Below are 72,089 nucleotides of genomic sequence, written 5' to 3'. Positions count from 1 at the left end.
CTTTTACTAGTATTAAGTGAGGTGAATAGCAGAGAACACCACTAATGATTTATCTAAACCGTTACAAGAAGAGGGTCTTTCCTTCATGTACCATTTGGTATATTTAAAGACTGAGACATTGCCATAAGATGTTAACTACCAAAACATTTCCATGTAACTTCAGAACTTCTGTATACATGAAATGAATGTCATACTCTAAGCTTTAACTTGCCACACATTTTGCAAGGGTGATAAGCAGCAGGTCTTTATAGATTTGGTTTACTTCCCAAATAGTCACAGAAATAGCTAACACGATGGCTCTACTTCACTGCTAAACATACCACTCTCCCATCCTGCCCCACACTTGACTCCCACACGCTTCCATTCCAATAAGTAGTTAAATGAAAACAGATTTTTACATTAAAGAGATTCTATTAAGTCCTTCAAAGGAGCTATACTTCTGATTAATTTTGGTTTTTCCTGGTATTGACTGGATATTATACAGCAGGCATGCAATGGATTTTGTTCCTTTCTAAAAACTGTGTGACATTGATTTTTAGACACACTGCATAGAGATAGTTTTGGTATACAACCATCTTCCTTTTTTAAGTTTTAAATGGTCAGTGATGTTAATTTCTACATTTTGTCTTTTTATTTGTGCACAACTGGAGAAGTGGTTCAAAGAAAATGTATCTCCTGTTTCATTTTCTTTTCATGTAAAAATAAAAAGGTGTACAAAAATAGGAAGAGCCAACTGCAGTCAAAATACATTTTATATTGATGAACAATGAAAAATTAATAATCCTATAAGTATAATAGCTGTACAAACCCTAAAATGGTGGCTATTAAGAGAAATTTGAAAGTGAGTTATAAAGAAATACAAAAGCAGAAGTGTTTGAACTAAGCTTTATCTTACAATTCCATTTCTCTTTTTGAAGTTGTAATTTTATAAAAGAACTCCATCATAGAATTCATTTAAAATCAAAATTTAGTTTAAGATCCCTTTTTGTCTGGGCCTGTGCACATTTGTTTTCATTTATACCTCAGTGATTAATCAGGTTTAGGGCCACTTGGAGCAATTATGTCCTTTGAAAAAATTCAGGATTAAATTACCTACAAACTAAAAAAAAAAATTAATTTGTTTCTGTGCAAGCAGATCAAGTTGTGCAAAACAATATCACCTGTTGATCTCTATTTGGTTTTAGGCTATTGGTGACAAGTATTTAGAGTTGGCTGGAATGCATTTTTATATATGTATTACTATGACCATAGTCTGAAGAGTTTTTAATCATCTTAGCTATAGTCACAGGGCACTATTCTGACATCATTTATGATCATTGAAGACTAGAGTGTAGGAAATTGAAATTTAAAGGAGAGGATGTCTCCTTTAATATACACCTTTTAAATAGTTAATCTGTTCCTCTGTCTAGATACTTAAATTGGCCCTTATCACTATAGTATCTGAGCACCTTTTACCATGTTCTAACCAAAGCAGAATGCAAGAATTGGAGGTGTCCCATTACTAAGGCAGAGGTGCTTGTGTCACATGTGAATGGAGGTGGAGGGGATGGAATCAGGAGCAGTAAGGACAATGCCTCTGAATGTCTCCTGTAGATATGGACAAGATACGTCTTTTATAATTCCCAGTATACCCCAATACTCTGATTGCCAAAATGGAACTGCTTTGATAGTGTCTTTCATTCTCTCCCCCTTCAATTTAAAGTCTCTTCTTACTACTTTATGTTTTCCTCCCCTCCCACAGAATTGACTTTTAGTGACTGGTTTCAAGTCTCAGGAGCGACTATCAGTGTGGTGATTACCTGGAGTCCCACATGTGTCACTAAATCCTCAAAACTCAGCATCTTGCACTCATTTTGTGCTTCACCCATTCTTTCTCCTCTGCCATCTCCATGTCTCCCTTCACCACATGCTAGCAGCTATTGTGCCTCGCTGACTTTTGGTGGGCTCTCTTGCACACCTCTGTTCATTACCTCTCCTGCCTGCTAGCAGACAAAGTAGTGGTGATACAATCCATATTTATAAGCCACGGGCTTGAATCGCTCCCATAGCAACACAACGGTGCAAGTCACAGCCACCTGAATCCATTGTGGCATTGGCACACCCCTCCCCGTAATGGGAGAGCAAGTGTCAGTACCACTGTTGACCTTCTTCAGGAGTTCTGCCAGAGTATGGTGGCTTTAGAAACTTTGACTGGAACTACATCAGTGGATACTGTCCAGAAGATGCACTGACTCTTTATCTCCCACCTCAATGATTTTTGAGATGCACCATGTGGCTCCAAGCAGAATAAGGGACCTGAGTCAGCCTGCACCTTGAGGTAGACTGCCAGTGTCAGGGAGCTCACTATCTGGGTTCTGCCAGCAATGTTTATTTGGGCCAGAGATCTTATGATCACTCTTAAAGGCACTTACACTCATTGGGCAGGAAATTTAACATGAATAGCTCACTGGTTTGAGCATTGGCCTATTAAACCCAGGGTTGTGAGTTCAATCCTTGAGGGGACCATTTAGGGATTTGGGGCAAAAATCTGTCTGGGCATTGGTCCTGCTTTGAGCAGCAGGTTGGACTAGTTGACCTCCTGAGGTCCCTTCCAACCCTGATATTCTGTGATTCTATGAACATTTGATAATGTCTTCTCACTCTAAATTTTTCATTTCTGTGACTAGATGTACACCACAAGGCCTAATTAAAGCTGAAAGGGCACAATTAAACTGAGATGCTTTTAAAAATATGAATTTGTTACACAACAGATAAAGAATTTAGGACTATAATGAATTGTCAACGACAAGATTTATTTTTTGCTTACTATGAACTGGTTCTTTAAGCTACATTGCACGGCACTTCTGCATTGGCATTTGTTATGCTATGGGTGAGTTAGCCATTTATTTTATGTATTTAAAATTGAAGTGGAAATGCTCAACTACATGTGCTAATACAAAATCAAATGGGACAAGTGGTATTTAGACTAGAATTACTTCAAAGGAGCGATTCAAACATAGGAAATGTTTCAACTGAAATCTTCCTATCTATGGCACTTATGTGACCCCAATTATTACAGTATCAGAGCTCCTGAATCTTTAATGCATTTATCTTACAACACCCATGTGAAGTAGGGAAGTGCTAGCACTCACAATTTAGAGATGGGGAACCAAAAGACTAATGCCCAGATTTGTAAAGGTCTTTAGGAGTTGCTCTGCTCAGCATTGCAAGCCTACGTCTCTTTTGAAAATGGGGCATTGGACCAGAACCTCAAAAAAGTATTCTGTGCCCAGTGGAAGTTTGCTGCTTAAATACCTTTAAGGACCTGGGCCTTAGGCCTTACAACACTGAGTACAGCAGCATCTAGATACATATTTAAATACTTGGGCCTAAATGACTGCCTAAGTTCACACAAGAAGTCATGGTGACCTGGGAACTGAACCAATGTCTGAGTCTCAGGCTAGTACTCTAAGCACTGTTCTACCTCCCTAGTCCACGGAGCAAGTTTATTATTTTCCTCGCAGCATTTGAAGAATATCTGCTGTTGTACAATAAAGTAAGCAAGGCATTCACTGCTTCATGGCACTTATTTTCATTCTTTGGCTCTCCTCCTATGTGCAGTGGTTCCAGACCCTTGGCCCTCACAAGCCTAAGGAAGGCTCATGTGCTGCCACATTTCCCTCAAGCTTACCTTCCTATCTATTTTAGAGAGCTCTTTACTATTTCTTCCACCTCTTACTTTACAGAGAAAAAAACATCCCACCCCATTTTTGGCTACCCAGATAGTTATGGCTGTGAAAGCCAGTCCAGCTAGCAAGAAATATGTACCTCTCCTGTCAGATTTGGACTTGGTCCGAATAATGTGTCTATTTACAACCTCATGGCTTGATTATTGTAGTTCTCTGTACTAAGATATGAAACGAGGCTATAATTAGTTCAGAACACAGTAGCCCATCTGCTCAGCAAAGCAGACCACAAAAGAGTCCATCACCCCAGTGCTGTTCACTGACTCTCCCTGGAATATCAGTTTATCATCAAGCTTTCAGCCCTTGTCCTCAACCTATACCGTAGAACTGTCCCAGGTGTTCATGATCATGAAGCTCTACTCCCTGGTAATATCAACTTCATAAAACTGATGAACATGGAGCTCTTTCAGCAACTCACCTATTAATCACTCCTAAAGGTCAGGCTGACCTTGAATCTCCGCACCCTTCAGAACAAAAATGTAAAACCCACCTATTTGCTTGTGATACCATCACTTTTGTTTCAGGTTTTTCTTTAAAATATATAAAAATGAAGTAATGCATCCTGATCAGCCCACCTACTGACTTTGGGCAGCTGAATTTTGCAGCTTACTTCTGTCTCTTGATTGAGCCCATCGAGACTTTGCACTGTAAGCCCACCCCAGACTTTGGGTACATTCATATTCCTAGCTGGGCTGAAAGTTTGCATCCGAGGCCCCATCACGAGGCTGAAGTGTCACATTCTTAACGCATGAGTGTGCTGTTTGGTTTAAGTTGTTAGGAAATAATTAGGAACACAGCAACAAATAACGGCTTTCCTCATTCTACAGGGACCTGATTCTGCCACCCTACCTTGCAGTCAATAGTACTTACATGTGGAGTCTCAATTACTTCAGAGGCATTGCAAATATGAGCAAGTACCACTCAGTGCGATTCACAGGGATAGAATCTGGCCGTAGGCAGCTAAGCAGGAACCAGATGCCATCATGTAAACATAAAGATAATATTTATTAGCCAAAACTGGAATAAAGAGTGAAATAACTTGCCGTTTGATACAATGTGGAAGTACACCTCTACCTCGATATAATGCTACCCGATATAACACGAATTCGGATATAACGCGGTAAAGCAGTGCTCCGGGGGGGGAGCGGGGCTGCGCACTCCGGTGGATCAAAGCAAGTTCAATATAATGCGATCTCACCTATAACACAGTAAGATTTTTTGGCTCCCGAGGACAGCGTTATATCAAGGTAGAGGTGTATATGAATTGGGATAGGCCAAGGAATGGAAATCTCCTGTTTACATTAACAGTGTTAGATTAACTGAACTGGGCAGAGGCAACAAGTAGCAGAAACAAGAGCTAATGCTGGTTCATTGGTGATTAAATCTGAGGTTGGATCTGACATTTCTGCTCTAAGAATGGTGAGGAGGCTGAAAATAACAGTACTGTGTCTGTATACCCCTGCTAACGAGACAGGGTGATAACTCAGCTATACATGTTTTTCCTTTGTCCTTGTAGAAGTCTTCCTGTGTTTGCTTGTATCATCCTTAAAATAATGTCCTGAAATCCTGACTTTGATTAATCTTCTACTGAGCAGCTATATGGAATAGAGGAACTATTTTGTTATGTAGGAACCCAAAGCTTTATTGTGGCAATAATCAAAATAACTTGCACCCAAACATTACATCATTAACACAGTACCAGTGTTGCAGAAAAAGGAGAAAGCACTGCATTAAACTTTTAGCCAGAGCTAGAATTCTTATTAAAAATTTCACAAGCTGGAGCCCAGAGCTGTAAGAGTCAATTTCCTAATGATCCTTCAGGCTTCTTAGCAACCGAGAAACCTCAAATGCAACAAGGCTCCATGCAAGCACACAGGTCTACTTGTGAAGATCCAATTGCAGGAATGAGGCATTAGGACTTGACCCAATTGCCCAATGATAGAGAATTTTTTGCCTGCTGCTAAATACTACCTTGGGCTACAACCTAGTCCCAATTCTGAGTCCTAGTCCCAAATCGGAGTCAGTACTGGGACTGGAGACTACTCATCAAAAAACAGGTGTCTGGTGTTGTAGATGGAATTGGTTTCCCAACAAAGCTATGGGGCTCGATGCAGCAGTCAGAATCGATGGGACCATTATACCCTTCTGGTTTATCAATCTAGGACTTCAAAAGAACACTGGACGGAGGACCACAGTTAGTCTCAGTTTCCTTTTAGAGTATTGATAACTAGAGCTTGTGAAAGCAGCAACTGTTTCTACATAATGCAAGGTTTCCAATTTCCCCCAGGGAATACTTCAGATCCCTATTCAACACATTGCATTGTCACATTCTAAACCCTTTTAATGCCACTAAATGCAAGTAACCTCTGCACGTTTAAGAATGCATTTTTCATAGCAGAGGTCACCAGCCAGCAGATCAAAATACCCTTGATCCACAATCCTGTTTTCAGCACTGTTGCCATAGCAGAATCCAGTGAATGGGGTATACCATAATAGGAAAGGAGACTAATCATGCTCTTCAAGAGCTAATCCATTGAAATCAATGGTACTTTTTTTGAAATGTGGTAAACAGGGCGGAGAAACAAATTAATCTCAGCAATTCATTTACCTTCTTCCAAAGAAAACAACAAAACCACCCATGTTTTGGAAGCAAGATAAGCATCAGCAGAGTCGGACACCGTTGGCTTAATACTGGGCCGTAGGTGCTGCTTTTTTGTGATAGTATTTATCTACATAAATAAGTGAAACTCTCAGCTCACATTTGAAAATATTTAGCCCTGTGATTTTACACATATGAGCCATGTGGTTGTTAAAATTAACAACATATATAAACAATAGAGGGCCATTAGGCAATGTTGGTTCTGGTTATATTGAGCCATGCATATTGCAAAGCCCTTGTTCACATGTTTTTAGGCCGCCCTGGTCTTGCAGTAAGCTGTGTGTGTGAAAGGACCTCCTCATTCCACGCAGAGCTTCACTGACTTGAGCAGTGCACAGCGTGGGTACAAGGGTCTGCCCATGCATGTGTCATTGCTCAGGGCTTATGTTTGAAAATGAGAGACTATGTAAGTTGCTGTTGGGGATGTGAATAACGATTACTGAATAGTCCCTCACGTTCATTAGAGAAACGCTAGCAGAATAATGCCCATGACCTCTCTTTAGCCATTGCATGTCCTATCAGCCACAGCAGGACTGGGCCGTACATTTGGGCTGCGTTTTCTACTATGCCACTCTTGTAAGTGGGAGCTATGCTGTTAAGGCTGCTTGTCCCACTCCTGCCTGGCAGTTCTTTCCTGCTCTGTATCTCCAGTGGGGGAACAATCTTCAGGGAGGCAGAGAGACTCCTGCAGAAGAGGAAGCCAAGACCAGTTCTCATCAGCATCGACAACTTCACCTGCCCCAAGAAGGTGGCTGGTTTAGGGAGAGAATATGTACCAGAAAAACACAGAGGACACATTACATAGAAGGACTGGAAGGGAGCAAGAAAGTGAGATTTCTCACAGTGCTGCAGGAAGGATAACGGCCCTGCTGTCTGCTCCCGTCATACCAGATGGGAGTAGCAGGACTTGAATTAGTGATTAATTCAAACAAAACACATTGAGCAAATGAATATAATCAAACATTATTTGATATACTGGCTCTGTAATCCAATCTAATTCCAAACTAATCACATTTGCAAGAAAAACCAGAGAGCCATTTGCAAACTAAACAAAACAAGACCCATGAAACAGACCTGACAAACACGGGAAAGGCCAATAAATATGTAAATTAGTAATAACTTAGCACAGTTGTGAGTCATGTAACATCAGTGAAGGACACCAACATGTACATGAACCCTAAAAAGTGGCATACAGAGGCAAATCCTGATCTCTAATATTCTTTTCAGAATAAATACACAGTGTTCAGGAATGGAAAGAAACCAGGACTGTAAGAACAATTTTTTAAAAAGTTTTCTTGGTATTTTCTATATGTGCTCTCAAACCCTACAACCTGCCAAGGTGTGTGCTCTGCAGGGTAATCGCCTACATTATAAGTCACGGGTGTCTGTTTCAGACAGGTTTGTGCACTTGTTAGTTCAGTGGTTCTCAAACTTTTGTACTAGTGACCCCTTTCGCATAGCAAGCCTCTGAGTGCGACCCCCTTTATAAATTAAAAAAACATTTTATATTTAACATTATTATAAATGCTGAGGCTTGGGGGTGGAGTCTGACAGCTCAGGACCCTCCACGCAATAACCTCGCGGCACCCTGAGGGGTCACAACTGCCGGTTTGAAAATCCCTGTTAGTTGTTCAGAACTCGGAGTGGGGAAGGAATCATTCATAGTGCTTGCATGGAAATACACAGCTGTCTATCCATCTTTCCTGGGTTACTTACAGGTTTATCATCCAAATACATAGTACAGGTAAAAGCACAAGTCAGATGTGTAATTCTTCAATTTATTACCCTTAAACATGACTAGCTGGGATACTGGGTTCACATCAAGTCTTAAAAGGTTGAAAATAGGGAGAGGATCAGAACAGTCAGAAGAAAAGCAAATTGGGCCAAATTCAAACCTGGTGCGAGCTCCTGTAGCCCTATAGCAACTACTCTCCCCACCTGGATTTTTCCTCTTTAAAAGAAGCTAGAAGAGGAAGATGAGGAGCTGGGGGCAGCCTTATTGAAGTCAGCTTTCCTACTGTGTGTAATGTGGGATGTGATCGTACACAAACATCCTTGCAATGGGCTATGTTAGGGATGTGGTAATATGGTAATAAAATATTTATTAAGAACAAAATTATTAATATATTTTATATTAATTCATTCATATTTCTTGAAAAAATATGGCCCTGATTTAGGAAAGCACTTAGGCAGGTACTCAAAGTTAAGCACTTGCTTAAGTGCAGCCCTGAATAGATATACTGTCCTGGAAATCAGGGACTATGTTTGTACAAGTTGTGCATAGTGGCCTGTATTGAAAGGTCAGCATTTCTCAATAGCTATCACACAGTGCTATCTGTACCAACATGGTCCTCTTTATATTGAGAATAAGGAAATGAAGTAGCTGTGGAATCTCATATGCCACTATGTAGCAACTATTCATACACTCAGTAACAATAATGTATTGGGTGCCAAATGTTAACACATCTCAGATTAATTCTTAACTACATTGCAAAACCCTTCTGGTAGAGTGTTCTAAGTTAACACACCTTGAGTAAAAAGCCTGGCACTCGAGTTCCCATCACGATGGTTACTATTTGCACAGTACAGGATGCTATGCACATATAGCCATGATAGATCTGAAGCAAGCAGCATGAGTTTCTGAAGGTGGAAGTGATCTGCATGGAAAATTGAATTCTCCATTACTGCTAGAGTTAGCCAATACTCTGCACTTTCATACCATAGACAGGATAATCAAGACTTCTTGACTCTGAGTCACGATGAGAATTTGTTCTCTATGCTTTCCTACAATTTTCTGAATTGTACTTCTTGTTTCAACAGTTTAAGTTCCTGTACTTAGAAAAATAGATGCTTCCATTTGCTTAGTGCAATGGGGCTTAACACCCCACATTGGGCCAGAAAGGTTAAAAGGCAATACTGGACCCTGGTAACCCCACCCCTCTCGGCCAGTTGCTGAGCATGTTCCAGCTAGATGAGTGGGTTCAAAGGAGCTTGGAAGCCCAAGCAAGGGCTGGTGGACAGACTGCAGAATAGAAAAATCCTTCTCTGGGCAGCCAGACAGAAGGTGGAGAGGGGACCATGTAGTAAGACAGGCCCCAAGCATTACCTTTTCCAACCACCACAGCCTGTGAGAACCAGCAGGTCTTCCAGGATCCTGCTTGCTCATTTGGATATTTTTGAAGCTATTGACTCCTTGGACAAAAGGAGCCATGCCCCAAACTGAAGAAAGGTAGGAAGTAGCTCAGGGTAGCAGATTTAGACTCTTTATAGGGAGAAATCTGCAGATGTTACTTCCCACAGGACCTTGGGCTGGGACACAGTGGAGGATGAGGGCCCAGGTCCCCTTACCATGCCTCACTTAAGGACAAAGGCCCAGATACAGGGGGAGGCTAAAAACATTCCTGGCCTGGGGTCAGGAACCAGGCATCACTACTGCCCCGAGACAGAGGGTGGAAGTCAGGTGTGCTAGCCACCAGGTAATCTGGCCCTCTAAGCCCCTTATCACAATTGGGCATCAGTTCTGCAATCAAACCCACACAGGTACAGGGTATGTCAAAAGTGCAGTTAAACACCCACGAACTCCAGCTCACAGGCCTCAGGCTATGGTTCAGTCCAATTGCAGGCTCCCCCATCCCTCCCCTCCCCCCAGGGTCCCAGAACCTGGTCTGCAACCCAAATCTGAATGTCTATACCACAACTAGACTGCCCTGTAGTTGAAGCCTGAGTCAGCTGACAGTGGCCAGCCGCAAATGTGTGATTTCACTGTAGACCTACTCAAAGGGTCTGCCTGTGTGGATCTGACTGAAAGATCCAGTCTTCTGTAAAGTGATTTTTAGGTTTGCCTGGGCTTCCCTCTACTGGAGAGTGTTGGTTGCCAAATGTGACTGCCATTTGTGTGCCTGTGAAAGGTGAGACTCAGTGAACTTGAGCTCTACTTATATACATACAAGTCTACTAACAACACTATAATTATAGTACTATAAATTGATGATGGTAGTATATTATATTGTTATCACCATGACATCTCATGTAGGTGACACTGTAGTTTACTACATTTATGTTTTCTCCAGCAGCAAGATTTACTGTCCAACATTGTCCCCATTAGGCCTTATACTTTAGTATTTTTATTTTTCAACTCACCTATTCTGCAGTAGCCTCATGATTCTAAAATATAAACTGTAAAATTAAACTAAATTTCTCTCAGCCTAAACTCCCACCAGAGAGAGATGGCAGAGAAGATCAGCAGGTATTAATAGTGCCAGTTAAAAACCTACAAACTTTTGCCTTCTTTTATATTTTTACTGTATTTCTGACAGATCTTCTTGCTGTAAACCTTATTATGTCTGGATATCATCTCTTGTTTCTAGCTCATTACTACAATATCTATTCTTTCTTGCTCCCTCTCTGTGAACTACCACATCATCCTACTAAAGGGATGCTAATGTTTGGCTGACCTAACATCAATATTCCCCCCCCCCCACTACTCCTCTCTTCAGATCCTCTTGTGATACATTATTATTAAGAGTCTCACTGGCTCTGTACCTGATCCTAATCCACCCTGTTCCATCTCTGAATATAAAATACCTCAGGCAGCTTCTCAGCAGGCACAAGGGCATTAAAGTCACATCCTAAAATACATGAAGAGCCATCAGCACTTAAGACAAACTTTTTTTCCCATTTAATAGAAGGAGGGAGGTTAAATCCATGATTTTAACTGTCTTTATACAGTACAACTTGTATAAAAAATCCCTTTTGCTTATGTACACTTGTCAAGGCTGTATCCCCACTTTGAACTTTAGGGTACAAATGTAGGGGCCTGCATGAAAACTTCTAAGCTTAACTACCAGCTTAGCTCTGGTCCCGCTGCCACCATTCCCAATGGATTCCCTCCCTGGGAAGCCTTGAGAAACCTTTCACCAATTCCCTGGTGAATACAGATCCAAACCCCTTGGATCTTAAAACAAGGAGAAATTAACCATTCCCCTCCTTCCTCCCACCAACTCCTGGTGAATACAGTTCCAACCCCCTGGGATCTAAAACAAGGAGAAATTAACCATTCCCCCTCCTTCCTTTCACCAACTCCTGGTGAATCAAGATCCAAACCCCTTGGATCTTAAAACAAGGAAAAATCAATCAGGTTCTTAAAAAGAAGGCTTTTAATTAAAGAAAAAGGTAAAAATCATCTCTGTAAAATCAGTATGGAAATTAACCTTACAGGGTAATCAAACTTAAAGAGCTCAGAGGACTCCCCTCTAGTCTTAGGTTCAAAGTACAGCAAACAAAGATAAACACTCTAGTAAAAGGTACATTTACAAGTTGAGAAAACAAAGGAAAACTAACACGCCTTGCCTGGCTATTTACTTACAAGTTTGAAATAGGAGAGACTTCTTTAGAAAGATGTGGAGAACCTGGATTGATGTCTGGTCCCTCTCAGTCCTGAGAGCGAACACACAACCAAAACAAAGAGCACAAACAAAAGCCTTCCCCCCCCTCCCCCCCCCCCCAAGATTTGAAAGTATCTTGTCCCCTTATTGGTCCTTTAGGTCAGATGCCAGCCAGGTTACCTGAGCTTCTTAACCCTTTACAGGGAAAAGGATTTTGGAGTCTCTGACCAGGAGGGATTTTATAGTACTGTAACACAGGACAGCTGTTACCCTTCCCTGTATAGTTATGACAACACTATATACATGTTCCGGAAGCATCTTCTTCCATCACACTGAGAAAAGAACTGGGTAATTGGTATTGTGGTAACAGCAACAACATACAAGATGCAGTGCATGTTTGGCATATGACTTAGACCTTATAAATTGGAAGCCAGAAACAAGATGATTTCAGGACTCGGGATTAAAAAAATAAATAAACACACACGCACAGGACAAATTCACTAAGAAGTCTTAAGTGAGTTTGGGACTATCCAGAAGACAGCTACATGTACAGTGAAAACACCACAGTCAGTGCGCTTTAGTGTAGTTTTGCCCCAAACCCCAGTAAAACTTGAGTTTCATCTCAGAGTTTCACTTGGAGACTTTACACTTTGTCAGCATTCAAGGGGTGCAATTCTATGCAAGGCAGTGGACAAATCCAGGTGAACTAGGATTGCCAACTTTCTAATTGCACAAAACTGAACACCCTGCACCGCCCTCACCTCAAGGCTCCGCCCCTGCCCCACCCCTTATCCACCCCTGCTTGCTCCATCCCCCCTCTGTCACTCACTCTTCCCCATCCTCACTCACTTTCACCGGGCTGGGGCAGGGAGTTGGGGTGTGGGATGGGGGTGAGGGGTCAGGCTAGGGATAAGGGTTTGGGGTGTGGGAGAGAGCTCCAGGCTGGGGCAGAGGGTTGGGGTGCGGGGAGGTATGGGCTCTCAGCTTGGGGTGCAGGCTCAAGGTGGGACCAGAAATGAGGGGTTCAGGGTGTGGGAGAGGGCTTCAGCTGGGGGGTGGGCTCTGGCGTGGGGCCCGGGGATGAGGGGTTTGAGATACAGGAGGGGATTCTGGGCTGGGGCCAAAGGCTTGGAGGGTGCGAGGGGGGTGTGGACTTCAGCTGGGGGTGTGGGCTCTGGGGTGGGGCCAGGGATGAGAGGTTTGGGGTGCAGGAGGAGGCACTAGGCTGGGGCAGGGAGTTGGAGTGTGTGTATGGGGATGTGGGGTGCAGGCTCCAGGAGGGAGTTTGGGTGTGGGAGAGGACTCCAGGCTGTGGGTGTGGGTGCAGGACGGTGTTCACGGTGCGGGGTCCCGGCGGCTCTTATTGCGGCTCCCAGGAAGCAGCCACCAGGTCCCTGTGGCCCCCTAGGTGTATGAGTGGCCAGGGAGGCACCGCACACTGCCCTTGCACCTGCAGGCACCATCCCCATAGCTCCCATTGGTCGCAGTTCCCAGCCAATGGGAGCTGTGGAGCCAGCACTTGGGGGGTGGGGGGAGGCAATGCGTGGAGCCTCCCTGGCCGCCCAGGCACCTAGGGGCCACAGGGACCAGGCCGCTGCTTCTGGAAGCTGCACAGAGCTAGGGCAGGCCTGCCTTAGCTCCGGGCCTCCGCTGCACCACTGACTGGACTTTTAATGGCCTGGTCCGCAGTGCCAACTGGAGCCGCCAGGGTCCCTTTTTTTGAGCAGGCATTTGGGTCAACAAACGGACGCCTGACAACCCTAAGGTGAACTGACACTGCCAGGGTTTATGATGAAACTCAGTGTACACATTAGAAAGAAAGGATGATCCCATGGTTAGGATGCTAGTCTGGGACTTTAAAAACATGGATTTCAATCTCTTAAAAAACATATTTAAAAATGCTGCATGACATTTTGGCCAGGGTTTTTCATAAGTGACATGTGATTTCAGGTGATCAATATGAGAAAGAATTTCCAGAGACTAGTTGTATTTTCTGAAATCAGGCACATCAAGACTGAAACAGTCACTAGTTATTTTTGGACCTATTGGTTAATGTGGTCTAAAATCTAACTGTAGGGCCTAGGCCCGTTGAGACTGCATGGGGGCACGGGTGATTTGCAGGTTTAAAGCACTGTATATAGTGAAGTCTCTGTAACAAAGTCTTTAAACCATGATTTCAGGACTTCAGTAACTCAGCCAGAGGTTAGGGGTCTATTTCAAGAGTGGGTGGCCAAGTATCTGTGGCCTGCAATGTGCAGGAGGTCAAACTAGATGATCATTAAGGTCAGAAGGGACCACCAAGTCTGAGTCTCTGCTCCCCAAGAGACTTCCTGTGGGACCTTAAGGAACTGAGGCAGAGACCTATCTGTGAAATGGCAGCAACAGTACTGCCATACCCTACCGGGCTGTTAAGGACAATTAATTCAAAACCAGTCCTCAGATACTATGGTAATGAGGATCATAAGGATAGATAGATAGTGTATCTGCCCACAAATGATTTGGTTTGTTCCTACAGTTCAAATGCTGGCCCTTCGATAGAGCACTATGAGAATTCACAACCAAGTAAGCTCAGAGTTTTGGTAATAATTTAAAAAAATACAGAATAGAGATGAAGATTAGCTTGTCCATTGCTTCTAAGTAAGACAGTGAAGCACATTAACAGAGCTCTTATTTTTGTACTCTAGCTTTTCCTTCTTATTTCTACTTTGTCAGTGTTCCTCACACTAAGTTCATGTCTCAAATATTAGTGTTATTGGTTTCCATTTGCAAATCCAAGCAGAGAAGAGAACTATTAACTAAAATGTACATACATTTACACCCTGAGCTTCTTGAGGATTTGTACAAGGTTCTCATGAAATTTTGAAATACCCTTTATCTTATGGTTGCTAAAAACCAAGAACCAGCTGAAACCTAAACTCAACCTTCCATGGAGTGTGTAGCCCTGTCCCCTCCCACTGGATCAGCACTGCTGACTGGTGCATGGGACAGGAAGAACGTATTCATTCCACACTCTTCTCAGTTTCACTTCTTCCACCTCCGTGGGGGAAGTAGGGAGTGCAGCCTTTGATCTTTTCCCATAGCCCAAGGAGTTGTTTGGAGGTTTTAAGAAGGGGTTAGACAATGACAGATTCTACACCCTCCCTAGGTAATTTGTTCCAGTACTTAACTACCTTTACAGTTAGGACGTTTTCCCCTAATGTCTAACCTTAAATCTCCCTTGCTGCAATCTAAGCCACTTACTTCTTCTCCTGCACCCTTTTTATAATAATAAGGTACTGTATTTCCCTTTTCCCAGTCCTCTGGTATCTTTCCTCCACAAGTTCTCAACGATAATTGTTAATGGCTCAGAGATCTCTTCAGTCAGTTCCTTATATTCTAGTATGTATTTCAGCAGGCCCTGCTGCTTTAAAGACATCTAATTTGGCTAAGTTATTCTTTACTTGATCTTTTCCTATTTGAGCCTCAACCCCTACCCAATTTACCCTAATGTTCTCTGTTAGTCATCTGAGAACTGTTAACTTTTTTGGTGAAAACTGAAATAAAGACATTTAAGCACTTCAGCCATAGCTGCAGTTTCCCTTCTCATGTAGTCGTGACCCTGTCCCTGGTATTCCTTTTGCTTCTCGTGTATTTGTAAAATGCTTGTTACCCATTATATCTTGGGTAGTTTAATCGTTTGTGACTTGGCCTAATTTTTTAATTTGACCTACTTTCCACTTCAATGACCTGAAACTCAGTCATACAAGATGCCCGAGTTAGGCCAGGGTGGCCTCTTACCATACGTCCCATCTTTTCTACACACTGGTATAGTTTGTTCTTGTGCCCTCAATAGTGTCTCTTGAAAAGACGGCCAGTTGTCCTGAATTCTTTTTTCCCTTTAGACTTGCTTCCCATGGGATCTTACCTACCAATTCTGAGTTTGCTAAAGTCTGCCTTGTTGAAGTGCATTGTCTGTATTCTGCTGTTTTCCCTCCTACCATTCCTTAGAATCATGAACTGTCTCATTTCATCATCACTTTTACCCAAGCTGCCTTCTACCTTCAGATTCTCAAATAGTTCCTCTCTCTTTGTCAGAATCAAATCCAGAATAGCCTCTTTCCTAGTCGTTTTCGCCACCTTCTGTAATAAAAAGTTGTCTCCAATGCATTCCATGAACTTGTTGGATAATGTGTGCCCTGCTGTATTATTCTCCCAACAGATATTCTCCCAATGGGTAGTCAAAGTCCTCCATTATAGAGATATGTTTATGAAAAAGATTGTGATTTGGAGACGCTCCCCCATAAGGAGCAGTGTTTTGAGTGTTGGAATTTGAAGATCTGCCCTGAAGGCAGGTTGGAAACACTGCATGGCTGTGTGCAGCAGCTCAGTACAGAAGCTCTCCAGTTTGTTTTATTCATTTCTCATTCGTTGGTTTGTTATTTAATGAACCCCACAATCGTTACACCCATCATCGCCAAGTCCTGAGTTTTGGATGATTTTGTCAGTTGTTTAAAGATATCTCATCCAACTTTTCCTCCTGGATAGATGCTCTATAGTAGACGCCTACCATGACATCACCCTTGGGGTTTTTTTTACCCCTTTTATCCTTATTCATAGTCTTTCAACAGGTCTGCCTCCCACTTCTATCTCAACCTCGGTGCAAGTGTATACATCTTTGATATACAAGACAACACATCTTCTCTTTTTTCCCCTGCCTGGCCTTCCTGAACAAACTGTACCCTTCTATACCAATACTCCAGAAATGTAACATTATCTCAACCAGTTAAAGTTATGTTATATTTGTGATTATTCACTAGTATTTCCAGTTCCTGTTTATTCCCCATACTTCTTGCTGAAGTGGAAGGAAACAATGCTGTAGTTGGGACCATCCTTCCAGATGTCATAGTATCCTCGTGCACTGGGGATACCCCTCCTTTGGAGGAAATGTCAGTTACTAGGAAGGGCTAGGAAATAGTAATGGGAGATTCAATTATTAGAAATAAATAGCTGGGTTGGTGATTACATGAAGAACCACACTGCCAGGTGCAAAGTTTGCTGACCTCTCAAGACACCTAGACAAGATGTATGTGCAGTGCTGGGGAGGAACTGGTGGCCATGGTACATTGTAGGTTCCAATGACCTAGGGAAAGATAGAGAGGTCCTTAAGGCCAAATTTAAGTTGCTAGGTAAGAGATTAAAATTCAGGAGTTTTATGGTAGCTGTCAGGCTGTCTGGAATGGCTCATGAACATGGATGCCAGCCTTGAGGAAGACAAACCAGGGCACAAACCTCAATCGTATTCTATGATTAGATTTCACCAACCAAGTATCAAGTGTGAACTCCCCACTCTAATAACCTTAATATGGAGTCAGACAGTCCTCTTGGTCACGCCAGTCTATCTTGCTACCCAGGCAAGCTTGCCTTTGTGGTAGTTGATCCTTTACATCAAGATTCACAATATTATTAAGGTTACTCCAAGTCACTTACTCCAGGTCAAGTGCACCCTAGATCTCTCTCAAAGATAACACTTGTGGAGTAAATCATATAATAAAATAAGTAATGATTTATGAACTAGGAAAAAGAAATAAGTTATTTACAAGGTTAAAATCAGGTAAATATACACAGCACTGAGTTACAGTCTTCTGTTTCAAAAGGTAATAGAAGCTGCTGTAATGTGAAGCTCTGTATGTCCTTTAGGACTAGCCCAAGTTAAGCAGCTTAGGGATCCCTTGCTTATGCTTAGAAATATTGCCCCCTCCAAATTCCTTCTGGTCAGGGATTTGTATTGCCTTCCCACAAAGTTCAAACTGTGATAGGACAAAGGTTTGTGCACATCCCCTCTTCATGGGTGTGGGGGTACCATCAACAGTCTTTGTCTGCTCATGTTCCACAATGGTTCATCTGGTCTCTATAGGCCTTTTGTTAGGCAGGACAGGACACCTCCTATGGTAAACTAGTATTTCACTTATTAATGCTTCTCTTTTGAATAATAAGAGGATGGCAGTTTGAATATATTATCAATTGCCTGACCAGGATGGTGATGGTGATGGTGATTGTGAAATGCTCAGGAAGATTACTGTGGTTTTTTGCCTTTGTAGCCTTTCTAGTGGGGGACTTCAACTATCCTCATATTGACTGGGTATATGTTACCTCAGGAAGGGATACAGAGACAGAATTTCTGGACACCATTAATGACTGGTTCTTTGAGCAGCTTGTCCCGGAATCCACAAGGGGCGATGCAATTCTTGATTTAGTTCTAAGTGGAGCACAGGATCTGGTCCAAGAGATGAATATAGTTGAACTGCTTGGTAATAGCAACCATAATGTAATTAAATTTAACATCCTTGTAGGGGGATGAATGCCAAAGAAACCCACCACACTAGCATTTAATTCTAAAAAGGGAACTACACAAAAATGAAGAAATTAGTTAAATGGAAATAAAAGGAAGTCACCAGGGTAAGATGCCTGCCAATTAAATGAGGACTATATAAAAACACTGTGAAAGGCTCAAATTAATGTATGCCCCAAATTCTCATTCTCTCTCTCTCTCTCTCACACACATACACACACAAACTAAAAGGACCAAAAGTAACACCATGGCTAAACAGCAAAGTAAAAGAGGAGAGGTGGTAAGAAGCAAAATAGCATCCTTTAAAAATTGGAAGTCAAATGCTAGTGATGAAAATAGGAAGGAACAAACTCTGGCAAGTCAAATGTGGAAGTATAAGGCAGGCCAAGAAAGAATTTTAACTAGCTACAGACAAAAAACTTACCAAATTTTTTTGTTATTATACCAGAAGCAGAAAGCCTGCCAAACAGTCAATGGGGACACCGGACTATCAAGATGCTAAAAACTCTCAGGGAAGACAAGGCTGTTGCAGAGAAGCTAAATGAATTCTTTGCATTGGTCATTGCTTAAGAGGATATTGGGGAGATTCCCACACTTAAGCCTTTCTTTTTGGGTGACAAACCTGAGCAACTGTCCCAGAGTGGGGTGCTAATAGGAAGTGGGTTTGGAACAAATTGATAAATTAAACAGTAATAGATTGCCAAGATCAGACGGTATTCAGCCAAGAGTTCTGAAAGAACTCAAATGTGAAACTGCAGAACTACTAGCTGGTATACTATCTGCTGCTTAAATAATCCTCTGTACCAGATCACTTGAGGATAGCTAATGCAATGCCTGTTTTTAAAAGAGATTCCAGAGGTGATGCTGGCAATCATAGGCCAGTAAGCCGAAACTGCACTACCAGACAAATTGGTTGAAACTATAGTGAAGAACACAGATGAACACAATATGTTGGGGGAAGAATCAACATAGCTTTTTAAAGGGAAATCATGCCTCACCAAGCTATTAATTATTTGAGGGTCTCAACAAGCATATGGACAAAGATGATCCAGTCAATATAGCATACTTGGACTATCAGAAAGCCTTTGACAGTGATCCTCACTAAAGGCTCTTAAGCAAACTATACAGTCACAGGATAAGAGGGAAGGTCCTCTTATTGATCAGTATTGGTTAAGATAGGAAACAGTGTAGGAACAAGTGGTAAGTTTTTACAATGGAGAGGGGTAAATACCAAGGTCCCCAAGGAACTGTATTGGAACCTGTGCTGTTCAAGATTCATAAATGATCTGAAAGAGGGGGTAAGCAGTGAGGTGGCAAAGTTTGCAGATGATACAAAATTACTCCAGATAGTTAAGTCCAAAGCTGATTGCAAAGGTCTCCCATAGAACTGGCAATAAAACATTGCACTCAATAGCAGCTGAAATTCAAAGTAATCATATTGTTTTCCAAAGTGCAACTATACATAAGCTATTGCCCACTCATGAAGGATCCTGGAGTCATCATTGAGCAGATGTCTTCAGTAAACTGTCCATGTGCAGCTGCAGTTAAAAAAGCTAATAGTGGTAGGAAGCATTAGGAAAGGGATAGCTAGTATGACACAGAATATCATAATGCCACTATATAAATCCATGGTATGCCTATACCTAAAATACTATGTGCAGTTCTGGTCACATCTCAAAGAAGATATATTAGAATTGGAAAAGGTACAGAGAAGGGCAACAAATTAATAGGGGTATGGAACAGATTTGATATGAAGAGAGATTAAAAAAGACTGGGACTGTTCAGCTTAGAAAGGATGACTAAGGGGGAATAAATACAACATAAGTCTATAAAATCATGAATAGTGTGGAAAAAGTGACTAAGGAAATATTTACACCTTCACTTAACACGAGAAACAGGGGTAACCCAATGAAGTTAATATGTGACAGGTTTAAACACAAATATAAGGAAGTACTTCACACAACACAGTCAGCCCATGGAACTTGTTGCCATGGGATGTTGTGAAGGTTAAAAGCATAACTGGTTTCAAAAAAGAATTAGATAAGTTCATGGAGGATAGGTCCACCAATGGCTATTAACCAAGATGGTCAGAGATGTGACCCCTATGCTCTTGGTGTCCCTACAACTCTAACTGGAAGAAGCTGGGACTGAACAACAAGGGAATGATCACTCAATTGCTTTGTTCTGTTCATTGCCTTTGAAGCATCTGGCGCTGCCCACTGTCAGAAAACAGATTACTGGGCTAGATGGACCATTGATCTGACTCAGTACAGCTGTTCTTATATGGGGATAACCTAATCTTAACTACTAGAGCTCATAGGAATATTTTTTTTTCATTCAGAATATTCTGATAAAGTGCAAAAATCTTTAGTTTTGGGTAAAAAAGTTTCAAGAGTGCCTAAGTGACTTAACACCCTAAATCTCATAAATATGCCAATTACCTATGTTACTTTTGAAAATGGGACTTAGGAACCTAAGTCATTTTGGTGCTTTGGAAAATGTTCATCTAAGTTTTTCTTCAAAAATGCCAAACACCAAATCTGCATTTGAACTCATGACATTTCTGTGGAATAAGCAATTTTAATGAATAGCCATTTTTCACTGAAAAGTGTTTCAAGTGAAAAATTTGACTTGCTATATTAAATATATATTACGAGTTTATGCCAGGGCAAAGAAACATCCAGTTAAATATCATGTCTCAAAGGTTTTAGCATAATTCCAGATAATCTTGCTTGTATATATTATCCTGCCCCACTCATCTTTGTACACAGTTGACAATGTTTCCATTTAAAAAAATTAATATAACCAGAGGATCTATGCACTATAAATCTGATTGCATTATCAGGTCCCTAGAAGATCAACCCCTCTCCATAAGAAGAGCTTATTAAATAATTGGCTCTCTCTTTGCATGTCATTTAAGTGATTGTTCTTTATGGTTATTGCTCTCTGGTTTCAGTTTACATAATTTTTCCATTTAATACAAGTAGAAGGTAATTTAGCAGGTTGGGCAATAATGGCCTGATTAGCAAAAACATTTTTAGCAAAGACAAACTAAGCATAGTTATTAGTATAATTTTATTAAGACAATAAATCTTTAATCAAAAGTTCAGACAGGAGCCAGTAGATTCTATATATCAAATCAAATTGAATGTAGCTAATTAGACTTCTTCCAACTTCCAGGTGAATTTGAAATTCTGGGCTAGACTGACTTGCACAGCAAGGGCAGTGTTCATAGGCTGCACTGCCCCAGGAGTGGTGTGCCTCAGAGGGATTATCTGAATCACAAATCCTCCCCTTCTTATTCTTCAGTGAGAGGTTGCAGGGCTAGCAGGGATAGTTATTTTCAGGTAGGCCATACCAACAGCAAGTTACAAATACCCTCTGCATTCTCTCAGCTAATCTGGCTAGTGCACAGAGGTAATGGAACCAAGCGTCCGCCCCTCCATGCCCTTCACCTCCAGGGAAGGAGTAAGTCACTGCTGAGGGTCACCATGCCCCACAGCCAGGCTAACCCACTTAAGTCCTCTGAGTCAATTCTATACCAGGGCTGCTCCTGAGGCAGTCCAGCTATGTACCACTCCCTGAGCAAAAACTCAATCTGACCTTAAGACAATTCAAAATCTAAATTGATAATACAAATACCCACTATCACATTTACATGGAATGTGCCTTGTTTATTTCACATTGAATTAATGGCTATAATATATACTGACATTCTACTTATTGATTGGATTATTAAGGATACCAGTTTAATAAATATTTTTATACATAGCATCTCAGTTGTCTGGATAGCCATGATTTCTGATTATCGTGCCTCCGCTACCTTCTAGGATTTCTCCTTTCTGGCATACAGTACCCTTGTAAGACACAGTTTGACTGCCTGCCTTGTAAGCACAAATTAACTGTGCTCTTGCAGCCAGAGGACTTGGGCTTTAGCATTCTGGGACCCAGAGTACTGCAATGATACACTGCCCCGAGAACTCAGTTCAGATCTCACACCCACTGCCACATCACAGCAGATATCTTGGCAAATCAACAGGGCCAGTTCTACAGTGCTTTGCCCTGTTTGTTCTCTTTGATCATCAGTGCACAATGCTGTCCATCTGAGCTGATAGTGTCTTACACTATTAATCATTTGGTACAGGTGTAAATCACTACAAAAGGGACACAGCAGTGGCAAGGGGTCAGGTCTCAGTCTGAATTTTCACTGCAATCCATATTAATGAAATGTGGCTGGAATACTACATGATGTGCATAAGTGTAGTTCTCAGTAGTTTGGAAATACTAGAAAGTTTCATACGTCGTGCATCTATCCAATAACTAATGGGAATTATGTGTATACATTCAAGAGGGAAGAGACACCTGAGATTCTTACCTTCAAAAAACAAGTGATACCCAGCCTCTGAATAATCAGACATGCAACTACCTGGCATCCTCACTATATGATAAACAACTTAATCATGCTCAAATAACCTCTCCCAGAGTACTCTATGAATCTGATCCTGAGCCTATTAAAGTCATTGCTAATCTGCCCATTGATTTCAATGGGCTTTTCATGCTTCCAGCAGAACAGTAGACAGTCATCACCGCATTGGTATTATGTGCAATAGCCCTCTCCCCCTCAAAAAAAAAAAAAGTGTAGATTCGGAGTGAAGCTTGTATGTAGTATCAGCATCTGCCCTAAACACAAACACTTGTGCATTTTGATCAATTGTTGGCTGTGAAAGAACACATCTAATGTAGACAGCTTATAAAAATACTGCCATTGTAAAATACTGTCAAGCATAAATTTATGCTACAGGAATCCTTTGGCAAATCAGTCATTACTGAAGTTCACCAGTTTCCTCATCACCTTGGGCTTTTATCTTATCACACCATTGATTAACTGCCTATAATGAGTAATTCTCAGGAATTATTGCTACATATACAATTTGCAGTAATTATGAGGTCCGTGATAATGATACGCCTTATTAAAAATAGTGTGTCTCTTTTTTCCTGCTTCAGTTGAAGAAACTTTGCCATTCTCACTTTGTGTAAATAGCCTCAGTGTTTCTCAGTTGGAAATGAATTTCTATTTATAGGTGAACTGTACGTTTAGAAGCACAGAAGCACTTTAGATATTAGCCACAACAGTAAAATGACATTTAGTCACCTCAGACAGTTTATTTAAAAAAAAAAAAAATCAAAATTGAATGATGATGAATAAAAAAACCATATTTTTGCTGCTGAAATTAAATGAGTCCTTTTATTACCTTCATGTCTATTTTTCCACATCAGCTTAGAGTCTGACACAGTAACATTATAACTATGTAGTTTCTACATCCATTTTTGAATTGCAATTACTGAATTAATCAAGTGATAGCCTATATCAGTCTCATAGGCTGGATATAAAAAAACAAACAGACAGGGTTTGTTTTAATTTCTCTGTTTCCGAGCACCACTGTTTAATCTGCATGTTTTAAATAGACACTGAGAAACATTTTGCCAGAAGGTATTTTTATTTACACATTTCCTTCATCCTTGTAGCTTATACTGAGAGATGACTGACTACAGGCCTTGGTAGTAACAAGAGATACTGTTAACCAATGGCCTGATTCTGTAAAACTCCTTACACACAAATGTACCCAGAACTTGGCAATGGGGTGCTCATGCATGCAAGGGCTTTTCACGTGGGTAAGATATGCACACCTATTATATGGATTAAATGCAATTTAAGAGCTGTGCTTTCAAATGTGTTAAGCCAATGATGTGCACTCCTGAAGTATAGAAGTAGTATCGTCTGGTGTTAAACATTCAATGTAGTCTGCTTTATCATCCATAGATTCCAAGGCTGGAAGGGACCATTCTACTCATCTAGTCTGACCTCCTGTATAAAACACAAACTATAGGACTTCCCGGGATTAATTCCTGTTTGAACTAGAACAGGTCTTCCACAAAATCACCCAATCTTGATTTTAAAAGCAGCCATGGATGGAGACTCCATCACAAGCCTTGGTAAATTGTTCCAACAGTTAGTTAATCTCACTACTGGGGGGGAAAAACAACTCTTGCACCTTATTTCTATCAGAATTTGTCTCTCTCATTGTACCTTTGATTGCTAGGTAGATGAGCCCTTGTGGAGGGCTCCACTCACCACAGGCACCACCTACTGGTCAGGCAAGGGGCAGGTGCTCTTTTACCTCAGCACCCACTGTTAACAGCCATCACAAACCAGCAGTGGCCTATATCCTACTGTGACTCAGCCCCTCCAGTTGGGCCAAATAAAGAGTCCAAAAAAGGCTAGTTCTGCTATACAGAGAAGGGCTTCAGGCCTGACCTGGGCAGAATCAGGATGAGGGGTCTTCCCAGTCCTGGGTCTTTAGTATCAGAGATAGGCTTTTCACCTCCAGTCTTATCAGAGGATGGTGGTAGGGGACCCCAGCTCACCCTCTCCACCAGTTTCTGATCCAGGGTCCAAAAGTAGGTACCAGGCAGGTACCTATCAGGCAGGTTCTACCAGGCAGGACTTGAAGGCATGCTACTGGTCCAAAGGTGCTGTCCTGTCCTAATGAATGTTTCAGACTTCTAATTGCTGTAAATATAGTGATAGAGGTTGGAGATAAAAAAATATCACAATTGACACAAGGACTATATATTGCTTTCAGCAGAGACAAATTAAAAGTTTTTATTTGGCTTTCAATATGACTGAAATACAAAATTACAGAAACATTTTTAAAATAGAGAAACTAATATTAAACTGCTCTATCTTTTGTTTTCAATACAAACAACATATAGTTGTACCTAGTGATTGAGTTCAATAATTAAATCTCTTGGTACTGTCCACTGATTTCCCAAATGGATTTTTTTTTTAAATTTTGACTTTCCCTGCTTGCTTTATTGTAGACAAAACATATAAATGGTTCAACAACTGAGAGTTTTGCCAGCATGCTTATGCTACAGACACTCTTATGGTCAGTTAATTCCCTGAACTATAATTTCTATGTTCAATATTTTGAAAAGTGGAAGAACACAAAAGAAATACACCCAAGCCCATTTAAACAGACCTCAAATGTGCAGTAAAATAAATGTACTAGGAAGAACAAATGTACTGTACACTGACCTCAGAGAAATCCTGGATTAACATTAGTACTTTCTTTACAGACAATAGAGAATAAAATTTCATGGACACTACCAAATGACGACATGCATAATCTTTATTGTTAAGCAATTAGAACTTCTCTGTAGCAACTCATCTAATGTGTACAGTCCTGTGGGTGTGGATGTGTGTGTGTGAGTGAGAGAGACAGTACAATCAAAACAAATAATATTTATGTAATTTATATAGGCTCATCAGAGCTAGGACTGTTTTTCTACTCAGTGTTTATATAGAGTGGGGCCTCTTGGTTGTACTATAATCCAAATACATAAGGATAATAATCATTTCTAAGCTCCCAGTCCCTTAGTATCGAGACACCAATTACATAACTAGAGAAAAGCATCAATGTGTTCTAGGAAAGGAGCTAAATTATGTTCCCTGTCACAATGAATACAAACCTAGGCTCAACCAGCCATAGTGCCCCCATTTGCCATAGTGAGGTGCAGAAGAGTGGGGTCTTAAATGCACTATAAATAAGGACTAGAACCTTAAAAAGGGATCCAACACCCAACAGTAAAATAATGTATGTGCATGAGAGGCCAGTAGCACCAGCCATCCTACTATACTGTTGCTCTCTTGGAATAAATTAGTTTTCCAAACCCCAAGTTCAGTCACATCTATACAGTGACCTAAATTTTGCCTTCTTGTATCCATATGACCCCATAAGTTGCAGTCTAATGTGAGAGTGCTAAAAGATGATTAAAATGGAGCACAATTTGACCATTAGTAGTAGACCATTGGGCGATGAGGGCAACATATTCCAGTTCTCGGTTCTTCACTAGCTTGTTGATAGCCTCCTCATTGTGAAATGCTCATTCCCAATCTCCAACCCTAACAACTATTCTTTATTGTGATGGCTCTTCTGAGAGGTGTTAGTCCAGTGCATCAGAGGCTGGCATACTCCTCCCTGAAACTGCATCAACAAGGCATGTCAATAAGGGTGTATGAGTCATACCTGGTGCTTGGGCAGTCATGCCTAGTAGTAAGAGCAGTGACAGTCAGAGGCCAGGAATAGCAAGAGGGTCAGGAACCAGGAGCCCAAGACAAGGGTCCGAGCCAGGACCAGGAACCAGGAGTCAAAGCCAGGGTCAGAAGTCCGAGAGTGAGCTAAGAGACAGATCCATTGCTACAGCTGGCAGGAAGTCCACATTCCTGGAACTCCTGCTTGGCTTAAATAGAGTGCCTCACCCAATCAGGAGCCACCAGCCTTCTGAGATGTTACTTCCTGTTCTGTTTATCTCCACAGGGTCTATGTGACAAGGCATACAGCCCTATCACAACTGCCAGGTAGAACCTCACAATATATTCCACTTATTCAAAATAAATTCCCAGTAGGATAATTAAGATTGATTAATTTTCTTGGTAGCCACCTCTGCTGTGTAGTCAATAAGTAGCTGTCTGTCCAAATGCGGTTTGACAAGTCTTTCAGCTAAGTCAGAGATTCAAGTGAAAAAAAAAATCAGCAATGTAGGACCTCACATGGATTTATGACACTCTCCTAGAGAAATATGGATCCATAAACCAATGAATGCATAACATATGCAGCATCAGGGTCCAAAAGAAGGCAAACAACATTTGATCATACCCTTCTTCCGCACTTGTCATAATTAAGGCTACAATTGGATCACAAAATCCGTGACTTCCATTGACTTCCATGAGATTATCTGCTTTGGGGCTAGAGCTCCCAGTCACACACTCCCACAACTCCCAGCCCCTGCCCTGGTGGGGAGACCCTGCAGCTGCCCACATGCAAGGGATGGTGGGAGGACCCTCCGCAGCTGCCCAGCCACAGCAGGCAGTGGGGGACCCCTCTCAGTGCCCAGCTGCCCCTGTGGGGTCAAGGGACCCCACAGCAGCCCAGCCCCCCTGAGCAGGGGGACCCCAGAGCTCCCACTCACTGCAGCGGTGGGGGACGTGGGAGCCCCAGCAGCAGTGGGTACTGAACCCGCCTCCCTATTTTGTCAGGGATATTTTTAGTGAAAGTCAGGGACAGGTCATGGGCCTCCAGGAATTTTTGTTTATTTCCCATGACCTGTCCCTGACTTTTACTAAAAATATCTGTGACAAAAACTTAGCCTTGTCATAATATATAATTGTATATAGGTTATACTGATTATATTTATATATACACACTTTTTTAAATAAAGGAAGAAATGTATATCAACTAAACACTCCTGCTTCTCAACATATCCACATAAAGTGCTCAGGACACATGTTCATTTTATAATTAACAAGCAATTAAGGGTCACAGCTGTAAATTAACAATCTTCATTAACTAGTATGAATCAAAGACCACATATATTAGACGTTTAAATTTAAGATGACTTGAATCATCTACTAATGTATTAGCTTAGTTATTGATATGAATGAGATAGATTTTGATTTAAATGAGACTAAGTCTGATCAATCAGAGGTGAAGATATAAAATGTTAATTGCTTTAACAAACTGCTGCTATAGTTTTCTATAATTATGTAGAACTAAAGCTTTGACTTTGTGTGTGTGTGTGTGTGTGTGTGTGTGTGTGAGAGAGAGAGAGAGAGAGAGAGAGAGAGAGAGAGGCTTTGGGGCATTTGTTAGATAACTAGAGAAGGCATATGATTATAATGACTATTTCAAAGTGTATTAACAGGCAATAATAAAATTGTTTAATAAAATACATTCTCTCTGGTCTATATCTAATTAGAGGATTATCATTGTTTATATTATGATGCAGGACCATCCATTTGTTCTTTGTACAGCACCAAGCCCAGTGGGGTTATGGTCCATGAGTAGGGCCCCTAAATACTATGGTAATACAAACAAATCAGAATAATTGTACAGTACGCTAACAAAATGCATTAGGCTGCAGGCTGAGGGTCTGATCCTACAAACACTTACTTGTTTGAGCAACCTGACTCATTCGAGATTTTTTACCTCACCGACGTTAGTGAGACAGGTCACGCAAGCAGAATTATTTGCACTTTTGCAAGATTTCCCTCCTTAATTGATGTGTCTTTATTTTGCCCCCTTTTTACGAATTTATGGGGGGGAGGGAACAAAATCATGAGGTTGTCTTAAGAACCATGACATTTTAAAAAATAAACATGGGGTTCTTTTTATTTGCTTTCTGATTTTCGAGTCTTTAGATGTCACAATTTCAAGTTTTTCTCCAAAATCATTAAGGCTAGACACTTTTTTTAAACAAAAGTTGAGATTCACACAATCACATGACTCTGGGAGCTGCAGCTTTAAGGGAAAAGAACACCAAAGGTCATTAAGACTCATGATAACATCACTTGTACAGTGGCATATTATATATATATATATATATATATATATATATATATATATATGTATAAGTACAGAGCAATGGTTTCTTAATGTCAAAACCAGCCCCACAATCCCTCTTGGCCACAGCACACAATCCTTTACAGATCATTTTAATTTGTAATTGCATAAAATCCAACCTTTATCACTTTGATTGATCAGTCCTTCAGCCCTCGTATACATTGCACTGATCACAATACTACTTCCATTCTTCTCTTATCCTGGCCTTCCTTCTCCATGTGCGGCCATGTCTTTTCAAGATAAAATCTTCCCATCTCTTTGGAGGTTGGCCGAGTGGTCGTTTCAGTTCCCATGGGTACCACTCAGTGCAGTCCATTTATTGTCAGTGGGCCTCGCTATATGCCCGGCCCATCACATTTTACTATGCCTGCTCTCAACAACGACATTCTGCACTCCACTCTGCTGTCAGATCACTTCATGGGGCCTCGGTCACGGATTGAAATGTCCAGAATTCTTCTTTCCATCGCCATCTCCGTGACACACAGTTGCTGCTTCTCTGTCTTCATCAGCGCCCATGTTTTGCTACCATACAACATTGCTGGCAGTACTGTTGAGTTGAAGAGGCTGGCGTGTGTTGCCTTATTGATTTTTCCTTGGAGGACATCATTGATAGAATTGAATGCACACCAACCTGCTTTCTTTCTTCACGAGAGTTCATCTTCCTGATCATGGCGCATGTTAATTTCTTGGCCCAAATAAACATATTACTCAACTTCTTCTATTTGTTCTCCCTTGATTGTTATTTGGACTTTTGGCAAGGTATCAGACCACATACATTTCGTTTTGGAGCATTTAATTTTCAGTCTGACTTGGTTGCTTTTTGTGTTGGGTTCTTGCAGCATTTTCAGTAGTTTGATAGTATTTTCAGCGATCAACACAATATCGTCCGCGAATCTGAGATGGTTTAATTGCTCTCCGTTGATGTTGATTCCGCCCATCCACCTTATCATTTTGAGGCAGGCTGTGAAGAGTTTTGGTGAAACCGTGTCTCCTTATTTCATACCTTTCTTAACTGGGATGCGAAGGGAAGTATCAAATAAAGTTATATCAGTAGCGCAGTCAGAATTTGCTTCCTTTAATAGTTTGATGTAGTTTGTGTTGATTTCCTGATCTGCAAGAGCTTTCAACACTGCATTGATCTCTATGCTCTCAAATGCTTTTTCATAGTCGACAAAGGCAATACATAAAGGGAATTTGTATTCCCTTCAGCATTCCAATAGCTGGTTTATAGAAAAAATATGGTCCATTGTGCTGAAATTCCTTCGAAAGCCTGCCAGCTCTCTCGGCTGCTGCTGCTCGTCCAGACTCTGTGAGCGTCGGTTTGTTATATTTTTGGTGAACAGCTTGTAGACATGTGAGAGCAGGCATACTGGACGATACTTCTTTAGATCTTCATGATTGCCCTTTTTGTACAGCAGAATGGTGTTGGACTCCTTCCAGCTAGATGGTATATTCTGCATTTCCAAGTAATGGCTAAACTTCTGAGCAAGGGTTTCCCAGAGGTCTTAGCCTCCAGCTCTTATTTCAATTGTCAGTCCATCTTTACTGGGGCTTGTCTCCTTCCTTCATTTGGTGAACTGCATGTCGAACTTCGCAGACAAGGACTGGGAGTACCTGCTCTTTGGTCTGTTGAAGTGTTGGTACTGGGACATTTATCTGAGATACGAACAGTTCAGTGTAGAAATCTTTGCAGACCATTTTGATCCCTGTTCTTCCAATTACTGGTTTTCCATCCCTGTTCTTCAGCCCCATTGTTAACTCCTTTTCCCAACATGAGGGTAATTTTATCTCTCTACTTCACTTCCATCTCCTTCCTTCGTCGTGTTTCACAGAGACCAAGGATGTCGCAGGCTGTCCTTACCTTCTCCTCCATTAGATGGTTGATCGAATCATCTCTCAGCAGTTATCAGTCTCATCAGTCCTGCAGTTATAGGTGCACACTGAGAGGGCAGTCCTTTTTCTGGCCCCTGAGATTCTTATGGTCTCTCGTTGACTGAACGCCCACCACCATCGTAGAATGGATCAAGGAGCACACCAGGAGTTGGGGCTCATTTATCCGTGTAGTTTTAGCCATTTCTTCGTCCACCCACTGACTATGCTGTCAGTAGTGCATTTACCTCCTCAACTAAGCTAGCACCCAACCTCAAAAAGGAGGACAACCTTGATAGCATGGTTGAACCTACTGAAGAATACACTCCGCTATCCTCACTGTCAGACAAGTCAGGGTCACTGCTGCGCCACTTTGAGGCATTGAGGTAGGATTTTGCAGCAGACAACCTTCATAATAATTAAAATATCTAATAAATTCTGAGTGTGTGTGGGAGGACGAAGTGTAATGGATGGGGTCTTCTGACTCAGTGGTGTTGAGTTGTGAGTGATATGGATGTGGCTGGGGTTTGTGGTTGCTAGATTCAGGATTGCTGCGGAGATGAAATAAGCAAGAGGTTTTTGGAGGAGATACACAATGCCGGTTATGTGAGGATTAGTGAATAGCATTCAGGAAAGTATTCCATCTACTGAATGTGTAGCCTAAAGGTATAGGTATTTGCTAGGCAAGGCATGGGTATAAATTAAGGCAGTAATGTGATGAGCCTACAAGGCCGTAAGACAAAAGCTTAGCTAAACAAGGCATAAGGCCCAAAAGCCTTAGAATAAGCAGCTAACCAGCAGTAACCCTAGACCTTCAAATATCCCAAGATAGAGTGCTGTAATGACTGCTGACAGGTAACCACAATATGCTATTTTAAGTTCAGAACATCAGCAGATGTCTGACCACAAGAGTGCTATGCTAGCTAAATGATGTATATGCTAATTAGCTTGAGGTAAAAGGACTAGTAACCTATGTTAGAAGAGCACCCCAACATCAGCCAGGTGAAGAAATACAGATACGGAAAAGGGGATGAAACTCCTATTGAATATGAATTAGGCACAGTGGCATCAGCGTAACATATTATAACAGTTGTATCCTGGCCTGCATGCCTTAGAGGGATGTAAGTCTTGGGAGACGCCAGGATGACTGACACTGATCATGATGATGATGGCGAGTATGATGATGAGCATGACTAACATCAGGTCCTTTTGAAAGGGATGGTGTAAGTGTATCAATGCTGAGATAGCGATAATACAGAATGTGTATCTACCTTGCTAGCTTAGAGTGTTTGTAACTTTGCTAACTGTGTTAATAAAACTATTTCCTAAGTGTGAGTGTTGCAACCATGCCCATCAGGGTTCCCAATTAAACTTTAATTTTGGAATACTGGGCCTGATCTTGGGACAAGGACCAAAGAAACCTCACAGTATTAATTGGGAATTCTTAAGTAATCAACATAATTAATACACAATCAATAGATCAGGCAATACCTGGTCTTGTTTTATACGTTCCCACCAGAAAATCTCTGGTGTTAAAGTAGAGCTCAAGTATACAAAATACAGTGTGAATCAACTACAAAATGTGTATCCATCAACCTTTCAAAAGTGTTTAGTCACATGTTTCTGACTGTAGATAGGTGAAGTCTTGTTCATCAAGTGGTCTGTTTTTTAATGAAGAAGCAGTCCTGTGGGTACACAGCCAGTGTAGAACCGATGAGCAGAAACCAGAAGCTGATAGGAAAAACAGTCAGCTTTTGCACACTGTCCTGCACTGTAACATATCCCATGAGAACTCATCTTATAAGCATTACTATGCAATGTGAATATGAACACCCAGCATAGTGCTAACACTTTGCATTTCAGATTTGATTACCTTCATCATCAATGACAGCCCTGTCCTCACCAGAAAAATGCACTTGTACTGCAGCTCAAACATGTATGAAAGGTTTTAGCTAAACAACCACATTCTTACTTTGCTATTCCAATATAGTCTCCCTTTGTGAAAATCCTAAATATAGCAATGCATAAAAATGTATTCCCTGGCTATGTGGTACAAGACCCAAACATTGTTATTGATTTCTTCTGTTCACACTAACCAACTGCTTTGGACAGGTACTATAAGGAAATACTATTTGACCCTGCTTCCCCTGATAATTTTGCTCGTCGTATTTCCAACTGAATCTCCCACAATAACCATTTTCTCAAGACCTACCATTTTTGCTTAATATTTTCTAAGTTCTGCATTGTATAAATATTTAAATGATTCAATCCTGAGGGAGCACTTGAAAGGGAGGTTTCATTGCTATTATTTAAGGCCAAACAAGATGAAGACACAGAAGAAGAAAAAAAAGAAGACTCCACTCCGAGCAGTTTAGGAAAAGGAAATCACTCGGGGAAATATGGATTTCCATCACAAAAACTATGAACTCCCACCTCTCCTGTAACAGGTGGTCATTAAATATCACTGAGTTCCCACCTAAATCTGAGATCATCCATACACTACAAAGGTCTTTACAAAGGAAGATAGTTGCCATTATCCCATTCTCCAGCTGGGGAATTTGGGAATCGAAGCCTGCTCTGCCGACTCCCAGTTATATGCCCACTCATCTGTGTACGGGGAGACTTTGGCAAACCAGTAAAGTGCCTAAAACCACTATGGCTTATTGTTAAAGACAGCCTCGTCAGCAAGCTGTAAATTGGCCATTCAGCAATCTCAGCTTTATCAAGGCAGGAGGGGAGGGGGTTTTGGGGTGCCACAGAAAGGACAGCTTGATCCCGCATCCTTCCTGATAAGAATTGTGTTGAAGTTGCTGATACATGCATTTTAAAAGAGTAGGATATGCCCCAGGAATGTCTATTGAGGTCTCAAGGCTGCAAGTTCTGGAAAAATCCACACCTGGTTAATCAATAATCAGAAGGAACCTCTTGCTTGAAACTGCTTACTTAACAAGGTTTCTTTAAGGGACATGTCATTCTATTACTAATGTATAAATAAGGGGACTCGTTTGGGGGACTCTTTGGGACTGGCCTCTCGCTCTGGATGCATCTTGTGTTCCCCACCGGCAGACGGGGGCTGCCACTGTTTCACTCGAAAGCCACACTCAGCTTTGGTAATTATCAAGGGTTGGGGGTGTTTTACTAATCTTGTTGTGGATGTGTGTAAGTGCTTGAGACTAAGTAAAGGTTTAGCTTTAAGTGAAAGCACTCTTGTGTTGTCCTGTTTGTGCCAGCCATCTATCAGTCGGACGGCCGTGTCTCCCCTGATTTATTTCCTGACACCTCCTCGCACAGAGTAAAAGTTACCAAGAGCTTTGGGTTGAAAGAACCCAGGGTAACAATCTGGACCATACTGCATCTTTAGCAGACTCCTGCTTCTTGCAGGTCACGTGGTATTTCAAAGCTCCATTATTCTATTCTGTTGGAATCCAGGATCTGAATGCAAATTTTAGTGCTCTTAAGTCATTATATGAGGTCACCAACATGCATGATTATCTCTATGGTGCGAAAAGTTCCTGGTGTGAAAAGTGAAGTGGAGATCTCCCAACATGCATTACTTCCTGTCTGCTGTACCAGATGCCTCTTAATATAAGCCCCTACGTAACATTCCACTGCCATATAATAGCACTTCATAAGTACGTTATACTAGACCAGACAGCCAATATTGTTTAGCTATTGTTCTACCTGAGTTGAGGCTATTTTTTGTCTTGGGTATGCATTTCTCCATTCCACTGAGCAACACAGAGTTCCCCTAAAACAATGAACATCCCTCCTTTGTGACATGCAGAATTCAAATCTGAAGGCAACAGGATTCTACAGCATTACTTGAGACAATGTTAGCTGTGGTGTTTTTCTGTTTATGCAACCAAAGTGCTAATTCAACATATGACAGAAACCCATACATAATACTAGAGATTTCTATATCTGATTTTACTTTCCACATTCAGTAGTCTACAAACACTAATCATTGCTATCTCTGTATGCGCTGACACACTCCAGCGATCTTTGTCTCAATTCATTACTTTAATTTGTCTTGGTTCCTATTACCAGTGTTCCTGGATCTGTCATGTTGTCAACATGTCTTATTTTCAAGTGCTCGTGATTTTTTCCCCCCTCTCCACGCTTTACAGTCACCACTGGGTTTTTCTCCGAGTCTGTCAATGCTTGAGTATACATGTCTAGACCATGCAAATTGACAATTCAGAATAAGCACTAAGCCCTCGGACTGCTGAACTAACAAGATGTGGCTTTGAAATTCTGTGAATTCACCCCATGGGTATAATTCTTACAAGGTCAAAAGCTATTGCTCATAGATTCAAACTCAAAATAAACCATGGTGCTGTGATAGGAAAGTTTTTGTGTCATTTTGGAGTGTACTGTTGGTTTTCTGAGATGGTACAAGGAATTATGATTGGAGAAAAAGGTATAAGGACACTGCATTTGCCTACATTTGTAGTGCTGGATGTATTCAAAGCCTCAGAAAAGCAAGATGGAAAACACCTCTCCACTTCAGGCACATATCAGTTGCGCTGTTGAGTCCACCAAGTGCCCCCTGTGTTTCCAGCCCAACCCTCTCAGTGAGGAGGAGCCCTGGCTGAGATATTTGTTTGGGAGGTCAGGTGTTTCCTCATTCTTGCCTTAGCTTTTGCTCACCCTACTCTGAGGCTGCTCCAGGCATTTCTTGGCAGGCATTTCTCCAAGCAGAATCTTTTTATTGTTTACTGTGCACATCGTAAAACATTATTGTACCCTCTGTATTATATTTTTGTCCTCACTGTAACTGAATGAATAAACTGATAATGAAAAATGTATTCAAGGGATTTCACTTCTGTCTCTGTTTGCAAACTCCGGTGAATACGTTGCAAAATTTTCCAGTGGATTTGTTATTCAAAAATGACCATTTTTTTAAAGTGAATAAGTCAATTTGCCAATTGCTCACAAATATTTTATTCCAAAATTCAACATTCTAAATCTGTGTTCTGATGAATAGTTACTAAATCATGTGGTATTGTTTCTGAATGGATGACTTCGGTAGGTCAGACCAAAATGTTCCCTTCAGGCCCTAAACTCGAATTAGCCAACCAAAAGACTGAATTCTGAATTGCATACTTGAATGTAAAATTCAAAATCCACAATTCAGAACTGGAAACCACATTCTTGTTGATTAGCTCTGTAGTTCACAATGTACTGGAGTATTTAACATTCAGTTTTGGGCACTCCTTGTGCTAGAACATTGCTTTAGGGGCTTGGTTTCAATGAATGTCCACAATCGATGTGTATATAATGGAAGTGAGTTCATTTGGAAGTTCCAAGGAATATTTATGGTCTTCTTTTGCAGTACTAATCCTCTGTTCATAACACCTTCCCATTTAGCAGTGTCAATGTTTGTAATTAGTTTGCTATTTACCTCCTCTTCCAGATAATTAATGGAGATGTTAAATAAGACCAGACCTAACACTGACCTCTCTTTCATTAGCCTTTGTTTAGGGTCCTTAAATCAGCTTTTAATCCAGGCAGAGTTCTCATATCCAAGTCAGTTTGAATTATTTTCCAGTGACATTTCATCAGACATTGTCAAATGCTTTGCTAAAATCAGCATTTATTACACTTACCTCATCATTAATCCATTCATTTAATAATTTAATCAAAAAGGTGATCAGGTTTTCTGGCATGATTTATTTAATAAAAACCAGGCTTCTTATGCCATCGAGAAATCACAAAGTTCTTTCATCAGACTTGAATAACTGTAATATAACTGACATAAACCAAACATTGAGAATCCTAGTGTGGATTCTATCTGGTCACCATTCAGAACTGATGAAGAGGAATTTGTTGCCATTGCAATACTAAGCACTGGAGGTGTAGTTCTGTACTGTGTGCAGAACTCACAGCCCGGTAGGAGGTGGCATTTAATGCAGGGTTAAATTATCTTTGTGCCCACTCAATCTTAAAGGGCTAGAGAGGGCCCCAGCGTAATTTAGACAGCTCTAGCTAAAATTGCTAGTGAAAAGTTTTTTCATCCAAAACAATTTGTTCACAGAAAAAAGTCATTTTGACAAAACATTTTGCTTTTTTAAAAATTTCAGGGAAAGAACCCAAACTTTCAGTATTTTCTCCCCCTTTACATGCCAATTTACACCCATCATATAATACAAATTTCAGAAAACCAAACCCCAAACATATTCCAAAAACACTGTACATAAATGCACTGTACAGTGCAAAATGATAATTATGTAAAGTAAGCCTTCCAGAGCTAGATTTCCTCTGTAGGGGGAGCTATCTTTTCTCCTATAGGGGGAGCAGAGTTTATTTTCCATTTAATCTTTCTACCACTGGGACGTACAATTATATGGCCATCTACAACTCCTAGTTAATGTTATTTTTTTAAAATCATTACAAACCAGATTATTAGAAAGCATCCCAGATGGGATTGCTTAGAGGGTATTTCTGTATTTGTCTGTTGATCCTTTCTAATAGAAAATTAATAAGGATTATTTTTAAATACATTACAGTCCATACCGTAATGTGAAAATTATAGGCTTTTCAAAAGTAAGGAGCCTGCAGTGAAAGGAAGGTATGGGATGTTGCCACAGTGGGAGTAAATTATATATAGTCTTTAGATCAGAAGGAAACATTTTCAAGTCAAATTGGTTCATAATTGCATGTCTGAAGACCTGCTCAAGAGACAGAAATTTCCACTCAAAATCTGCACTAATATTAGGTTAGACAGCAACATCATAAACAGTAGATGAAATAAATGGATTAGAGCCCTTCATAACAATTTTACAGGCACAGATATGTTCCTAAATTAGCAGCCACTTATCAGTTCTTTTAATGCCGCAGGAGTAAGATACAATGAACAATTTTTTTCCTTTTTTTTTTTAATAAAGTAATCCAAAGTGATCCTAGTGCTATATGACAGCATGGAATTAAATAGCTCGGTGACCATAGAAAAGTGTAATGTAAGACAATGGTGAAGATTAAGGACATCAGTATGCATATATATACTATACTGAAATCAATGGAAATTTTTCCTAAAAATTGATGTCAGGATTTATCACCAACTATAGTAGCACTTAACTCTTCCCCTGCATCCAAGGAAAAAATATTTTATGAAGTGGTCTTTTCCAAATCTGCTAAAAAACCCGAAGACAATTGTAATTGAGACACTTATGAAAGTAATCAGACAGAGAAAGTTGTCATCTAATGAACTGCGCTGACAACCAGAAACTTCTGAGTTCTAATCCCATCTCTGACCCTGACTTCCCTAGTAAATTTGGGCAAAGACACTAGGGTCTGATCTAGCAACCCCTTGATCCACACACACAGTGGGAAACACCTATTGGAGTCAACTTGTTGGGCTCACTTTCCCCAGTGTGAAACTATCTTAGTATGGCCAATATTATTATTAATAGTGTGGTGGCACCTAGAGTCTCCATCCTCCCATTGTGGTAGGAAGTTTACGAACTTTAGAAAATATTCATAAAATCATTTTACGATAACTATTTGACACTGCAAAAAGAAGAACAGGAGGACTTGTGGCACCTTAGAGACTAACAAATTTATTAGAGCATAAGCTTTCGTGGACTATAGCCCACTTCTTCGGATGCATATAGAATGGAACAAAAATTGAGGAGATATATATACACACATACAGAGAGCATAAACAGGTGGGAGTTGTCTTACCACCTCTGAGAGGCCAGACACTGTTTTATCATCACACCTGACCTATTCATCTTTGCAGAGAGAGTTCTAAACCACTGAAGTTATCCTGTCTCATGCTAAATACATAAACTTTCAATGTGCATTTAATAAGCTTTTGAATCAGTTTATTAGTCTGGAAGTTTTAAACTCCACTGAAAATCTCTCCATCACATACATACACATTATCAACCTTGCACACTATAAAGGGCTGATCCTGCTTCTATTGACTTCTATGGGAGCAGAACACTGACCTGTATGGGCCTGATACAAAGACCAGTGAAGTCAATGGAAAGACTAGTGTAGACTTGAACAGACTTTGAATCAGATCTGCTATCCAGATAAAAATCAAACCAGGTTTCCTGAATATAACTGGATTAATCTGAAAGTACATATTTCTTATATGTTCTTATATCACCTTCTATACATGGATCATTGATACTTTACCTTGAAGTTTCCCATCTTAATAACTATCAATTATTCAATATTATACAGAGTTTTTTGCATGTCAGAGTTACAGTAATTAACTTTGTACCAATCACCAGGGTGCACATTAATATTCATGTACTTTTATAGAAAAATGATCTTGAAACTTCACAGCAGGGAGGGTTAACATGATTCATTAATGTTTTGCACACGTTTCTTTTATAATTCATTAAGGAAATATTAGCATAATTGTGTAGAATTAATTTTCTTGAACATAGGTTGATATAAGGGTGGGATTGATGGGAGCGGTGCTAATCTAAGAAACGTGGCTTTTATTATGCTCTTGGACTGCAGGGACTGATCATCATATCTGAGATATTGCTTACTAGGTGTACCCTGATACTGCACAAGGAATCAGAGATGGATGGAGCCAATCAAGCTGAGGATTTGACTTTCAAATAGAAGAAAAAGATCTCCTCTATCCCCTTCTTATGATTCTCTATTTTGTGGGGAGGAGAAAGAGAAAAACACATTACTCAAAATGAACAAGAGGCTGAAAGAAAATGAAACAAAGTGATAGGCTACAAATGAGAAAAGAGGCCAGAGAATGGAATATCTAATGATAATAAAGGGTGAAGAGAAAGTTCAGCAACTGAAAGAAGGAAAAGTGATGGAAATGGGAAGGGACAGAGTGAAAATTAAATAGCCCAAAGAAAAAAAGTTTTCAAGGAAATAAAGAAAAAGCAATCTGAATAACTAATACCAGGAATAGAGTAATGCAACATTATCTATGGGTTTAGGTAACAAGGTATTAGAGACAGGAAGATATTAAGATATCTGATCCACCCATACATAGTGCCGGCACATAAATCCAACCCAGTGGTAGCTAAAAAAAGTTGGGATGAGTACTTGGAAGTGACCCTTATACTGTTATGTACCTGCTGAATAATGTCATTGAAATAAATGAAAGAACATGTACTCAGCCATGATCAGGCTCTTATATCTTACATTGCCACTCAGTTTTACATATATTGAGTGTCGCAGTTTCAAGAGTAATTGTACCTGAATCACCTCTCCCCTCCCCCCATGGTCCATTACAGGAGTTCCCAGTAAGGTCTTAGGTCTCCTGCCATCTCTGGGTTAGAACCCTTGTCCCACTCCCTTCTAACTGGGACGTTTTAAGGCTACATACCTGCCTACCTTACACTGGAGTATCTGCTTCACTTCCCTGCTGAGAGGGAGAGAAATCCTCGTCCTTCTGGGTCATTGGTTGCTAGGTCTTTGTGATTGGGCTTTCCATTCTTATCTTGGATTTTCTGCCGATATTCATCAGCTTCAACCAGCCATTTTAATGACCCATTCATTTCAGACCGCTAGGCAACACACACTCCTATATCTCTTAGTTTGGCCTGAGAGCAAATTCAATTCTCTTCCCCACCCCAATGGGTAGCAACGCAATGTACAAGAAGAAACTGAGGCACATATAGGATTCATAAAAAAGTTACAAAAAAATCCCACTTTGTCACAAAAACCTCTATACATCTCAGACTTTAAGGCTAAAAAGGGACCATCATGATCATCTAGTCTGACCTCCTGCACATTGCAGGCCAGAGAACCTCACCCACGCACTTCTGGCTGAGTTACTGAAATCCTCAAATCATGATTTAAAGACATCAAGTTACAAAGAATCCACCATTAACTCTCGCTCAAACCAGCAAGTTACCTATGCCCCACACTGCAGAGGAAGGTGGAAAAAAACCACGGGGTGTCTGCTAATCTGACCTGTGGGGAAATTCCTTCCTGACCCCAAATATGGTGATCAGTTAAACCCTGAACCTGTGGGCAAGACCCACCAGCCAGACACCTGGGAAAGAATTCTCTGTACAAACTCAGAGCCCTCCCCATCTAGCATCTCATCTCCAGCCATTGCAGATATTTGCTAATAGCAGTTGCGGATGGGCCATATGCCATTATAGGCAATCTCATCATACCAACCTCTCCATAAGTTTACCAAGCTCAGTCTTGCAGCAAGTTAGGTTTTTGTTCCCACGGCTCTCCTTGGAAGGCTGTTCCAGAACTTCACTCCTCTGATGGTTAGAAATCTCCCTCTAATGTCAAGCCTAAATTTATTCATGGCCAATTTATATCCATTTGTTCTTGTGTCAACATTGATGCTTAACTTAAATAACTTCTCTTCCTCCCTAGTGTTATTCCTCTGATGTATTGATAGATAGCAATTTTTATCTCCACTCAGCTCTCTTTTGGTTAGGCTAAACAAGCCAAGCTCCTTAAGTCTCCTCTTGTCAGGTAGGTTCTCCATTCCTCTGATCATCCTAGTTGCCCTTCTCTGCACCTGTTCCAGTTTGAATTCGTCTTTCTTAAACATGAGACCAGACTTGCACACAGTATTCCAGATGAGGTCTCTCCAGTGCCTTTATAATAGTAATTACATTTCCCTATCTCTACTGGAAATACCTAGCCTCATACATCCTAGGATTGCATTAGCCTTTTTCATGGTCACATCATATTGGCAGCTCATAGTCATCCTGTGATGAACCAATATATTAGTCATCCTGTGATCAATCAATACATCTAAGTCTTTCTTATAGCAAAAATTCTTGTTAGTCCCTAATTTTGCACTAATAAATTTTATCCCATTTCTATTACTCCATTTTTCGAGGCTATCCATATCTTCTTGTATGATATTCTGGTCCTCCTCTGTATGGGCAATGCCTCCCAATTTTTTGTCACCCACAAATTTTATTAGCACACTTGCACTTGTGTGTCAAGGTCATTAATGAAAATGTTAAATAAGATTGGTCCCAAGACTAATCTCTGAGGAACTCCATTAGTAATCTCCCTCCAGCCTGACAGTTCACCTTTTAGTATGACCCATTGTAGTCTACTTTTTAGTCAGTATCTTAACCAACTTTAGATTATTGTATTAATCCCTATCTTCCCCAACTGAACTAATAATTTTCCATGTGAAACTGTATCAAATGCCTAAATGAAATCCAACTAGATTAGATTACTGCATTTCCTTTTTCTAGAAAATCAGTTATTGTCTCAAATAAAAAAGAGAGAGAGAGAGAGAGAGAGATCAGGTTGGTCTGGCATGATCTACCTTTTATAAATCCATATTGTATTTTATCCCAATTACCATTTATGTCCTTAACTACTCTCTCTTTCAAAATTTGTTCTAAAATCTTGCTTACAATTAAGGCAAAACTAACAGGCCTGTAGTTTCCTGCATCAATTTCCCCCCCTTTTTTAAATATAGGTACTATATGTTCAATTCTCTAATCATGGGATACAACCCCAATGTTTACAGATTCACTAAAAAAAACTTGTTATTGGACTTGCAATTTCACGTACCGGTTCTTTTAATATTCTTGGATGGAGATCATCTGAGATCCCCGATTTGGTCCCAATAAACTGTTTGAATGCAACTTCCACCTTTGGTGTGGTAATTTATATTTCAATATCCTCATACCCGTTAGCCACCCTGCTACTGTCCCCAGCTCCTCATTATTTTTATTAAAAACTGAGGCAAAGTATTCATTTAGGTGGTGGGCCATGCCTAGATTATCTTTAATCTCCACAAAAACAACAAGGAGTCCAGTGGCACCTTAAAGACTAAGATTTATTTGGGCATAAACTTTCGTGGGTAAAATACCCACTTCTTCAGATGCATTTTAATCTCCACTCCATCCTCAATCCTTAGCAGTCCCACTTCTGCTCACAGATTCTGATCGGTCATTCAAACATGTCAAACTTCTGGCTGGAGCAGTCTATGTTGCTTGAGGTCATAAGGTAACTCTTCACAGAACGGGAAATCCTACATAAACTGACATTTTAAACTACATTTAAAGCTTTAGTGTTCAAGTTTTCTTGTTGCTGTGGATCGTGATTTTTTGGCAAATATGTCCACCCATTTGAATTGCTTCTCCAAAGACAAGATTAATAATTTTGGCGATCTTTCAGGAAATCAATGCTTAGCAGCAAGTTAAAGTAGGCTGCAAGGCATTATGTATGGACATACTGATGGTATTTCACATATCAATAGTGGCACAATTGCTCTCTGAAGTATGCCAACGACCATGTGTGAAGGTAGAAACAAAGAAATGTATCTTGATAAGCAAAGAAATACAAGAGCATCTGAAAATGCATGTTTAAAATAGTGTAGGAAGGGCTCATGGTGCAAGATCTGGGTACTTAGCAGAACTGGACCCCATAAGATTATCATAATTGATGAGATTATTTACTCATTAAACATGGTACTCTAACTTTTAGCTGTAAAAAATACCTTTTTCTTCAGAGAGAGGCATGATCAAAAGCTCTAAGCCAATTGTGCAATGCGACACAGTGGGAAAAGCATTCCCTTTTTACTCTTTATATGTCAGAAGGAATTCGGGCCCTAACTGAGTGCTTAACACTAAGCATATGAGTCCCATTAACTTCTATGCTTTCAAGTGTTTATTGCTAATTGGACCCTCAATTATTAAATCTTGCTACAGCTTCCAAGTGGATTCCATTTTTTTTTTACCTTCTACATTATTATTTTATAGGATATATAGTATACTTCAGAAGGGTTGAACTTTATGTGTACAAGCTCCATACTGCTATACACAATTTTGGTAGACATCATTTCATTCTTATGTGCTCTCCTATTAAAGGTATTGATGTAAAAGGGACATCTCATTTTAGGCAACAATTCTGTACATAAAGTTTGTGTCATTTGGACCTATGGAAGCAAAAATGACAGATAGGTGAATGTACAATTGCAGGGAAAGAAAGAGATAAACATCACTAGTCACTATCTTGTTCCACTTCACAGGTAATAAAGAAAATCATTCTAAGTGCTTTTATTTTTCTTAGCTCCTTTCCTTGTTTACACTTCTTGCAGTCTTTTCACTTGTAAGCCTTTATTCTCAACAATGCTGGGTTGAAATGTCAACATAATTATCTTTTTTCCACCAAAAGCTTTAACTCATTTCTAAATTCTTCCTTGGAAAATACAAAAATAAAAGGAAAAGAAATAATAAGAACCAATTTACAGTTCCCCGAAACTTTTCAGTAAAGGTTGCGTCTTATCTGCTTGCTTATTTCTTCTATAGCCATCTGAATAATTCCACACGGTTATACTTGCTAAGCAAGGTCACTGAGCTCAAATATTTCAGCCTTCTTCTTTAAATATAGAACTTTCTTCCTATTATTTTCTTTTACTTTACTAAAGAAAGACACCCTTAATATAGAACAGCAAAAGAACACATCAATATTCCCAGCTTAGTTAACTTTTCCTCAAGTTTCTCCTTAATTATAAAGATAAAAAAAACACTCAGAACAGGATTGAATTTTTTTCTTCTTCTGAAGAAAGTCAAACTTTAGAAATTTTCCAGCACTTTTCTGTCTTGGGTGTTTGCATGGACAATGATATGTTCACATGCATGACAAAAAGGTCCTGATTCTTCTGCTGTATTCTTCTAGATGAATAACCTTACCTGACATAGCTCTTTTATTACTGGTTTCTGAATGAAGAAATGGGAGTATACGTGAACTAAATATAGTCAGGAGAACCCTACCATCTTTTACATGTCATGATAATTGGATCTACAAATTTACCCTAAATTTCACCTCTAAAAAAAAAAATGAGTGTAAGTTCATAAGACGTCGAGTAACATAAGAATGGCCGTACCAGGTCAGACCAAAGGTCCATCTAGCCCAGTATCCTGTCTACCGACAGTGGCCAATGCCAGGTGCCCCAGAGGGAGTGAACCTAACAGGCAATGATCAAGTGATCTCTCTCCTGCTATCCATCTCCACCCTCTGACAGACAGAGGCTAGGGACACCATTCCTTACCCATCCTGGCTAATAGCCATTAATGGACTTAACCACCATGAATTTATCCAGTTCTCTTTTAAACTCTGTTATAGTCCTAGCCTTCACAACCTCCTCAGGTAAGGAGTTCCACAAGTTGACTGTGCGCTGCGTGAAGAAGAACTTACTTTTATTTGTTTTAAACCTGCTGCCTATTAATTTCATTTGATGACCCCTAGTTCTTATATTATGGGAATAAGTAAATAACTTTTCCTTATCCACTTTCTCCACAGAAACCTAGAACAACAATCTATAACAACAACAAATGTTGAATGGAAAAGGTGCAAAAAAAGAAAGACAGAATTAGTTCAAACAAAGAGGCCTACTGATACAATTCAAAGACTGTGTTAAGATCATGCCTGGTAAACATGAACAGTGAGAACAATGAACCAAAACTGGAGTGACGGTGGACAAAATAATGAGGGGATGGACTATTACACCCACCTTTCGGGTTTTGGAGCCTTAAAGAAAGAGACTTGGGGGAGCAAAATGGGCTACCATCATGGCTGCCACACCCACCATCTCCTAGAACCCCAGAGCTTCTTCATCCTAATTCTGAGAGGTGTCCTGACCAGACCAGGCCACAGAGAGGGAACCAGGTAACATCGCCACTCCACCAGCACCAGCTGAATCCTGAACACCGCCTGGGATTTGAAAAGGTCTCTCCCCCTCCATCCCATGTGTCCTATTCCTTCCCTACCTTATTTCTTCTCTTTCCTATCTCTCAGTTTTCCTTCTGTCTAATCAGAGGCTACGTCCTCACTACGGGCGGGGGGGGAAAGGGGGAGTCGATTTAAGATACGCAAATTCAGCTATGCGAATAGCATAGCTGAATTCGACGTATTGGAGCCGACTTACCCCGCTGTGAGGACGGCGGCAAATCGACGTCCGCGGCTCCCCTGTCGACGGCGCTTACTCCTACCTCTGCTGGTGGAGTAGAAGCGTCGATTCTGGGATCGATTGTCGCGTCCCGACAAGTCGCGATAATTCGATCCCCGAGAGATCGATTTCTACCTGCCGATTCAGGCGGATAGTGTAGACCTGCCCAGAATCTGGCTTAGCCAGCCAAAACTGCATATTTTGCAACACTGCTGTAAGCCTGTGACCGGAGCAGCAGCTAAATGCAATGCCTAAAACAGCCAAATTCTGATACAAGTCTGCTGGGTCTCAAATGTGCTGAGCCTGTGTTTCTCCAGCAGCGAGGCTGCAAATGAGAGTCAACTCCAGAGACAGAATTTGCATTTTCTATCTTCCCTATTCTTCTTCTCTCCCCTTTTGTCGGTGTTTGTCTTGTTTTCTAGGAAATGAGATTGGACTTCAACAGCAATAGCAACAGCTCCAGCCTAGCTCAGCTAACTACTTCCTTCTTCCCCAACACAGCAAGTTATTACCATCTTTAATACCATCTAGAGCAGTGCTTCTCAAAGCCGGTCTGCCATTTGTTCAGGGAAAGCCCCTGCCGGGCCAGGCCAGTTTGTTCACCTGCCCCGTCTGCAGGTTCGGCCAATCGTGGCTCCCACTGGCCACGGTTTGCCGCTCTAGGCCAATGGGGGGCTGCGGGAAGCAGCGCGGGCCGAGGGATATTCTGGCCGCCCTTCTCGCAGCCCCCATTGGCCTGGAGTGGCAAACCGCGGCCAGTAGGAGCCGCGGACGGCCAAACCTCTGGATGGGGCAGGTAAACAAACTGGCCCGGATCGCCAGGGCCTTTCCCTAAACAAGTGGCGGACCGACTTTGAGAAGCACTGATCTAGGAGACTATCAAACAAGGGTGATCTTTCCTTCTAAAGATGCTCTCCAGCTAAAGGGAAAGGGAACAAGGGATGTTGTTAAAATGAAATCCTTACTTAATACTTTAAATTTCAAATGCCTTAAGTGTTTTTCCTCCTTTTCTGTATCTTTAATAAAAGATCAAATGAATTTTTAGTTGTGTTTGCCATGATGCTAAGCAGGCGGAGATCTTTGTATACCAGACGCAGAACCCTGTTTGACATTATTTAATTTTAGATAGTAACAAGGCCATGTGTGTCATGTGAACACCTTGACTCTTTAGGTTCATATATTCCATCTAAATTAATACAACATTGTTCATTATTCTTCTAACAGTGGAATTTCAGTTTATGATGTAAAGCTGGGATTTACAAAGGAGCCTAAAGTTCAAAGCAGATGAAAGCCAATGGGATTTGGGCAACAAACTCCCTGAAGCTCCTCTGAAAATTCTAGCCAAAATCACCAGCTACCATCCAGCCTCTCTCAAAAAAGAAGAAAATCAAAGTGAAATAATACAGCACAAATGGAGCTTCCCAAGCAACTGGATGCTTGTGAATAGCCATCGGTGATGATTTGGAGGTTCAGCAGTGGTGCAGACAGAATTGTGAATGATTTTATGGAACTGTATAATTAAATTGCAGGGTCATGGAAAGCCTACATGCTCATGGTTCCACCATGAGTTAGCATGGTGGTGTCATGTCTCTGCCAGGCCAGAGACAATGGTGGATGATCAGCACTCAAGAATTCAAAGTAAAACACCTGAACAATGGGTGAGCTTCATTTTTAGAAAAACAGTTTTAGATGAACTCCTCTGAAGGGAGGGGGAAAGGCAGGAGCAGTGGAAAGTTATCCACAAGACAAAACAAATGAAGACAGGTGACTTTAAATAGCCAACAAAGGGGAGTGGGGAGGGGCAGACCAGACGAGGAAGCATGGGGCAGGAGAGAGTACGGTTACAGAAAGTGGGAAGCAGCTCTATGAGGAAGAGACACCAGCTACCATGCAACAACCTTCATGCAGAAGGGACCCTTTGCCTGCCTGCCTTCCTGGACCCCTATAGTTCCTCAAGGACTCACTTGGGAAGGGTAAGATAGAAAGTGAGGGACACTAGGATTTGTTTTGTATGATCTGCACTCTCCTGTGCTTTACCTGATTAAATATAAAAGAGGATAAAGGTGTAGAAGCAGGTAAAGCATGTGTCGATTGCTTCACAACTACTGCGTACCCCTGAGAGAGTTACACTGTAACCAGAAGCGTCAGCCCTTTGGGCAGAGGTCCGGGAGAGGGGCATGTTTAAGTACCGGGGAGTCTGAAGGGTCAGCACTGCACGCAGAGGGGCTAGGCAGCTGATCAGCAGGTTCCAGCACTCAGAGGAATGTGCTAGATAGAAGATCTGCACTCTGAGAGTATGCCTAGGGACCCCAAGTCTGAAGCAGCAGCTGGACTCCCCATTCAGGCACCAGGAGCTTGAAACACCCTGGGGATCCAGAGCACAGAGGATTGTATTCCCCTTACAGCAGTTCTAGTGGATGGTCAGCAAGGGGCGCTCTCTAGGATTTGTGTCATCTTGCATATAAGCATACAGTGCTTGAATCTGCCTCATCACTAAAGCTAGGTGGGATACATTTTTTGTTCCAGTGAAGAGTTTTGACAGAAATGAAACATTTTTGTCAAACCTTAACACACACACACACACACACACACAGAGCTTTCGGGTTTTCATTGAAAAACCAAAACCTGCAGAATGTCAGATTTTGAGTTTTCATTTTTTGCACAAAAACCTGAAAAATTTAGTTAAGAATTGACATTTTGAAGGAAAATTTCAAGGAACTCTTCTCATCACTTATCATTAAAGACAAGTAATAATGAATTACTAACCTCAGCTGCTTTTAGTTACATCTTGTAATAACTAGCAGGATTTCCAGCCTGCTTCATGATTCATTCATTGTATTATTAGAAAGAGATTTATTTCAAATTGCTCCTGAACAATGGTAAGGTGTGGAGGTAGGAGAAGGCAACAGCTCATGTTCAAGCAAGGAGAAGGAGACCTTTTCATACACTCCTAAAAAATGAATATTAGGCTCCATTATTGTATAGGCCACTAGGCCAGGCAGCCATGGAGATAATTTATTGCTGAGCCCTAACTTGGTCTAAACCTGTGATAACCCTTTAAAGCATTGAACATACTCTAATTATAGTCATTCCATGAATAAAATTGAAGTAAATTGAAGCAAGGTTATATTTTCAAGGATATGGAGTACAAAGAGGTTGGTTCTTAAACCAAGAGGCTACAGCAGCACTTAGAATTTAGAAAAAAAAATCATCTTTCTAGGATGAACAAAAACATTTTTTGGGTGGAGGGGAAGAGAAAAGTTTGGGATTACATCAAACATGTGCAATTGTGTGCCTACTTGTATATACATATGCAAATGAGAATGGAGATATCTAGATACCCATTTGCAGGTACAGATTCAGAAACTGTCAAGCAAATTGTATTGTCCAATCTCCAAAGACTTATAAAATCCTAAGGATTCTCAGGTCATTACAGTGCCCTGTGATGCCCTACATGTTCAGCGATACTCTTACTCCGAGAAAGCTGCTTTACATGTTTCAAGTAGTGTCCAGAAATGGAAGGAGGGGAATAAAACAAATAAATTTCTGAATGTATTTTGGGGATGGTCCAAGATTTTCCTCCAGCCAGCAAAAATTAGAGACGTCCAAGTTTTGTTACAAATCCATGCCTGATGAACCTCTTAGTCAGTTGCAACATAGGTCAACAGCTCTTCATCAAGTCTTACTGAACTTCGAGGTAGGCTCGTAACCAAAAATAACCCATCATCCCAACAGGGAACATTATTCCACCACTCTGCTACTGACCTCAAGTCTTAAAATAGGCAATAGCAGAACCTTAAGAGTATTCCTTGGTTCCAGGGCCAATCATAGGGGGGGCCAGGAGGGCCATTTGGCCTGGGCCTCAAGCTCAAAGGGGGCCTCAAATTTAGACACTTGTTAATTTTTTGGCATTTGATAAGTTTTGCAACTTGTTTTTATGCACGTCCCTATTGGACCAGAAAAGCATTTGTTAAATAAAAAAAATATTCAAATTATGTCTCACTCTTTTTTTGGTGCCTTATTTTGTTTTCACGTGTCATCATTTTTTATTTGTATTATGGCTAGGGGCCTCAAAAGCTGGAAGTGGCCCGGGTCTCCCTGGACCTGGCGAGGGCCTGCTTGGTTCCCAGCTGAAGCGAGTTGTTTGTGTAACCCATGGGTCAATGTAAGATGGTGGCCATCACACGTGTTCCCCAGAAGAAAGTGTCTGGTTTAAGGAGAACCAGACTTACCTTGCTGTCCACTGAATAAGTGAGATTGGAGTGAGCTAACTGGCTGCCGCCTCTTGAACAGCCAGGAAACCAGCGGCTCATAACAGGCCTGCCGAAGACATCAAGCGTGAGGTTGATAGAAAATCATCAGGCTTTCTCTCAAAGGATAGCTGAAGGCAAGGGAGGGAGTCCAGACCTGTTGAAAGAAAGTGGTGGTTAGAGTCAATGGGAGAAAAAGCTACCAGTTTGGCTCAAGGTTCATTTCTATGTTTGAGGCAAAATGAAAAATGAAGAGAGCCTCCTGGAGTTGCAAGCCTGTGAAAACTGTCCCTGCCAGAAAAAGGTCAGTAAAACTCCTGCAAACCCAAACCACTGAGCTTTATACAACTCTCCTACCTACACTCACAGTGATCTATGCTTCCTATTTCTCTGCAGGATCCCCGGGCTCGCTTCCATTCATCTTCACTCCACCTAGAACCATTTTTAAAGTAACGTACACATTTTTTCCATTCCAGCTCTGGTCATTCAGTCTATAGCAGCAACACTGATTCACTTGTGTGTGTCAGTTAGGTCTTTTCCCTTAGAAACCTGTGTCAGTCTTTTCTAGCTTGTCAACAAGGGACAAAACCTTTTAGGCCACTGTGTCTTTTATTAAATCATGCTTCTGTGTCTTTTCACTGCTTTCTAAGGTACTTTCTTGCAACCTCTCCAGCCTCTGCACTGGTGTTTTAATGATATATTTAATCCTAAATCTCACAGCTAAACCAGACTGGTATCAGCTGCAGACAGTCATCCTGATATTACAACAAAATGCATTACACTGGAACAATATACACAAAAATTATAACGGAAGAGGTTCCTACTTAATTGTACCAAGTTTTTTGCACTTGGTCAGTCAAGGGCAAGTAAAAAACTTGGCATATTCGGTTTCTGAATGAGAGAGTCTGATTCATTTATTAATCATTTCCCTCTACAATCAAGTATTAATTTAAAGAAACACATGCTTTATCTGCAATCTTTACAGCACTAGGTCAGCCAAAACACTCATGATTTTTTTTATTTGTGACTACACAAAATAAAGAACATGCCTAGCAATATCTAGGTATGCATAGTATGTTGGCCATATCATTGATTATTAGACCCAACACCTCATTGATTTCATAGGGATTTCTCCTTAATAAATTATGGCAAGATATGACCCATAATGATTTATTCATGCACACGAAGCCCAGGAAATAAGACTAATAAGCAAACTAAGTAGCCAAAGGTGAGAGATCAAGTTCTGTAATGAATTAGACATTGGTTGAGAGAGAAAACAAGGAATGGGAATAACCGATTATTTTTTCACCATGGCAGGTTCTCACTTTAATAGCTGTGGATGATGGAAGTGTAAAAAGGATCAGCACAGGCACTGGCTTTATTTAATATAGCTATTAATGAACTGGAAGAGGTGTACAGTGACGTGGTGACATTGGTGCATGGCACAGAATTGTACAGGTTAGTGAAGTATATAGAGCAGAGGTTCTCAAACTTCATTGCACCGCACAGGGCCGGCTCTGGCTTTTTTGCCGCCCCAGGCAAAAAAGCCTCCGGCCGCCCCCCGCCCCAGCGCGGCAGGGGAGGGCGGCCGGAGCCCCGGCGGCCGGGGCTCTGCTCTCCCCGGTGGCCAGGGGGAGGGCGCCGGGCGGGAGGGTGGCTGGAGCCCTTGGAGGAGGGCGGCGAGCCCCGGCCAGGGCTCCGCTCTCCCCGGTGGCTGGGGGGAGGGCGGCCGGGACCCCGCTCTCCCCGGCGGCCAGGGGGAGGGCGCCGGGCAGGAGGGTGGCTGGAGCCCTTGGAGAAGGGCGGCGAGCCCCGGCCAGGGCTCCGCTCTCCCCGGCGGCTGGGGGGAGGGCGGTGAGTCCCAGCTGGGGCTCCGCTCTCCCAGGTGGCCGGGGGGGAGGGCGCTGGGAGGGAGGGCGGCCAGGGCCCCACTCTCCCCGGCAGCCAGAGCCCCGGCCGGGGCCCCGCTCTCGCCGGCGGCCAGAGCCCAAGCGCCACACCACGCCGCCCCCCCTCCAGGTGCCGCCCCAAGCACAAGCTTGGTGGGCTGGTGCCTGGAGCCGGCCCTGGCACCGCAACCCCCTTTTGACAACAAAAATTACTACACGACCCCGGGGGGGGAACCAAAGCCTGAGCCCCACCAGCCTGGGTCGGGGGGGCAAAATCTGAGCCCTGGTGGGGAGGGCCAAAGCCAAAGCCTGAGCCTCATTGCCCCAGATGGGGGTGAGGTGGGACAAAGCCAAAGGGCTTCAGCCCCAGGAGGGGGGCCTGTCACCTGAGCCCCACCACCCGGAGCTGAAGCCATTGGGCTTTGGCCCCGGGCGGTGGGGCTCAGGCTTTGGTCCTGGGCCCCAGCAAGTCTAACACTGGCCCTGGTGACCCGACTTTGGGGTCCCGACCCACAGTTTGAGAACCCCTGATATAGAGTATTGTGAAGCACTTTAAATGGATCAAACCAAACTAGGCAACTGTGTCATAAGACCCCAGTTCAGGAAAGTAGTTTCTTGAATAAGGATGCTTTCCTGCATGGAGGCTGAAAGGAAATTAAATTCAATATATGCAAGTATAAATTAAGGCACATAGAAAGGAACAATTTTAGCTACTCATATACACAGTTTCTAAATTAACTGTAACCACTCATGAAAAAGAACAAGACATCCTTGTAGGTAGACCAATTAAAACATTTACTCAATCTGCAGTGTCAGAGAAAAAAAGAATAGAAGACATATTAAATGGATAGAAAAGAATACTGAAAATGTAATGTATTCATATACGTTGATGGTGCATCCTTACCAGTTTTGTTCACCATATTTCTAAAGAGATATAGCAGGAATAGAGAAGGTCAATAAAAGTAATTAGAAGCAGGGAAAGTCTTCACAGATGAGGAGAGATTAAAAAGATTAGAACTGTTTAATTTATTAAGGTGGCAAATAAAAGGTAGTGCTATATAGGCATATAAAATAATATAAAGAAGGTATAAAGAAGCCCAGGCAGACACCGCTATTTGCCCTTTCTCATAATATGAGGACATGTCCAATGAAATTAAAAGAAAACAAATTTAAAACTAAGGAAATGAATTTTTTAACACAACACCTATTTATCCTGTTGTAAGATAATACTGAGACAAAGATTAGTAGGATTCAAAAAAAGAGGATCAGGCCTTTATATGGATAATAAGTACATCATCCACAGTTAAATTAACTAGGATAAAATTGTATAACCAATAATCAAACCTCATGCTTCAGGACATAAGCTAACTGATAAGGGCTCATTCATGAGTCAGCCTATGTAAAGGTGCCTCCTTGTACCTCTACAAAAACTATCTGCATTGCAGGTCACAATACAGAGGAGAAGATAAGCAGATGAGTAGGAGGTGGGTGGGCAGAAAGGAGGCATGGATGGAGCCTTAACTCACTCACTGGCGCCATGGTGGGAAATCAATTGCAAACATGGCCCAGCTTACTTCTTCCACAGAACAAAGGGGAAGCAGGGATCAAATTGTCCCTTACTCAGGGCACACTGCAATGTGCCAACCTAGCCCCAAGGACTAGAATCTGCAAGATGCCACTGAGCATTCCTGTCACTGACCACCCTCGCTCCCACTGACTTCGGTGTTGAGGGAACTCAGCCACTTGCAGAATAGAGCCCTAGCTGCTCAAGGTTAGGAAGAAATTTCCCTCAAAAAACACATTATTGCAAAATGTTCTATTACTAGTAAAGCATCTAGGAACTGAGTAGTGTCCCTGAAATAGTTTGTGATCCTGCTAACAGTGCTCACTGTGTTCCATGGTTTAGAAAACAGCCAGAGCACCCATGTGTCTGTGTAGTGAGACCTGTGAATATTTAGTAAAAAAAATAATTTAGACTCTACTGTACCGGTGTGATTTGTTTATATCGCTACTATTGTGTGCATAGGTGCTGGAAGTAGAGGTGCTGCTGCTAAACCTTGAAGTGATTTCCATTAGCTACAGGTTTACAGTTTGACTCTCAGCTCCCCCATTATAAAAATTGTTCCAGCACCGTGTAAAGGACAAAGACACAACATGGTGCTTAGACAGGGGCGGAGCCAGGTTCTAACATCAGGGGGAGCGAACACATATAAAAAGGCGCCACCCGCCGCCATATCAAATTACTAGTTACATACTTTTAAATTCATTATACATATTTATTTTGTACTTAAAATAAAAACACAAGAATGATATTGTTTTATAAGCACGTGTTATTTTGCATTTAAAATATAAAAAAAGGTTTACAGTATTGTATATAAAATCAAAACATAATAAAAACACGTGTTATTTACTTATTTTATATTTCAAAGATAAGATCAAAACAATATGATAATCTATGAAGCAACTACAACAGCCTCTTTCGTCTAAGCTTCAATTCTAGCAAAGTTATCGATTACTTTATTATAATCTACTTCAGTAGCAAATTGTCTTTCAATGGAGAGTAAAGCTAACCCAGACAATCTATCTTCACCCATTGTAGAGCGCAGGTAGGACTTTATAAGTTTAAACGGATCGTTCCGCAACTGCGCTACTTATTGGTTTCTGAATGGCAAATTCTGCACGAAAAAAGCAAGTCCTACTGATGTGTCATTGAATGAAGGAGAAGCCCGGAGCACTAGCTCTGCACTTGGGCACACCTGGAGTGTCAGTGATCAGGCTTGCTGGCCTGGCCCCCAGCCCCCATGCTCAGCTCACGCTGCCTCGCACTCCTCAGGCTGGGGTCACCACCCAGACGGAGGCCGAGGCAGGGGCAGCGCAGCATCTCGCTGTGAGGGGGCCATTGCTCGCATGCACCCGGTGGGACAGCCCCTCTCATCTCTCCTGAGGGGGATGCTCTGCAATCTGTGGCCCCTGGAAGCAGACAGCACACAGGAGCAAGGGGGGGCACAGTCCCCCGCATGAGAGAGACAATCGGACAGAGGTGGGCAGGGTCTGTTGAGGGTACGCATGGGGGAGAGGGGGTGGGGGGCTGCACTGGGAGACTCTCCAGTGCAGCACCTAGCCATGCTGGCTCTGTGCATCATGAGGCCACTCGGGAAAAGGAGGCATCAAGAGAGAGAGGCTGAGGAGGAGGTGCCCTTCCCCTCCCAGCTGGGTCTGTGAGTCCCTGATCTCACAGAGTCTCAGCACTGCAGGCACCCAGCCCCCAGGTACTGGGAAGCAGTGCAAGCTAGAGGGGCTGATACAGAGAAGTCAGGACCAGTCAGAGCACTTCCCATGTCATCATGAAAACTCACTCCTGGAAAGCTGGGTGAGGTAATATGGGGAGGGGGGTAATATATATCAAGGTGGGTGAGGTAAAATATTTTTTATTGGACCAGCTTCTGTTGGTGAGAGAGACAAGCTTTTGATCTTTCACAGAACTCTTCTTCAGGAAGAAGAAAGAACTCTGTGAAAGCGCCAAAGCTTGTCTCTCTCTCTCTCTCTCACCAACAAAAGTTGCTCCAATAAAAGATATTACCTCACCCACCTTGTGGCTCTAATTTTCTGGGAACAACAGGGCTACACCAACACAGCATCCAAAAATGCAAGATTCACATGAACGGCACAGAGTGACTGCCATCACACCAGGACACTATTTTCACGATTCATCTTCGCATAATGTCATCATCACACCAAGGAAGTTGCACCAGCACAATGAGATAAATATAGCCACATGAGCATGCCAAAAATTCACAGTACAAGCACACTGGGATCCACACAGCAGGATAGTAGTGTCAGTTTAGCTCTCAGTCTGAGTCCATCCCCACTAAACTGAGTCCAAAGGTTCAGCTAAACACAAGGGCACCTGCAAATAGCTGTACTAACAGCAGGATCTACACTGGCACAATAGGAGGAGCTGCATGTCAGGGCACTAATTCCCAATCCCAGTGCAAGGCAATATGGGATCCAGGTACCAGGTCTTTAGAACCAGAATTTGTACTCACAGGAGAGTGGGATGAAATTAGAGAAGTTACAGAAGGCAACTCCCAAGAAACAAGGCACTTGACCAAATGGCTGGGTGGATGTTCAACAACCATCACCAGCCATTGTGTGCAGCAAGTGAATGACAATTAGTAATTTAATGATAACCAGAAAATTACTCAACCCTGGGACTCAGCAATGCCCCCCCTCCTCCTCCCAATATGATCACAAGCCCTTCCCTTAGGAGACAATTCAGGTTTCCCCTGATAGGAGAGGGAAAATCAGGCTACCTCTCCCTGCCCCGCAACATGGTGCCTGGACTTGTGTTTGCCAGAGCACATGGACTAAACACATATAATGTTTTCACCCCTCAGCTCACAGAGAGCACAGCAGATAGTTCCAGCCTTCCCTTGGAACACAATTCCATCCACACCTCCAAGGCAGAGATTGTACTGCTATGAAGATTTCCCGATAGTCTCAGTTTTCCTTTCCTACCTCACCCCCCACCCCTATCCCTTCCCCACTGCCTCTTCCCTTGCACCCCTCACCCCCTAAGAGGCAGGCGTCTCTGAGGGAGGGCAAGCAGGGACACCACACCCCACAAGAGACCAGGAGATGTGCTTCCCCCCCACCCCCCATGCCTGTCCTGGTCCAGCTGCCCGGCAGGGGCTGGTACTCTCAATCTCTCTGTGCTACAGGTGTGCAGGGGATGTTTTTGGAGATGCCTCTGGCTGAGCCCCCTGCCCCCCACCATGCAGACAGCCATCCCACCAGCAACCAGGTGCTGGCTCTCACAGCCACCTGGGGCTGGGGGGTTTCCAGTCCCCCCCACAGCCACCCTCACCACAAGAAAGACCCCCTTTGAAATACACTTACCAGCTGCTGCTACTGGCTGCCTTTAGTTAGGTGAGAGGTCAGGAGCTGCTGCTGCAGAGCCAGAGGAAGCACACCTGCCACAGTGCCACAAGGAGCAGGTAGGAGAAGGAGGCGGGGTCTCTCAGCTCAGCCCCTTGCTCCAGGAGTAGTTCCCCTCGCTGATTGGCTGGTGGTCAAAAACCAGCTAAACAGAGAGCACTTGCACTCCCCTAGCTAGCTACCCTACTGCCCCCGCCGAACAGCTGATGGCTGGTGGGTGCTCCTGCCCCTTATAGGGGCATGCCCCGATCGACCCCCTTCTTCCCCAATGCCCCAGCCTCTCCTCCTCCTCCCCAGGAGCCCAGCTTGCTGGAGCTCAATTCTTTCCCCCTCCCATCCCTGCCTTGCTGATTAGCAGTCTGTCTCCCTCCTGCTGGAGACACAGCTGATGGGCGTGGCAGTGAGAGGGGGCGGGGTATGCAGCAGCACGCTGAGGGAAGCTGGGCAGGCCAAGCTTCAGAGTGGAGCATAGGCCCTGCCGCTGGCACTATGGTAACCCCACCTGACTAAGGTGCGGCTTTTGGAAAATGTGCTGAGGGGAAGCAGCTGCTTCCCCTGCACCCCTCTAGCTACGCTACTGTGCTTAGACCTTCCTTTGAGGTCTCTCTATACTGTCCATCTCAGAGATAGGATAGACCGCTAGTGTGATCCAGTTTGGCACTTCCTTTGTTCCTATTAAACACACAAACCATGATGATGCTCTGAAATAATTTTCCCCCTCATTCCAAGCATTCATTAACATCCTAGACAGGGGTTGTGCTTTTTCTCCTCTTCCTCTCTCTATGGTTCACATTATCATTGTGAAATATATGTTACAATGCAGTGCTAGTTAACTCAGTTTGCAGTTAGCCCATTAGAAATTTCCCATGAAATCATTGTGTGTAGTGACATCCAGTAGCGGGTCAGTGTGCACTTTGCTGCTCGTTGAAGCAGCAAAGGGCATTCCCCTCATCTCTATGACAAATCCCATGCTATACTATCAGGATTCCTTTTGCAGAAGACACATTAGCCAGCATCCCTGCTTATTCTCACTGGACTGGCTGCCTTAGCCAGAGATAGGTTTTAGGCCTAAACCGCAGTCCAATGCCTCAGAGGATTTCTGTGATTAGAACTCATGACCTCCTACTTCCCAAGTCATACATTTCTTTCTAACATGGATTTCACCAGAATCAAAGTTTCTAGCTGTAGATTCCCTTTGCAGCAAATCTGAGCTACTGTTTCTGTGTGACCCATATCTTGATACGTTCTGTAAGGGACAGAATAAACAAGAACCTGAACTCTATCTCATCCAATGAAATTGGAATGGAATTGCAACTTGTAAGGTTTTTATCCTAGAAGGTTGTCATTCCCTGCCTAAATTCTGTGTAACACACAGACACTTGTGCTGCTAATTCTCTTATTTGAAGAAATCTCCTTGAATGGATAAATCCAAACATCCTGAAGGGCAGGTGGCTCTGCTGTTGTAGATGTCATTATGAAATGCATATTATGAGGCTAGCTTCAGCAATGACCCAGTGGGAAATGAATTAGGGATGACACAGATTGTTGTGGGTATGTTTTAAAATGAAAATTACACATAAACCAGGTGAAATCTCTATGCAAATTTAGACTATTTTGCAGAGCTTAAATTGAGACATTTCAAACCTATTTAAAACAGATTCAAAATGCAGCATTATTCTTTCTATTCATTTTCATACAGTGCCACATACATCCATGGTTTATAGCGTATTATTATGGCTAACAGGACACAACTGCACTGCATATTATCATTACTAGAGAAACCACATTTTTCAGGAAAGTTGCTTAGAGACATGAATTTCAACAAACCAAATACACTGGGACAGCGGCAATTCTTTTTTGCTGGTTTGGTTTTTTGCTGTTTACTAATGTCATACTTTGTTATCAAGAAGCCTTTTCTGGTTGCTTACTTCTGAGCAGCTCATCCTAAGAATATACGACATTTCAAATAATACCATTTTCCCTTGCATTACTACATCAGTGTGCAACAGAAAAGTGACACACAGAGCTTTGTAAGGTTATTAAATCATAGTGCTTTCATTACAGCTGCCACAGACATGCAAACAATCATAACTTACTTTTCTCTTTTCTTATTTACCCTTCACTTCTCCCCTGCTTTTTTCTCCAGTCTGTCTCCTCTTTCAAACTTATATCATTGTGAAAAATTAAATATAAAAAAACCACTATAAATCCATCATCCATCCATCCCAAACAGATTTCTGCACCCTGAGTGAAATCCTGATCCCATTGTAGCTAATAAAAAAACTCCCATTGACTTCAGGAGGGACAGGATTACACACACACACACCCTCTGTCTGATGCTCCAGAAATATATTCAAAGTAAAAAATATACTGCAAGGCTTCCCAGTAATACTCGCATCATTAGATACTATGGTAAGAGTCTCATCTCAGTTATGTTGGTTTAAAACTGGAGTAATTTTATCCAAGTACATCAGAATCTAGCCCAACTGTGGTAGAAAAATGTGATCGTATACATAGACACAATTAACAAAGCACTGTGTCAATGTGTGATAGTGACAGACAGAAAAGAATATGGGAGACTAAGTGTGGAAGGGACCTGGGGTCATGATTCCTGTATTCTGAGGGACCCAGAAAGCCAGAAACACAGACTAGATTTTAAATAAAGGTTATCTCTTAGAGACAGATTATAGTAATCACTTACACAGATTAAGGTAAGGTATGTGAATAGACCTGTGTTTGTCCAACCTGTTCTTAAAAACCTTGAATGATGAGGATTCCACAATCTCCCACAGTAACTTATTCTAGCACTTAATTAAACATACAATTAGAAAGTTTTTCCTGATATATAGCCTAAATCTCCCTGGCTGCACATTAAGCCCATTAATTCTTGTCCTACCTTCAGTGAACAACTGTTCACAGCCACACAAAGTCTTTATAACAGCCTTTAACACATCTAAAGACTTCGCAGGTCCTCCCCTCAGTTTTCTTTTCTCAAGACTAAACACATGCAGTTCTTTTAACTTTTCCTCATAGGTCAGGTTTTGTAAACTTATTTTTGTTGCCACTCTCTGAACTTTTTCCAGGTTGTCCACATATTTCTTAAAGTGTGGAGGTGGACAGTACTTCAGCTGAGGCCTCATTAGTGTAGAGTAGGGTGGAGCAATTACCTCCCGTATCTTATATACGACTCTCCTGTTCATACACCCCAAAATGATATTTACCATTTTCATAAAAGCATTACATTGTTGGCTCGTATTCAATTTGTGATCCACTATAACCCCCAGATCTGTTTCCTCAGTACTGCTGCCTAGTTAATTATTTCCCATTTTCTAGTTGTGCATTTGATTTTTCCTTCCTAAAAATGGTACTTTGCACTTCTCTTTATTGAATTTCATCTTGTTGATTTCAGAATACTTCTCCAATTTACCAAGGTCATTTTGAATTCTAATCCTGTCCTCTGAAGTGCTTGCCACCCCTCTCAGCTTGGTATCATCAGCAAATTTTTATAAGCATACTCTTTATCCATTATCCACGTCACTAATAAAAATATTGAATAGTACTGAAGCCAGGGCAGATCCCTGCAGGACCCTACTAGATACATCCTCCCAGTTTGACAGCGAATCATTGTCAACTACGCTTTGAGGACAGTTTTTCAATCCATTGCATACCCACCATATAGTAATTTCATCTAGTTTACTTATGAGAATGTCATGTGGGACTGTGTTAAAAGCTTTACTAAAAAAATAAAGATATATCATGTCTACTGCTTCCCGTCATCCACTAGGCCAGTAACCCTGTCAGAGAAGGAGGTTAGGTTGTCTTGGTATGATTTACTCTTGATAAAACCATCTTGACTCTTACTTAGCACCCTATTAACTTCTAGGTGCTTACAAATTGATTGTTTCATAATTTGTTCAGTGCAACAACTATTAAGTAAAGACAGGAAGGCACGGTTTTGAATATATATATAGTTGACAGACACCAAAGTTTAGTTTCATCTGATGGTGGTTCTTATATGAAATTAATTGATAATTTTAGCTCAGTTTCTGGTGGTCAATTATCTCATTATCAAAACGATGCAAAACCAATATTAATTGGTCCTATTATTTGTGGTCTCATTAGACACACCAAGAATTGAATTGTCACAGAATATAAATTACTATCTCGTGCCAGGAAAGACCTTTTCGGTTAGAGTTAGTGTGGCAATAGGCAGGTCAGTGTGGCAATAGGCAGTGAAGGTTATACTGTCATTGGCCTTCCTGAGTCTGAGCTTTACATAAATAGTGCCTTTAATCTTCAGAAATGTCAGTCTAACACTTCTCAAGAACTAAACTTACTTAAGAAAGAATAAAGTAAAATATGCATTCAACTGTTAGGACACAACTTGCACACTTCTGGATGAAAGAAAGTAAATCTTCTCTTGTCCTAACCCTTCTCATCAGTAGGATCATTTGGGCTACAAGGATAATATTCAGTAGTTATGTGAAGGTCAAAAAGAACCATTTCTAAACTCTGTTCTTCAACCTCCTTCTTTGGCCCTTTTAATTGAGGCATGGAAGAAAGCAAATGAGAGGGCTTAAGATCCACTTTAAGATATTTTAACATATTTCTATGCAAGGGGATGAATAGACAGCCAGTTAGTTAATCTTCAGAGGAGCTCACACAAAGAAAGAGCAATAGATGATCAGCAAAGCAGAGACCATTCTTTTATAGCGGGCATCAGTCTTTATAAGAACAGTGATAAATCCACACTTTTATGTGATTTATGGAAAATCATTCAATGCTCTCTATTGGACCTAGAGTTCATAATGCAGGATTAAAAGATCTTTTAAAATAGGAGGAACCATCTGGGGACCTTTTCTGGAAAAATTATCACCTAATCAGTGACACCAAATCACAGAAATAAGAGATAGAAAAGACCATCCACTCCATTCCCGGTCAATGAAGGATTACCCTACACAACACTTTCTACTGCTTTTCCCTCCCACCCCCCATCTAATTTTAAAAATGTTCCCTGTTAAATTGACTTAGGTCATTTTCACCATCTGTAAATTGATTTTAATCTAGGAAAATAGGAAGGATGTTCTTGCAGATAAGGAATTAGGCTGAGAGGGACTCAGGAGTTCTGGATTCAGGAGATTCAACTCCCACGTCGTGTGATCTTGTGCAGAACACTGGGATTGAGATTTTTAAAGATAACTAGGAGATTTAGTAACACAACTTCTATTCATTTCAATGCTAGCCCTTGGCTAATTCCTCTAGTCAGCTTTGAAAGCCTCCTTACCCTTAACTTCACTGTGCCTCACTTCCCCATCTGTAAAATGGAGATAGTAATGCATCCTGTCTCCTAAATTCCCCTTAAGATGTACAGCCGCACAGCAGCCTATTAAGCACCGTGCAGGCGCTCAGGGCGGCAGAGGGCAGAGATGCCTCTTCCCACCAGCCCCAGCCCGGACTTGCCGCGGCCAGAGGAGAGGCCCCAGCCCAGCCCCGGCCCACATATTCCACAGCCGGGGGAGAGGCCCCTCTCCCACAGGTGCAGCCCCGGAGCTGCACAGCAGGGAGAGGCGCCTTTCCTTTCCAGCCCAGGTGCTGCTGCAGGGAGAGGGCTCGGGGGAGTCCTCTCTCCCTGCCGTAGCCCTGGGGCAGCCTCCACTCCAAACCCTTCATCCTCAGCCCCACCACAGAGGCCACAGCTGGAGCCCTCACACTCCGAACCCCTTGTCGTCCCCCGTCCCCCCCCTGCCACATGAATTTTGTCACTCATCACCTCCATATTGGTGTACATAATAAAATTCATTCTGCACATGCATAGGAAAAAATTAGAAGGAACACTGCCTGTCTCCCGCTCTTTCCTGGCTTGACTATTAAAATGGTCAGCTCTTAAGTACAAGGACACACTCTTACTCTGTGTTGTAATATTGTCATAGTCACTATAATAATTATCTGGTCCCAAATTTTCCTTCCCTAGCCAACAAAAGTTTCCGTGACACAATTCAACTAGTTGACTATATCCAACAGAAAAAGAATCTCAGGTGTTTCCAGTAGCAGACACCAGCATTTCCTAAGTAACTAGTTCTTAAGGTGAGAAGGGGCATGGAGGAATGGCCAAAGCCTCAGAAGCCTTTACAGAGCGTTACGCACATTTCACTGAAGCAAAGATGAATTAATCTATTCCCCTCTGACTCATATTTCATTGTTAAGAAATTATATTTTTCCCAACAAATAAATGTTCATTAAATGTTATTTCAAAGTCACATATGAATTCATTATGCATTCTTGCCCAAGAGGAACGTGCTGTATAACTGTAATGATAATTTCAGCAGTCAGGATAGTTTTAGTTTTATTTTATAAAAAAACTGACACAGATGACTCCCTCCGTAAGCATTGTTCATATTGTTGTGTAAATTTGAAAATTACAAACTACACCTCAGGGTTTTAGGCAGCCTACTCCCTTATCTGTGCTGAAAAAAACTATTTTGTAAAAGTCCAGAAATATATCTCACAGCCATTTAATGCTATTGGTCCCTAAACAATAGTGATTGATTTTGTTTGGTCTGGCAAACACAAATTATCCCATAATCATTTTAGCCTGCCAGCCATGCTTATATTGACTTGTTTGTGTTAAGAAGAAAATGCAGTGATTGTAATGAAAAAGGGAAAGGGCCAGAGGCAAATAAAAGATTTTTTCTGTGCTGAGAAAAATGCATCTACTTTAATTGTCAATACAGAATAGGTATGGTCTGCTGCAAAAGTAAAATTAATTTAAAAATAAAAGGGCACTTTTATTTCCATCTAAATTTGCCCTCCAACTACCCATGACGTAATTTTAGACTCATTTTTTCACAGTATGGCTATGACAAGAGAACATAGAATAGAGAATGTAAACAGTATTTGTCCCTGGTTTTAAAATTAGAGATGGGACAAAACTGGAAACCTGAATATAAACCTTTTTTTAGTTTTGGAGGGGATTTAAGCTGAATCATTGGATATGAATTGGTTGGATCCACAATCACAAGGGCCAGTTTTGTGATAGCAGTTTGTATGTGGCCTATATCTCCTCAGAAACCCTACTATGGTGTTGTCAAACCTGAATCTTTGTAAGCCTTTGCAGCCTTTCCATTGGAATGTATTGTCTTCCTCTATCACCACCTCCTGGCCAAACATCCTGGCCTCCAGCCAAGCACAACTAGAGCTTAATTCTTCTGTCTCATCCCCTATCTGGGTCTTATTCACTCCTCACTACTGTGGTGTTAGTGGCTATGTAGTGAGTGCTAAACTTTTGATTTGTCCTCTATTTTGCACTGTGGCTGTTCATCCAAAAATATCTGATGAATATTAGCTGTGCTACATCTATGGGCATAAGGAGGGGTAAGAAATGTGCATGTTGGTCCCTGGTGGGAAGAGGAGAGAATATCTCTGGTCAATCACCAGGGACCTAGAGAGAAGAAAAATCTGTTGGCCCAGACTGTGGAAAGCCCCAGTCACCCAGTTGCTCTCCCACATACCATCCCCATATCTCTCCTCTACCACTGCAAGGCAACAAACAACTGGGGGTAGATTCCAGGAGATAATGTAGCAGAAGAGGAGGAGGAAGAGGACAAGAATGAATGAATGTGGAAATTGTTGTTTTCGCAGGGGGCCGGGGAGGGGAGTGGGCAGAGAGAATGACTGATGTTTGTAAGTGGGTAGAGACAGGAGGGAAAAATTGAAGGAATCATTTAGAAGAGAGAACAAAGAAGAAATTGAGACTTGGTGAAGAGACTGGAAATACGAGAAGGTGAGAGATGAAAAGACGAAGAGGGGAAAGAAAAGGAAAGAAACATTAAAGATCATGGCTGAGAATAAGGAGAGAAAACACAGACAATGAAAAAGGAAGGGGAAGGAGTGGGGTAGAGGCAAGAGGAGCAGAGCATAATCCCCATTGTTACTCCTCATAGAAAAGTCAGATTGAGGGAAAACAATGATAAATCCCCAAAATATGCAGTGGAAGGAAAGAAAAATGGAGTATGGGGAATGGAGAAAGACCAGTGAAGGAAAACAAAATAAAAGAGCCATGTGGTTATTTTTATATTATTTAAGAGAGAGATCAGTGTCAGAAATGTTACATTAAATTAATTGAACGAGATAGAATGGTTGCAAAGGAGTGAGTTGGTGGTACCGTTTGAGGTTTATCTATGACAGGAAAATGGCTTGGCTTGGCCTTGAGAGCCATATATCAGCTCAAGATCACCCAAAAATTCACAGCCCTTGAAATACATGAGCTCAGTTCCAGGCTTATGACAAACACCCCAAAACAGGTGAGTTGGGCATAGATTTGGGTTTCACAGCATTGATCTAGTCAGAATGCAGCCTGGATGGAGTCTGAGGTTGCTTTAAAATGTCAGCTTATCAAAGAGCTAACCCTCCATATACATATGGTCACCCATATGTCACTTCCCAAAGATACTAGAGGAAATAGACCTACATCAAATTTCAGTCACGTGACTTGTTTAAAATTGTACGTTCCAATGCAAAGCCACATATGTGCCAGGACATAGGGCAGGGGTAGTGAGACAATTATTTTTTGTCAAGGTCCAAATTGCTTGGTCAAGGTATAGTCAAGGTCCAGACTCCAGAGAAAATAAATTAAAAAACCCAATCATGATAACAAGTAAATAAAAAGATTTTGGGGCCCATTCAAAAGTGTATTGTGGTCCGGATTTGGCCTGCAGTCTATAGACTACCCCGACATAGATCACCTGCTGCCAGAGATTCCATAAGTAGGAAGGAAACAAACCTGCCTTTAACCTTGACACAAGACTCTTTGCTGAAGTCAACAGGGTATAAACTTTACAGGGATGTGGGGCAGTTTCACAATCAAAAGAGACTAATTTCTTGGTTAAAAGTTTTGTTTTAATTTGGGTCATAACCTTTAAAAAAAAAACCACTAATTTATTTCACCCATTTTCCTTTGAATTCTGCACTGCAACTACATATGTCCCTTCTTACAATATGAAAGCTTGATCCTGCAAATACTTAATGCTGGGTAAAATTCATGCTATGTCAATTAGACCGACTAATATAATAGAAATAGAATTACAATGTGATAACAGCTAATAGCAATGAGAACAGTAAGTTAAACGTGAGAAGAGATGTCATTTTTCAGCTGACATTTGCAGTGAGGCAGAGAGAGTCAATAAGTCAGAAATATGTTGTACTGAAGGTCAGATGGTATAGAGGGGGAGCACTCCCTCATACTAACAGTTACCAGATCACAGGAGGGACAAAAGTGTTCAGTTCTAGTTGAGTGAAGGAATTAGAAGTTAAGTCTGTGATGAAAATCAGTGGAGGGTTATTAAAACAAGAGGACCTGATTCTCTTCTCCCTTATACTGGTATAAATCTACTGACTGCAGGGGACTTAAGAACACAAGAAAGGCCACACTGAGTCAGACCAAAGGTCCATCTAGTCCAGTATCCTGTCTTCCGACAGTGGCCAATGACAGGTGCCCTGGAGAGAATGAACAGAACAGATAATCATCAAGTTATCCATCCCCTGTCACCCATTCCCAGCTTCTGGCAAACAGACTAGGGATACCATCCTTGCCCATCCTGGCTAATAGTCATTGATGGACCTATCCTCCATGAACTTCTCTAGTTTTTTTGAACCCTGTTAGTGTCTTGGCCTTCACAACATTCTCTGGCAAAGAGTTCCACAGGTTGACTGTGTGCTGTGGGGAAAAAAATACTTCCTTTTGTTTGTTTTAAATCTGCTGCCTATTAATTTCATTTGGTGACCCCCTAGTTCTTGTGTTATGAGGAGTAAATAACACTGACATTGCACTCCATAATGTTTTATGGAAATATGCTTATGAGTGTGAATATGATGTAACTGGAATATGTTTTGTGCAAAAGGTCTCTTGTAAGGCATCATTACGAAGCTTATGAGAACACCCCTGCTTTCCACGTAAAATGTCTGCTGGAATTAACAAGGACTGTACCAGGGGAAAAGATTAGGCCCAGACTAGGAAGGAGTCTAATCTGGGAAAGAAGCTTATTGGAACATCTCTGAGGGTGAGATTTTACCTGTAAACAGTTTCTTAATGTATTAGGCTTAGTCTTGCATGTTTTTGCTTTATTTTGCTTGGTGACTTACTTTGTTCTGGCGGTTATTACTTGAAACCACTTAAAATCCTAATTTTTATTCTTAATAAAATCACTTTTGTTTATTATTGAACCCAGAATAACTGATTAATACCTAGGGGAGCAAACAGCTATGCATCTCTCTCTATCAGTGATATAGAGGGTGAACAATTTATGAGTTTGCCCTGTATAACCTTTATATACAGTAAAACTAATTTATTTGGGGTTTGGATCCCATTGGGAGCTGGGTGTCTGGGTGCTGGAAATAGGTAACCTGCTGAGTAGTTTTAGGTTAAAGTCTGCAGCCAGACCTGTGTTGCAGGAGGCTTGCATTTCTGGCTCAACAAGGCAGGGTTCTGGAGTCCCAAGCTGGCAGGGAAAACGGGCTTAGAGGTAATTCCAACATGTCAGGTGACAGTCCCAAGGAGATCTCTGTGACTGAACCTGTCACAAACACTTCCTTATTTACTTTCTCCACACCAGTGCTGATTGTATAAACCTCTATCGTATCTCCCCCCCTCCCACCGTCATCCCTTTTCCAAGCTGAAAAGTCCCAGTCCTATTAATCTCTCTTCATAGGGCAGCTGTTCCATTCCCCTAATAATTTTTGCTGCCATTTTCTGAACCTTTTCCAATTCCAATATATCTTTTTTGAGATGGGGTGACCACATCTGCATGCAGTATTCAAGATCTGGATGTACCATGGTTTTGTATAAAGGCAATATGATATTTTCTGTCTTATTATGTATCCCTTTCTTAATGATTCTCAACATTGTTTGCATTTTTGACTGCTGCTGCAGACTGAGTGGATGTTTTCAGAGAACTATCCACAATGACTCCAAGAGCTCTTTCTTGAGTGGTAACAGCTGATTTAAACCCCATCATTTTATATGTATAGTTGGGATTGTTTTCCAATGTGCATTACTTTGCATTTATCAACATTGAATTTCATCTGCCATTTTGTTGCCCAGTTACCCAGTTTTGTAGCTCTTCACGGTCTGCCTGGGACTTAACTATCTTGAGCAATTTTGTATCATCTGCAAATTTTGCCACCTTACTATTTACTCCTTTTTCCAGATCATTTATCAATATATTGAATAGGACTCAGCCCAATACATACCTTTGGGGAACACCACTATTTACCTCTCTCCATTCTGAAAACTGACCATTTATTCCTACCCTTTGTTTCCTATTTTTAAACCAGTTACCAATCCATGAGAGGACCTTCCCTCTTATTCCATGACAGCTTACTTTGCTTAAGAGCCTTTGGTGAGGGACCTTGTCAAAGGCTTTCTGAAAAATCTAAGTACACTATATCCATTGGATGCCCCTTGTCCACATACCTGTTGATCCTTCAAAGAATTCTAGTAGATTGGTGAGACATGATTTCCCTTTACAAAAAAAATGCTGATTTTGCCCCAACAAATTATGTTCATCTACGTGTCTGACAATTTTGTTCTTCACTAGAGTTTCAACCAGTTTGCCCGGTACTGTAGTCAGGCTTACCAGCCTGTAATTGCCGGGATCACCTCTGGAGTCCTTTTTAAAAATTGGCATATTAGCTATCCTCCCGTCATTTGGTACAGAAGCTGATTTAAATGATAGATTATAAACTAAGGTTAGTAGTTCTTCAATTTCACATTTGAGTTCCCTCAGAACTCTTGGGTGAATACCATCTGGTCCTGGTGACTTGTTACTGTTTAGTTTATCAATTTGTTTCAAAACTTCCTCTGACACCTCAATCTGGGACAGTTCCTCAGATTTGTCACCTATGAAGAATGGCTCAGGTTTAGGAATCTCCCTCACATCCTCAGCTGTGAAGACAAATGCAAAGAATTAATTTAGTTTTTCTGCAATGGCCTTATTGTCCTTGAGTGCTCCTTTAGCATCTCGATGATCCAGTGCCCCCACTGGTTGTTTAGAAGGCTTCCTGCTTCTGATGTACTTTAAAAAAAATTGCTATTGCTTTTTGAGTCTTTGGCTAGCTGTTCTTTGAATTCTTTTTTGGCCTTCCTAATAATATTTTTATACTTCATTTGCCACAGTTTATGCTCCTTTGTATTTTCCTCACTAGGATTTAACTTCCACTTTTTAAAGGATGCCTTTTTGTCTCTCACTGCTTCTTTTACTTTGTTGTTTAGGGGGCGGTGGCACTTTTTTGGTTCTATTACTATGTTTTTTAATTTGGGGTAAATATTTAAGTTGAACCTCTATTATGGTGTCTTTAAAAAGTTCCCATGCATCTTGCAGGGATTTCACTTTTTGTGCTGTACCTTTCAATTTCTGTTTAATTTCCTCATTTTTGTGCAGTCCCCCTTTCTGAAATTAAATGCTAAAGGGTTGGGCTGCTGTGGTGTTTTCCCTGCCACAGGAATGTTAAATTTAATTATATTATGGTCACCATTACCAAGCAGTTCAGCTATATTCACCTCTTGGACCAGATCCTGTGCTCCACTTAGGACTAAATAAAGAGTTACCTCTCCTCTTGTGGGTTCCAGGACTAGCTGCTCCAAGAAGCAGTCATTTAAGGTGTCAAGAAACTTTATCTCTGCATCCCTTCGTGAGGTGACATGTATCCAGTCAATCAGGGCCGGCTCCAGGGTTTTGGTTACCCCAAGCAGCCAAAAAAAAAAGTTAAACGTGAGAAGAGATGTCATTTTTCAGCTGACATTTGCAGTGAGGCAGAGAGACTCATTTGACAGTTTCTCATCAGATCCTACCAGTATTTTATCATCTTCCATTCTCTCCTCTTTACTAGGACATAGAGAATCTCCATTAATAGATCCTCCCCTAAGGGATGTGTCTGTCTGACTTAGTCCTGATTTACATTGGTGTAAGTGACTGGAGAATCAGGCTTAATAAAGTCAACTCCGAACTAGAACCTAGAATGAATGGGGAGCTACCAAAAGTTGAGCTGCTAGCAGCTGGTCAATATAAAAGTAACAGGAAATAAATTTAAATAAATGGCTATCCGAGTTTTGGTTGCTCCACTAAAAGGAACCCGATTACTGCCAACCTCCTCCCGCCCCCCCTCAAATCTCCCCTTCACTACTATGCCCTAAACGAGGTGTTCTGATGAGAAACCCCATGGATACTGTGGGTGGCTAGTGAGCATTTCATTTAAGTTTATTAGAAACAAAATAGAAACAGAGTGAAGCTCACTGCTATTAACCAGAAACCATCTCCATTCTCCAAATATCTCAATTACTTTTGAGTAGCTCAGCACACGTCTAGAAAGAACACTGAATCCAAGGAGTCAGAACCCTGGAGTCTAACCACTAAATTATTCATAATTTGCTCAGGAAGACTCTGAATACAGTACTTCTCAGCAAGCACCTTTGCTAAAGATGACAAAAGGTTATTTATGTTTCATCTTGCACACTGCAGAAGTTATCACTACCCTGCAGAGGCAAAATAAAATGAATGCTGTGCTGTCATGGAATGGACATTGCATTTGCACAGTGCTATACAAGCTCTTAAAGACTATGGCTTCTGCATCTACCATCACATATTTGTCCTTTGATGATAAAATGAAACTCTGTCTAATGCTTCAGTGATGATCCTTCTTTGTATCTGTAATAACAGTGCCTCATGGAGTATCATAACCTATGTTTTTTGTATCTAGAGAACTGTACAAATCTAAAAGGGGGAAAAAATCATCAGGAGGAAAATTAAAGGCAATTTTATACATGTAACTGTTTCTACAAAAAGTGTTTCTTAAAACATTGATACTAAACTATTTGCTAGCCTACTACTGCATTTGCTATGGGTAAGTCACCATCTACCTTGTGATCTATGCTGGAAGAATCTCTCTTAAACTCAAGCCAAAGAGGATAAAACAGAAGAGAGAAAGAGGTAATGAACTACCTGCTGCAGTGCTAAAGGGCAGAGTGGACCATTATGATACTGCAAGAGTTATTGCCTCTATTCTCATGTTGATCTGTGGTAGGTAATCTGCTTTTAGATGCAGCACAGGAATAAATAAAAATAGTTTAGCTGCAGGCCCACCAATATTGGAAAGTATTTTCAGGCATATCCAGTTAATATACTTTATTAAAAATGGGTAAGTAACCTTGCTGCTGATCATGGGAACCTGATTATTCTCAAATAACTGAGGGCTTTTTCACACTTCCTAAATTCATCTGCCATGTTCTGTGTAGACTTCAAAATATGAGGATGAAGGAAATAACCATTTTTGCCCATAACAGTGCATCAAATCCAGCTATGTTAGTTGGCTTCTGATTTATGAAAGGACTCTGGCTTGAAAAAAATCTGTGACACTTGAAAAGATACAATCCCAATTTTAAAGAGATAAATTGCTATGCCCGACAACAGTTTTAGCTGATCTAAGCTAAAGTTTAGAAGTTATTGCAGTGCTAATGTAACCCATGCCTGCTTGGTGTGGTACTCTGTCCCCCCCTAGTGGCACCTAGCCCAGCTAGATATCGACGAGTCTCTTACAGCCTTGGCTAAGAGTGATGTGGCTTTTAGCTCTTGCAGTAGAGGCTCAAACACTAAGCTTCAGAGGACCTACGTTCAATCGCACCTGTCCATTACTGGAGTCTGTCGGCATTATATTAACATAGCATAGTTACTGATTAATAATAATGTTACTTATAGAATGCACTGCTAAATCAAGCATTGTACAGACCTCCATAATAAATTCATTAATTCAGTACAATGAAAACTAGAGGTGGGATCAAGCCCCGAATGTCAGATCCGCAGATGGAACTGAACACACCAGGGGTAGAGATGCTCAGACCTGGGGGTTTCATTTGCTCAAAAATAATTGTAGGAGATCACTTGCCAAACTGGCCATAGGTTCAGATTTCAAATGACCAAAAGTTTGGGGGCATTTCAGTCTGGGGTTTGGGTCACCACTCACAAATCACAATATACTGAAAATCCACAGAGGAGTTGTGTGGAGGCGGGGAGAAAGGATTTGGGGTTGGTTTTGTTTGTTTCACAGAGGAAGTGGAAATAAATGGTTAGAAATATGGGGAACAGTACCATTTTTTTTCATGATTAGAGTATGTCAAAAGTGTTGCAATATGAAGTTAGAATTCCTTGCTGACTTAAACATATTAGTAGAATCCATCAGTCCCACCACAGGTAGGGCATATTTGTTAGTACAATCCCTAAAAAATGAGTGGCACCAGAGCCAAAATACCTCTTAGGGAGACATCACACATAGTCAGGGCCTACATTATTAAATGCTTTAAAGCCCTATGGGACCAATTTAAAGTCAATCTGCCTCTTTATAGGCAGCTACTGTAAATAATGCAGGTGGGAATAGTACTATCATGTTTGTTCAACTGCTGCATTCTGCAAGGAAGTGTCACTGAATCATTGCTGGGAGCAATGGGAGCAATGGGCATGTGCCTATAATGCAAGATGGCAGTGGAAAGCCAATGCCATTTTGAGAGGCATGCTGAGGGGTCTCATCTCACTAAGCAGGATAGAAAAATAGTCCCTATGCTGAATTCAGAAGGGATTCCCTGCTGGGTTGATGCTGAAACAATATTAATCAGAAAAGTTGTGAAACTATTTGCTGTTCATAGACAGTAGGACTGAAAATT

General features: G+C 41.5%; 1 long non-coding RNA gene across 1 annotated transcript; it reads right to left on the bottom strand.

Annotated features, from left to right (window-relative positions):
- Positions 1-24,840: 24,840 nt before the first annotated feature.
- Positions 24,841-56,575, bottom strand: LOC135974237 (uncharacterized). The gene is made up of 3 exons (XR_010591460.1): positions 56,348-56,575; positions 49,542-49,716; positions 24,841-26,144 (listed from the first exon to the last, which is right to left on the bottom strand). It is a non-coding gene; the product is annotated as an uncharacterized LOC135974237 (long non-coding RNA).
- Positions 56,576-72,089: the final 15,514 nt, after the last annotated feature.

Source organism: Chrysemys picta, chromosome 11 (assembly GCF_011386835.1).
Source record: "Chrysemys picta bellii isolate R12L10 chromosome 11, ASM1138683v2, whole genome shotgun sequence".
NCBI lineage: Eukaryota > Metazoa > Chordata > Testudines > Emydidae > Chrysemys > Chrysemys picta.
This window is presented reverse-complemented; position numbering and strand designations above follow the sequence as displayed.